General features: G+C 51.5%; 4 protein-coding genes and 2 pseudogenes across 6 annotated transcripts; 4 read left to right on the top strand and 2 right to left on the bottom strand.

The window, feature by feature from the left end:
- The first annotated feature begins 4,878 nt into the window (after nt 1-4,878).
- On the top strand, nt 4,879-5,812 carry LOC309448704 (olfactory receptor 14J1-like; annotated as a pseudogene). The gene has a single exon. The product of its transcript is annotated as an olfactory receptor 14J1-like (transcript).
- Nucleotides 5,813-18,764: 12,952 nt separating this feature from the next.
- Nucleotides 18,765-19,700, bottom strand: LOC309448667 (olfactory receptor 14J1-like; annotated as a pseudogene). Its single transcript has one exon. The product of its transcript is annotated as an olfactory receptor 14J1-like (transcript).
- A 12,181-nt stretch (nt 19,701-31,881) lies between these two features.
- Nucleotides 31,882-32,853, top strand: LOC309448665 (olfactory receptor 14J1-like; the record flags this gene model as incomplete). Its single annotated transcript, XM_082070395.1, has 1 exon — nt 31,882-32,853. The coding sequence occupies one exon, from the start codon at nt 31,882-31,884 to the stop codon at nt 32,851-32,853; it is 972 nt and encodes a 323-aa protein (XP_081926521.1).
- Nucleotides 32,854-39,325: 6,472 nt separating this feature from the next.
- LOC309448664 (olfactory receptor 14A16-like) lies at nt 39,326-40,297 on the bottom strand (the record flags this gene model as incomplete). Its single annotated transcript, XM_082070394.1, has 1 exon — nt 39,326-40,297. One exon carries the CDS (start codon nt 40,295-40,297, stop codon nt 39,326-39,328), a length of 972 nt encoding a protein of 323 aa, XP_081926520.1.
- Nucleotides 40,298-50,819: 10,522 nt separating this feature from the next.
- On the top strand, nt 50,820-52,349 carry LOC309448663 (olfactory receptor 14J1-like; the record flags this gene model as incomplete). The annotated part of the gene is made up of 2 exons (XM_082070393.1): nt 50,820-51,580; nt 52,145-52,349. The coding sequence occupies 2 exons, from the start codon at nt 50,820-50,822 to the stop codon at nt 52,347-52,349; spliced, it is 966 nt and encodes a 321-aa protein (XP_081926519.1).
- Nucleotides 52,350-65,234: 12,885 nt separating this feature from the next.
- On the top strand, nt 65,235-66,149 carry LOC309448789 (olfactory receptor 14J1-like; the record flags this gene model as incomplete). Its single annotated transcript, XM_082070541.1, has 1 exon — nt 65,235-66,149. The coding sequence occupies one exon, from the start codon at nt 65,235-65,237 to the stop codon at nt 66,147-66,149; it is 915 nt and encodes a 304-aa protein (XP_081926667.1).
- Nucleotides 66,150-70,345: the final 4,196 nt, after the last annotated feature.

Raw genomic sequence — 70,345 nt, 5'->3', positions numbered from 1 at the left:
CTGGCAATCTCAGGTGCCACAGCACAGCGATACTTGTGTTCAGGAGCTGGTCAAGTGACCCATCTCCTGTTCTGTAAAGGTGACTGAGCTTGCTCAGGTCAACTCTGACTTGAGCCCCATCCACTGCTGGGTGTTCTCCAGACTCCTGCCTTCAGGAACCAAGTTCCAGGAGACCTTGCTGGTGAAGATGGAGGCAAAGAAGCCATGAAGAACCTCAGTCCTGTCTGATTCTACTCTTATCAAGTTCAGCAGCAGGCCCACTTTCACCCTGTCTATTCTCTTACTGCAAGTTAAGCTCTGTCAGCTCATCTTGCTGCCCTCCCCGTGCAAGCATCAAGTCCAGAGCAGCTTTGGCATCATCCCCACATCCATGGACAAGGTTTCTAAATTCCTCCTTTGCAGCTTCCCCTGCTCCCACCTCCTGTGTGCTGCCTTTGTGCCCTGGAGCTCCGTCAGTTCAGAGGAGCAGCCTCACAAGATAACTGCTTCTTTTCATGTGTGCTTGGGGAGATCATTCTTGTGCTTGGAGCAGGATGTCCTGTAAGGATTATCAGATTTTCTGAGCTCCTTCACCCTTCAGATCTTCTTCCATGTCTCCACCTTGCCCACCATCCCCCAGCTTGTGCTCTGCTGCTGGCCTTCCTCCCTCCCCTCTGGTGCCTGGGACCCCACTGTGTCCTGCTCTAAAACAGACAAGGTGGACACTGATGTTCACATCCCTCACCAGGGTTTCCTTTTTTCCCAGATCCCAATCCAGGCGAGAATCACCCTTGTTGCCCATCAAGCAGACATGTTAAGCAGTTGGCCCAAGATCCTTTGAAACTGCACGTGCAAATATGCCATGCCAGTGAATGTCAGAACAATTACAGTTTCCCATGGGAACCTGCTCTTTGACTGGTGATTTCCTCAGGTTGCTGACAGAAGATCTTTTCCAGTACTTCTCCATGATGCAGCAGTTTGTTACACCCAATACACTGTCACCCTGTACTGGCTTTACATGGCAAAGTCTCAGGGGAGTGTGGGTGTGCTGCAGTTGTCACCTCTGAGAGGACAACAGGAGTTTCACTGACATCAGACAGAGGGGATTTCAACTGGCTCCATGATGGACCCACTCTTTGCCCAATCTGAGCTACCCAGTGATGCTGCCACCACCTCTGTGATGTTGTATTTGAGAAAGGGTAAAAAACGCTGCACAACAGCAGGTGGGAGAGAGGAGGGAGGAAATGGGAGAGAAAAGCTCTGCAGACACCAAGGTCATATCCCATAGGACCCAAGCAGGTCCCTCAGCAGCCAAATCTTGCTCTCCTGAAATCCTGCTCTTGGCCTTGTGATCATCTCCCAGGAGCCTCAGCTCCACTTTCCCATCCCTGACTGTTCCATCCTGACCAACTCTTTCTGGTTTGTAAGTGTGAAGTCCCACAGGGCACCTCACCCCACTGACTCCTCAGTCACCCGTGTCAGGAAGATGTTGTCAATGAGCTCCAAACCCTCCTGGATGGCCGGTTCCTTGCAGATATTGGGATATCTCAGGTCTGCCATGAGGACACGGCCCTGGAAACATGAGGCTTCTTTCATTTGTCTGAAGGAGGCTTAATCTAATTCCTCTTCCTCACCAGTGAGTCTGTAGCTGATGTCCAGTCATCACAACACTGCCCATGTTGTTCTGTCCTCTCATGCTGACTCCTCAATGTTCAGCTGACATTGTCTGTCCCCACGCAGAGCTCCACACATTCCTGCTGCTCTACCATATGAAGGGAAACTCTCTCTTTGACTCCAGATCTCTGGCATTATGAGCACCAGACGCACAAGACCCCACAGTTTTCTCCAGGAGATGATATTTATAGTGTCCTGTAACTACTCATGCTGTTATCTTGGGAGAGACACCCTCATCAGGAGAAGCCATATGCATGCAAACTGTAATAGCTGAGCAAATGGAGCTTCAGTCAAGGGGGAGTCCAGACCTTGTGAATAAGATAAGATAAGATAAGATGATAAAATAAGCTAAGCTAAGCTAAGATGAGATGAGATGAGATGAGATGAGATGAGATGAGATAAGATAAGATAAGATAAGATAAGATAAGATAAGATAAGATAAGATAAGATAAGATAGATAAGATAGATAATATGAAATGACGAGTTCTCAGTGGCCCTGAGGAGAAGGGCCTGGGCACTACAAGGTCCCCACACCAGCCCGTGGTGCACGCTCACCATGAACAAGGCAGCTGCACACGGGGCTGCATGAGGAGGAGCGTGGGGACCCAGACACCTGCAGTTCTCATCCCAGTCGGTTCAGCACTGGTGTGACCCACACACACGGGTGTGTGCCAGTGTGCGGCTTCCCAGTTTGGAGCAGCAGGGAGGAACTGCAGAGTGCAGGGCTGTGCCAAGGCAGGTTCAGCACCTTGTGCACATGGTGTGGGGTGCTGAGGGACCTGGGCTGCTTTGGCCCAGCAGCGCTGGGGAGGCTGCAGCAGTGCAGGAGTAGCCTGAGAGTGCTTGAAGGGCGGTTTCAGAGATGGTGGAGGTTTCTGCATAGTGGGAAAGAGCATGAGAAAGAAATAATGGCCCAAAGTGCAGCTGGGGAGGTCCAGGCTGGACATGAGCAGAAAGTAATGATGCTCAGACAAGAGAAGGTGGGGCAGCAGGGGGGATGTCTCCAGCCTGCAGGGACAGAGGTGCAGGGGATGCCCCAGCACAGGACAGGCTGTCGTGGAGATGATCACGGGATGTAAAGAGGCTGAAAGCCCCACCAGACATGAGCTCCTTCTCCCCTTGGCTGTGGCTGTTGTCTGCACCTCTGATGCCTGTGAGGAGACACCTTGTCCTTGCAGCACAGGGGCCTCATGGCCTCCTTGTCCCCAGCCAGGAACCTGGGAGGGGTGGGACCATAGTCCTGCCCTTGGCCTTGCACAGCCCCACATCACACTGTCCCAGGAAGGGCCCTGGGCAATGTGGGAGGGACAGGATCTGATTTCCAAAGGGGAGTCAAGGTTTGGCCCTTTGGTTAATGAAACACATCCAGGTTTACTGGTCATCAGAGAGACCTTTACCTTGCCTTTCCTAATCTGTCATCACTGCCTCCAGTTTTCTGCTCTAAACAGACCCTGGGACAGTATCTCACTAGGTTCCCTCAGTGGGACGCATTAACATTACAAGAAACTTTGGAGTTTACATCTGACTTTGACTTCCTTAGAAGTTTATTCAGCTTCTCCTCAGGGTCTGAGGTTCATGGGCTCAGCACCAAACCCACCAGAGGGGTCATTAAAGCGCCTTGGGCTGCTCCTGTGCTGCTGAGCTGGGCTGGGCTCCTGGGACACAGGGAGCTCATGGCAGCGGCAGCGCTGCAGAGAGACAGCTCTGCCCAGGAGCAGCTCCTCTGCACACGCAGCAGGGCTGAGGGCTCTGCCTGCGGATCTCAGGAGACGAGCAAGGCAGAGAGAGATTAAAGGTGGTCAGGACTGGGAGGATGACTGAGAGCTCACTGGAGGAGAAACCTATGCAGCCCTTGCCATGCTAAGTCTCTGGGTGCAGGGCAATGCAGCTGTAGCTCCTGGAGGCATCTCCTAAAACTGGCACAGGCACAGCTGGTGGGATCTGTAAGGACGGGGCTCTTGTCAGGCCATGTTGAACAGCTGTGAAGCCGGGTGAGCACCCAGGGGTGCCCAGGGCTGTCCTGCAGAGCAGGGTCCCTGCACCCCAGGGCTGTGCCGGGCAGGGACTCTGCCGCCTGCCAGGGTCAGCGCTCAGCCTGCCCGGGAGATCCCATGGCAGCAGCTGTGGGGGGAAGGAGCGACCCCCGGCAGGGCAGGCAGGGAGCTTGTGGAGTTGAAGGGGCTGTGTGGATAAGGGCTGCTCAGAGCTCCAGATCCCCCCACAGACATGGCAGAGGGGCCTTCTGAACAAGGACATCAATACAGCAACAGCTGCCAGGGAAGGAGTCTGTGCTTTCAGTTTTCCACTCTTGGTTGGCTGGGTGTGCAGTAGGAGATGGGGATTTATTTCTCTCTTTGGAGAAGACACTGAGACCCCAGTTCTCATTAGGACTTGTCTGAGCTGCTCCTGAGCCCCTGCACACACAGAGCTGCCCCTGGGCAGTGCCAGGAGGTGTGAGCAGGACAGAGCTGAGCACACAGCGGGTGGGACGGGGTCTGTGACACTGACAGGGAGCAGAGCAGGGACAGACACACAGCTGCAGGCAGCACAGACATGGGCAGGGAGAGGGAGCTACAAACTGAAATGCTTGAGATGGGATTCAGGACCCCCCTGACATCCCCCGCAGTTCAGACACATTTCCCAGTGCAACCCCTGGTCTCCTCTCCTCCCCAGCAGACCCTCTGCCCCAAAGCCATGGGGTCCAGGTCACGAGTCTCCACCTCAGCAGCTGGACCTCCAGGTGAAGGGTTCCTGCAATGGGGTACACAAAAAAGGTGCTAAAAGTACTTGCTCTCCAGTGTCATTATGTGAGTGGCAGCAGCACAGCCGGGTCAGGAGAAGGTTCCACAGCATGCCTGTCTGCCTTTCTGTCCTTGCTTTATTTTCTGGTAGCACTGCAGTGTTCTTCCCTGTTTCTCCACCTGTCCCTGGTGCTCTTGCTCTCTGGAGTTGTGGTGGGAGTGTGGGTCAGTTTTTGTTCTGACACCAACACAGGGCGTCTTGACCCAGAGGTGTGTTCATGGTATCTAGATGCCCAAGCTGCATTTTAAGCTGTGGTGAACTGTTATTCAGACTTAGCAGAAAGAGAGAATGAGCTGAAACATCCCTCCATCAGGGAGGGCATTTTCCATGAGAAACAGCATGTTTATTTTCCTCAGAGAAGTCTCCCCTAACTTGTCACTGTCCTTTCCTCCTTGCACAGGTCCTCATGCCCACAGGCAGCCAATGTCCAACAGCAGCTCCATCACCCAGTTCCTCCTCCTGCCGTTCACAGACACACGGGAGCTGCAGCTCTTGCACTTCTGGCTCTTCCTGGGCATCTACCTGGCTGCCCTCCTGGGCAACGGCCTCATCATCACCACCATAGCCTGGGACCAGCACCTGCACACCCCCATGTACTTCTTCCTGCTCAACCTTGCCCTCCTTGACCTGGGCCTCATCTCCACCATTGTCCCCAAATCCATGGCCAACTCCCTCTGGGACACCAGGGCCATCTCATACTCAGGATGTGCTGCACAGCTCTTTTCATTTGCCTTCTTGACAGCAGCAGAGTATTCTATGCTCACCGTCATGTCCTACGACCGCTACGTTGCCATCTGCAAACCCCTGCACTACGGGACCCTCCTGGGCAGCAGAGCTTGTGTCCACATGGCAGCAGCTGCCTGGGCCACTGGGTTTCTCAATGCTCTGCTGCACACGGCCAATACATTTTCACTGCCCCTGTGCAAGGGCAATGCCCTGGGCCAGTTCTTCTGTGAAGTCCCCCAGATCCTCAAGCTCTCCTGCTCACACTCCTACCTCAGGGAACTTGGGCTTATTGTGGTTAGTCTGTTTAATCAGTTTTGGCTGTTTTGTGTTCATTGTGGTGTCCTATGTGCAGATCTTGAGGGCCGTGCTGAGGATCCCCTCTGAGCAGGGACGGCACAAAGCCTTTTCCACCTGCCTCCCTCACCTGGCCGTGGTCTCCCTGTTCCTCACCACTGCCATGTTTGCCCACCTGAAGCCCCCCTCCATCTCCTCCCCATCCCTGGACCTGGTGGTGTCAGTTCTGTAGTCGGTGGTGCCTCCAGCAGTGAACCCCCTCATCTACAGCATGAGGAACCAGGAGCTCAAGGATGCCCTCTGGAAACTAATGACTGGATTTCTTCTGAAGCTATAAACTGTCTCTATCTTCTTCTACGTAAGAGTATATTCTATCTCATTGCAGGTTCATCCCGTGTGCAGTATTTTTTGTCTCTTTTTAGTTTTTTAAATTATGATAATATTTTAATTCTATTTGTAATTCACTGCATGCTTTTCTTTTCACACTGAGTGGCTGTGTCAGTGTGGAATTGTGCTCTCTGTGTTTAAGGAAAATTAAGGGTCCTTCACCAAATTTTTTAGTTGACATCCTTTCACCAAGGCCTTTCTAGAGCTGCAGGGACAGTTCCTGTGTGCATGGGTGGGAGGGAAAAGAGCTTTCGCATGGCAGCCCTACCAGGGAGCAGCAGCGCTTGTTCTTCCAGAGCTGTTCTGGTTCCACTCCACACTCCTCTTCTCATCCCTGGTGTTGGTGCAAGGCCTGAGTGCTCTGGCAGCTTGGTCACCGTCCTGCTGTGTGTCAGTCCTGTGAGTGCAGGCAGGGAGAGGCAATGGGCACTGCTGTGACAGAGCTGGCCCCAGAACAGCCTTTCCAGATAGAAAGGTGATCTCCTCAGGGCAGGACCTGAATGTTTATGTCTTCTTAAAAAAATTATCTCAAGAACATGCCCAAGAAAGTGACCCACAGATTAAACACCATTGTACATCTGAACAGTGTGTGTGTGCAGGGCTGACACACAGCAGTGTCCTCTCACAGCCAGGCTCCTGCCAGAGACCTGCAGGACCAGCAGAGCAGGGGCTGAGCTGTGCCCCTGTGCACTGGACACCCCATGGAAGGAGCCTCAGGTCAATCATCATGGACTGGCCCCTCACAACCACCATTTCCAGCACTGGCTTCTCACCCATAGAGGTTGTTCTTCCCTCCACAGAGGGACACTGAATGAGTAGTTCAGCAGTCCATGTTTGCTTTATACAGGTGTTGAGGTTTGGATTGCGGGATGGCAACCGTGGCAGATGTGGGTGTTAGCCCCCTCTCCTCCCCCTTCCTTCTTCAGCCCCTTCTTCTCCCCCCTTCCTACTCAGGACAGGCGATTGGGAAAGAAAGGAGGACAGAGAGAAGAGAGTTGGAAAAATTAAAAATGTTTTACTAATGCTAGCAATAAAAATAGAGAAAATAATACAAAATCACAGTATCACAGTATGTTTGGGATTGGAAGGGACCTCAAAAGATCATCTAGTCCAATCCCCCTGCTGCAGCAGGAACGCCCAGGTGGGGTCGCACAGGAACATGTCCAGGCGGGTTTTGAATGTCTCCAGAGAAGGAGACTCCACAACTTCCCTGGGCAGCCTGTTCCAGTGTCTGTCACCCTTACTGAGAAGAAGTTTCTTCTCAAATTTAAGTGGAACCTCTTGTGTTCCAGCTTGATCCCATTACCCCTTGTCCTATCATTGTTTGCCACTAAGAAGAGCCTGGCTCCATCCTCATGGCACTCACCCTTTATATATTTATAAACATTAATAAGGTCACCCCTCAGTCTCCTCTTCTCAAAACTAAAGAGACCCAGCTCCCTCAGCCTTTCTTCATAAGGGAGATGCTCCACTCCCTTAATCATCTTCGTTGCCGCACACTGGACCCTCTCCAGCAGTTCCCTGTCCTGCTGGAACTGAGGGGCCCAGAACTGGACACAATATTCCAGATGTGGTCTCACCAGGGCAGAGCAGAGGGGAAGGAGAACCTCTCTCTATCTACTGACCACCCCCCTTGTAATACACCCCAGGTACCATTGGCTTCCTGGCCACAAGGGCCCAGTGCTGGCTCATGGTCACCCTGCTGTCCACCAGGACCCCCAGGTCCCTTTCCCCTACACTGCTCTCTAATATGTAATTTCCCCACCTATACTGGAACCTGGGGCTGTTCCTGCCCAGATGCAGGAGTCTACACTTACCCTAGTTAAATTTCATTAGGTTATTCCCCGCCCAACTCTCCAGCCTGTCCAGGTCCAATAAAACCAATCTTGAAAGTCCCAGCAACTGCTCATGCAGATCAGGGGCCGGCACCCGAAGTCCTGGACTGGACTCTGCAGCCAACCAGAGCTGGATTCAGTCTGGCACTGGCCTCAGTTTTCAGGGAATACTAGCAAGGTCCTCTCCTAATGTCGGCCAGAAGGAAAAGGGGTGAGATCCTCATGATCTCCCACTTTTACATGAAGTATTCACGTGAACGGGATGCTATACGCTGTTTGTCAGTTTCGAGTCACCTGTTTTCTCGTTGCCCCTCTCGCAAGATATACATCTGTCCTTATCAGTGACCTCGCATTCCATTGCTATGGTTACCAAAACATGTGTCTGACTTTCCAGAAAAATGCAGCTAATATGAAGCTTTAGCTGACAGGCAAATTCACTAAAAGAGAAACTTGTTTTTAACTAAACCAGGACAACAGATGAGAAGTGAGCATGTGCATCATGTACGTGAGGTGACACGAACACAAGTGAGCACAAATATCATCACTATTCCTTGGGGTTCCATGAAGGCCTGTGGCACAGACCTTGAGGTTACTTCGTGTTGGGAGGAACATCCCATAGGAAATTACCTGAATGCAGCAGTTGTACTTCCTTGAACTGAGGTCCCTGTGTCCATTCCTCATGACGTGGGACATGGATGACACACCACAGGGCTGAGGTGTCTCCTGTCCTTTTGGAGTGGCAACAGGAGGCCAGTGCCTCTGTGTAAAAGTGACAGACTCCGTCTTTGAACATCCCTGGGTGCATAAGGTGTCCATGAGGCCAGCTCAGATGTGGACATCTGACAGACACTGACATTTCTGTGTGTGACTCCGGAAACAAACCCCACTGCCCAATGAGATTCATCTCGGCTGCCTTAGGATCATTGCAAGTGCTCCAGTCTGCTACCTCACCATTGCCTGTTATTCTGGATTGTGACCTCATAAGAACCAGGGTAATCAGAGAGGTTCTGGGGTCTTTGGAAAAGGCAGACATCAAAGCCATGTTCAAGAAAGGCTGGAACAGGTATTGGGAGAATTGCACATTGGTCAACCTGCTTCTGTCCCTGGGATTTCAGCACTTTTGAGGGTGATGAAAAGGTGGGTCGAGGCCACGAACAACCTCCCCTGGTTCACCAAGCCTTGATCAGGATAGTGAGACAAGATGAGTGAGACAAGGGCTCTCTTCAGGCAAGGCAAAGAAGTGGGATGGGTGTCTACAGCCTGCAGGGAAAGAGGGGCAGGTGTAGGACTGTGTAGAACACGCTTCAGTCTTGGTCAGGTCTGGGGCGCTAAGGACGGGAATGGATCGGTGTGGTATTATGAGGTCAGTTGTGTCTCAGGAATTCATAATCCAGTGTAGAAATATGTGGCTGTGATGTGTTGTCATGTCCATCCCACCTGAGAACATGACGGGACAGCAGCAGGAACATGGTCGTGTCTGTCAGAGAAGCTGAAGTTCCAGCAGCAGTCATGGGATTTAGAAGATCATGGTGAGGTTACTTGCCTTCTGTCAGGTAAAAGACCACAAGAAGCATAACGGGTTGGGTTCCCTGCTTGAAGAACAATTTTTGAGACGGTTGAGTTTTCCTTAGTAGCAGAAAAAAACAAGAGAGATAAAAAATAACTCACAACGTGCAACTTCGATGATGGAGACTGGATATGAGGAGTAAGAAATGTCACGGAAGGGCAGTGCTGTGGGGCAAGAGGTGACCCAGAGGGAGCTGGATCAGCCCATGGTTTGTGTTCCAAAGAGCAGCCAGTGAGGGTGCAGACACAGCAGTGAAGGTGCAGAAATGCTGGGGTGAGAGCAGGTGGGGAAGCGAGATGGGTGTCTGCAGCCTGCAGGGAGAGAGGGGCAGGGGTAGCACCGTGTAAAACAGCCTGTGGCGGAGATGGCAAAGGGCGCTGTAAGGCTGGAAGGGACCCACAGAACCCGGGTCTGTGTCCCCTTGGCCATGGCAGTTGTCTCTGCCACTGAGGCCCAGGAGAAGACATGTTGTCCTCATGGCACTGGGGCCTCGCTGCCTCCTTGCAGCCCCATGGGGAAGCTGGAAGTTGTTGTCCCAGTGTTGTCCTTCCCTGGGCCTTGCACACCCACATCCCACGGTCCCAGGAAGAGCCCTGAGCCGTGTGTGAGGGACAGGATCCCCCTTCCCATTGCCTGGAGGTCAGGGCTTCTCCTCTCTGCTTCAGAAAGCAAACCAAGGGTTTTCTCAGCATCAGAGCTGAAGAAAAGACTCAAAGGAGACCTCATGATGGCTACAGCTTCCTCACAAGGGGGTAAGGAAGGGAAGGTACTGATGTATACTCTCTGGTGACCAATGACAATACCCAAGGGAATGGCAGAAGATGTGCCAGGGGAGGGTCAGTGGGACATGAGGAAAAGGTTCTTCTTTCCTCAGAGGTGCTGGACACTGAACAGGCTCCCCAGGGAGGTGTCACAGCCCCAACCTGACAGTGTTCAAGAAGAGACTGGACAACGTCCTCAGACACACGGGGTGACCTGTGGGGTGTCCTGTGCAGGGACAGGAGTTGGACTCCATGATCCTCGTGGGTCTCTTCCAACTCAGGACATTCTATGATTCTATGAAATACTACGTCAAAAGCCCATGTTTTCACTGTACGGATGAGTTGTAAACATACACATGCGCATGTCCACTGTGTGCATGTGGTGAGATGAACCCAAGTGAGCACAAATCCATCAGCTATTCCTTGGGGTGCCATAAAGGTCAGTGGGACAGAGATGGTGTTCAGGGGTCTCTTCCAACCTGCGTTATTGTAGGATTCCATGAATCTTTTCCTTGGAGATATAAAATGCCCCAAAGTAAATACAGCAGCTCCTCTGAGGAACGTTTCTCCACTCAAACCCTTGATAGAAATCTATTAGATAAATGCGATGAAAGCAGCTTAGTTTGATCTGCTCACATACTGGACCACAAGGAGGGTGATGGTGGGTATGATGTCGTGTGGTCACTTGTGTCTCAGGAACTCATAGTCCAGTAGGAAGCCAATGGCTGTGGAGGGCACTGTGAGGTCACTTCTGCCTCTGCAGGGGATTGGCCAACAGCAGGAACATGGCTGGGAAAGGACTGTGAGGTCACACGCACGAGACGAGCAATCGGGCCCAATCAGCATGGCTGGATGAAAGGCAGGTCCTGCTGGACCAGCCTGATCTCCTTATGTGACAAGGTGACCGGCTGAGCAGATGAGGGAAAGTCTGTCGTGGGGAGTGAATCCGCCACACAGGCTGTGGGTGTTGTGTCCTTAGACTGCAGTAAAGCCTGTGACACCGTATCCCACAGCATCTCCTGGAGAAGCTGCAGCTCGTGGCCTGGATGGTGTATCTGCGATGGGTAAAGAACTGGCTGGAAGGCATTTTGTCCCCTGGAGCCATTTGTCCCCTTCCTGTTCACATGGACATCCTGTGAATGCATCACTGCTCTACCCCAGTGTAGACAGGACCTCTCACCTCACCTGTGCCACTGGTTTCTACAGCAGCCTCATCCTGGACTGTGGGTTCTCCAGAACAGCCCTCCCAAGACAGTTTGACAAAGCCTTTTTTCTACACCTTCCCCACATCCCTGTTCAATCCCCTCATGTACAGTTCAAGGACCAGAAAGTTTGGGCACAAGTGAAGCATTGAGAAAAATGGTCAGGAAAGCTTAGAGGTGCACAGAGAGCCCATCAACATGTTGTCAAGCTGCTCTCTTCTGAACAGGCCAAGAAGACCAGCACAGCATTTGCTGTGTCCCAGAAACTCTCCTAGAAGGTTGGGATATGGAGAAAAGGTTTGGTCTGGGAAGGGACAGACAGGGGCTGGTGGAACTGGCTGGTGTGACCGTGAGACGTCTCTCAAACACCTCAGAAAAGTCCTGGCTCTCAGGGAGGCTGCATGGTCCTCTGAGAAAGAAAATATAAAAAATGACTTATCATGGAATCATAGAATAATTGTGGTTTGAAGAGACCCTTAAGATCGACTCCAACCATAACCTAAATCTAGCAATAAACCATGTCCCTAAGAACCTCTTCTGCATGTCTTTTAAACACCTTCAGTGATGGTGACTCCACAACCTCACTGGGCAGTCTGCTCCATTGCTTCAAAACCCTTTCCCTGTAGAATTTTTTCCTCATATCCAATCTAAACCTCCCTGTGTGCAACTTGAGGCCATTTCCTCTTGTCCTATCACTTGCTACTTGGGAGAAGAGACCAACACCCTCCATGATAAAACCTCCTTTCAGGTAATTGTAGACAGCGACAAGGTCTCCCCTCAGCCTCCTGTTCTCAAGGCTGAACAGCCCCAGCTCCCTCAAACGCTCCTCATCAGACTGGTGCTCCAGACCCTTCACCAGCCTTGTCACCCTCCTCTGAACTCTCTCCAGCACCTCAATGTCTTCCTTGCCATGAGGGGCCTAAAACTGCCCCCAGGATTCAAGGTGCAGCCTCACCAGTGCCCAGTACAAAGGGACGATCACTTCTCTAGTCCTGCTAAAGCTCTGATTGAATCAAGGCTTGAACACCTTGGTGTGACCCAGTTGGTGACAGGCTGGACTGCAGACTCCTGAGGTCCCTTCAACCTCAGTTCTCTCATGATCCCATTGTGATGTTGGGCTCTGTTTCAGACTGGAGCAGAGCAGGCGATGATGGGGCAGGACCCACCTGTGCTGTAGGTGACCATCTAAACCAACATCTCAGCCAGGGAACCAGCCAACACCTCAGTGTGACTCGCTCTGGGCAACGTGTGAGGAGTCCTGGGCAGGGAAGGTTCAGAGGGCATGGGGCGCTGTGCAAGACACAACATGATCTTGGCTTCATGCCTGCAGGCCCATCAGATGTCAGTTGATGTCAATGAAAATTAAAATAAGTCTTTGGCGGGGTTTCTTTTATTTGAAAAGGAAAGAGTTCTCCAGAACTGGGCATGGATTTAGGACACAAAAGTTTTCAGCTCCAGGGACACAAACACCTGGTGCCAGTGTAGATGCCCCGGGAACCCCTGCCCAGGCTCCACCTGCACTGCAAGGTGCTCTGGTCTCCCCAGGTCCTGTGTGATGCCAATCCCAGGCCAGCACCCCAGGTACACTGGGGCCCCTAAAATGGCACTGGCTGTTTACGGTGAGACAGCTGATGACTGATGTCTGTCTGGAATCCTCAAACATTTTGTTTTGGGATTTTTGTTTTGTTGGTTTGTTGGTTGGTTTGGGTATTGGTTTTGGTTGTTGTTCTTGGTTGGTTGGTTTGGTTTTTGTTTTGCTTTGGTATTGTGGGTGTTTTTATTTATTTTGTTTAGTTTGTTATTTTCATTGATTGGAGATTTTTGTTTAGTTGTTTTTTTAACATATTAAAATTTAAAAGAAAAAAGACAAAAGGAAAATTATAAACAAGTTTAATAAGGGAAAGAGAAGAAATATTGGTCTTCCCCTGTACTTCTATTACCAACACTCTATTGTTTCATCTCCCTCGTCATTCAGGAGTTCCCACCTCTCCTGATTAAATGTCCCTGTCCAAGGACAACTTTCCAGCACTGTCTGGACGTTTGCCCTTCCCAGTGCTCTCAGGTTTCTCCTCCACTTGCTCTTTGGTCATTCAGTGGCCTCTCAACTGTCTGGTTTCTGCTTTGAGCTTCAGGGAGTTACAAACTTGCCCCATTCTTCAGAGCTCTAATTGACATGGCAGTCAACACGTTCATTGTGTTTATTTCTACCCTCTCCTATCTCTCTGTCTAAACCAGTTCTTGTGTGGGTGTCCCTTGTGGATGCTAGACCTCATCAGATCCAGCTTACACACACAGTGAGGAAAGTGTTTTGCTGTTTATTGAACTGTGCAGTGTTTGCACAGGAGAGCAGGTGGAGCTGGTGCACAGGAGCTGCAGCATCTCCTGCAGAGCTCAGTGGAGAAGTCTGATGTAGGAAAAGTGATGCAATCTCTGGTGGCCAATGAGGAAACCGGCAGACTGGGGGTGGGGGTGAGGAGCCAGGTTGTCCATACAGTGTCCAGCCTCAAGGGACTGTTCTCCTGCCTGTCCAGATGTCTTCAGGAGACCCTCGGGATCAATGCCCAGTGTAGAATGCTGCTGTCACTTCTTCTACACACTGGAAAATGACAGAAAACAACCTTGAAATAATAAACCTCCTTTATGAAATCTTCTTTGAAACCTTCATCAGCAAGTGTCCCATTGAAACCTCTCCAGTTAGTTCTACAAGTCTGGAAGATTTGAATGAAATTACAGAAAGAAACATCGCTCGTTAGGGCTTTCTGTGTTTTAATGAGCCCCATGGTGTATTTGGTGCTGAGACCATGAACCTCAGATACCAAGGACAGACTGAAGAATCTGCTCAAGAAGTCCAAGTCAGAACAAACTCCAAAGTACCTTGAAGCATTAATGGGCCCCACTGAGGGCTGTTCCTGACAAAGCCTCCCCAGGGACTCGTTAGAGCAGATAATTGGAGGCTGTGATTGCAACAGGCAAAGGCAAAGTGCAGCAGCTCTGATGCTGAGAAAGCCCTTGGTTTGTCTGATGAAGGACAATGGCCAAGCCTTGAGCCCCTGCCCCTGGGAAGGGAGATCCTGTCCCTCACGGGTGGCTCAGGGCTCTTCCTGGGGCTGTGGGGAGTGCGATACCCAGTGCAGGACAACGGTGTCATACCTCTTTGTCTCCCTGGGGGGGTGCAAGGAGGCAAAGAAGCCCCATGGCCATGACGACAACGCATCTTTTCTTAGGCCTTGTTGTAAGAAGCATCAGCCATAGCCAAGGGGACAAAGACCTTGGCTCTTTCAGGGACATCTGGCCTCACTCTTGGCCATGTCCACAATGGTCCATCCTGCACTGTCCCAGGCCTGTGGCTGTTTCCCCACAGGCTGCAGACACCCCATGAGCTTCCCCACCTTGTTCTCAGCCCAGTGTGTCCCCACCTGTGCTGCTGTCTCTCCATCCTCACCAGCTGTTTTTTGAAACACAAAGCCATGGCTGATCTGGACTCCTCTGAATGACCACAGCATGTGCTCAGAATGACATTTCTTTATCCTGAGCTCCACTCTGGACATCCAGAGCTGCAGTTACTGATGGTTTTCCTTTCTCATGATGTTTCCCAACAACAACAACAACAAAATTAAAAATTGCCATCATCCTGGAAAGTGATTTTCAAGTTTTCTGAAGCTACTACTGCCCTTTGTTGTCGTGGTTTTACCACAGCCACCAACCAAGACCATGGGAGCTGCTCACATCCTGCCCTCAGGCCCCAAGGGGGATAAGGGAGAGAACTGAATGGGAAGGGAGAAACTTGTGGGTTTAGAAAAAACAATAATAAGACAATAAAAATCATAAAAGTAACACCCTAGTAATAATAATATACTTATACTATTTCTATTTACATAAAGTATAATATATGATACTCAGTGCAATCGCCGACAGAACTCCAGTTGTGCTGAACAGGCAGCCCAAAAGAAGAGAGCACCCTGGTCCTGAACAGCTGATCCAGCAAGAGAAAGTACAAGTGCAAAACGCAGAGAGGCCCAAGGGCCAAGTGAAAAACAGCAAGATGTCATAAAAATGAACTAACACTGAACTCCCCATAGAATGGAACTTCCGAACGCAGCTAAGCAAAGTAGCCGAAAACCCAAAACTAATGGGCTGGAAAAGGCATCTCCAGCTTTATACCGAGCATGACACTAATGGTAGAGAATAGCTCGTTGATTGACCTGGATGTCAATCCAGGTGCTGTTTGTCTGTGCCTCCTCTTACCAGTTTGCACCTGCAGCTGCACTCCAGAGAAGTCCTTGGTTTCACTGACAATAGTCCAGGTAAATTAAATAGAAATAGGTAAATTAAATTAAGAAAATATAATCAGTACTCTCCCCCATGTAACTCCAGTCACACGGAGCAGCCAGTCCTGCAGAAGGGAGCACCTTGGTCCTGAACAGCCCATCCCAGCAAGGGAGAGCAAAAGGGCAACAGGTAGAAAGGCCCAAAGGCCAACGGCAAAATGGCAGAACGGCAAAAGGCCGAACTGACATCGAACTCCTGACAGAATGAAACTTCTGAACGGAACTGACCAAACCAGCTGGAAAACCCAAAGTAACGGATGTAACAAGCCCTAAAAGCGGCTTCAGCTTTAGACTGAGCATGACGCTAATCATAGGGAATATTTCATTGATCAGCCTGCACGTCAATCCAGGTGCTGTCCTGTCTGTGTCCCCTCCTGCCAATCTGCATCCACAGCTGGATGGCCAAAGAAGTCCTTGGTTTCCCTGACAACAGCCAAGGTACCAGTGAGTTCTGACGTTCCTTTCATAGCAAATGGCAAACACTGTAAAGCTGCTAAAAGACAAAATGAACTCTATCCCAGGGAAGAAACAGCGTTATCTCATTATTCTCATAGTAAATCTGAACAAAAGACTGTACTGGCTGTGAAGGAGAGAGGTTCAAAATGCATGAAGAAAATTAACTCAATTTCAGCAAAAACAGCATGTTTCCTCAGGCTCCACTTCACCAGGCTAAAGAAGTTTGGGTCTCAATATCTCCACACATGACCCAGACTTTCTCTGGCCACACGACAGCTCCTCCCGTTCCTCCAGAATGGGGAACCTCACACTGGGACACACGGCTCCAGATGTGACCACACCAGTGCTGAGTCACGATGGACAATAACTGCCCTTGTCTGGGTGGCCACGCTCCTCCCAGTGCAGCCCAATGTGCTCACGGGCATGTTCCTGTTTAGCACCATTGAGAACTGGCTGAACATCCAGGCTCAGAGGGTTGTGACCAGTGGCACAAAGCCCAGCAGGAGGCACCATGAGGAGCACTGAAGGACACCATATCCTAACCCAACATTTTCTCCTACAGGTGTCTCTTGGGTCCCTGGAACCACCTCAGTGACAAGGGGGACAACACTGCCTGTATGGGGTGGAGGAGATGGGGTCTGGAATGAGGGTCCAGGGGCAGTTTCTCCTGGTTGTTCATGCAGCAACAAGCTGGGCTGCATATTTGGAGAGAGGAACTCTTCCTAAGGGCCTCCAATGGGCTTGGGGATGGTCTAGATGCATTCAAGGACCTTTACGTCCTTATGTAAAAATATGTGGTGCCCAGAACTGCACACAGAACTCAAGGTGAGGCTGCACTAATGCTGAACACAGCAGCATATTCACCTATTTGACCACATGGCCATGCTGTGTTTGATGCACCCCAGGGTGGGGGTTACTGTCTTGACTGCTGGGGGACAGTGCTGCCTCCTATTGACCCTGTGCCAACCATCACGCCAGATCCCTTTCTGCAGGGCTGCTCTCCAGCCGCTCTCTCCCAATCTACACTTGCGCTCAGTGTTACTCTATCCCAGGTGAACAATCCAACACTTGGACTTGTTCAATTTCATGCTAAGTGCTGGGTCCTGCACTTGGGTCACAACAACCCCAGCCAGCACTACAGGCTCAGGGAAGAGCGGCTGGAAATCTGCCCAATGGAAAAGGCCCTGGGGGTGTTGATGGACAGTGACTGAACATGAGCCAGCGTGTGCCCCGGTGGTCAAGAAGGCCACCAGCATCCCAGCATGCATCAGGAATAGTGTGGCCAGCAGGACCAGGCAAGTGATCATCCCTCTGTTCTTGGCACTGGTGAGGATGCACCTCAAATCCTGTGTTCAGTTTTGGGCCCCTCACTACAAGAAAGACCTTGAGGTGCTGGAGTGAGTTCAGAGAAGGGCAACAAAGCTGGTGAGGGGTCTGGAGAACAAGTCAGATGGGGAGCAGTGGAGGTAACTGGGGCTGTTCAGCCTGGAGAACAGGAGGCTGAGGGGAGACCTTATTGCTGTCTACAGCTACCTGAAAGAAGGTTGGAACATGGAGGGTGTTGGTCTGTTCTCCCATATGGCAATTGGAGAAGAAGAGGAAACAGCCTGAAGTGGCACTTGGGAAGGTTCAGTTTGGATATTAGTAAAAATTTCTTCATGGAAGAGTTTGTGAGGCATCGGAACAGGCTGCCCAAGGAGTGGTTGAGTGACCATCCCTGGAGGTCTTTAAACTACATATAGATGAGGTTCTTAGGAATACGGTTTAGTGCCAGAGTTGGGTTAATGGTTGGACACAGTGATCTTGAGGGTCTCCTTCAACCTAAATGATTCTATGATCTCGTTGGGATGAGAAACATGGTGAGGCAGCTCTCCCAGATGGAGTACTGATATGGATGGATGGATGGATGGATGGATGGATGGAGAGATGGATTGGGACAGAGAGGGGGATCAGCCTATCAGCCTAAGGGCTGGGGCCAGCCACGGCATGATGGAAGCAAGGCCAGCCCCCCTTTGTCCCCTGCTCTTGTTTCCAAGAGATCCTTTACACCCATTGCTGGCAGCCCTCCTGTGCCAGCCCCTCTCACCAGCACACAACTCCTGGCCAGGAGCTCTTCATGCTGCTCCTGCTACCACAGTGACAGCGCAGCCTGCCCTGAGCTGGGGAATGCAGAAATAGGGTTCTGTGGGTCATTCATTCTGCTGTTTAAGCACAGAGCACAGGGAGCAGGCTGTGGTGCCTGGAAACCACAGTGAGACAGTCCAAGGCAGATCACTGAAGGTCCTTCACCATCTCCAGGAACACTGGGCACCCACAGATGGACACTCAAACCAGCACCATGATGTAACATGGTGCCCCATGTCCTCCCCTGAGCCATGAAAAACACAAGTACAGCAGCATGGCCTTGTGGGGGAAATTTATTCAGGCTGACCACAGTTTTGGAAGAAGAGCCCAAGCTCCAAATACTGAGACTGAGGAAATCCCCTTTTGTGGGGTGTTTCAAAAAGATGGCCCAAATTTCAGAAATACAGTGATTTCAAAATGGGTCCACACCTGTATTACAGAGATGTGACACAGGACACCAGCTGTACCAGGGCCCAGAAACAGGTAGACAGGCCTCTGAGTCACCGCTCTGGAGAAGTGCCGTGGGTGAAGAAATTCCTTGACAAACATGGTTATCACAGATGAAATGCTCAATGCACAGGAAGTTCCGGAGATGAACTGGAAATCACTTCTGAAGAGACATGGGTAACTTATTGCTGGTGACAGAAAAATGACTGAATCAGCTTCTTCAGTGCCACTTTCAGTTCCTGGTTCCTCATGCTGTAGATGAGGGGGTTCACTGCTGGAGGAACCACTGAGTACAGAACAGACACCACCAGGTCCAGGGATGGGGAGGAGATGGAGGGGGGCTTCAGGTGAGCAAATATGATAGTGCTGACAAAGAGAGAAACCACGGCCAGGTGAGGGAGGCAGGTGGAAAAGGCTTTGTGCCGTCCCTGCTCAGAGGGGATCCTCAGCACGGCCCTCAAGATCTGCACATAGGACACTACAATGAACACAAAACAGCCAAATCCTAAACAGATACTAACCACAAGAACCCCAAGTTACATGAGGTAGGCTTGTGAGCGGGAGAGCTTGAGGATCTGGGGGAGTTCACAGAAGAACTGGCCCAGGGCATTGCCCTTGCACAGGGGCAGTGAAAATGTATTGGCCGTGTGCAGCAGAGCATTGAGAAACCTAGTGGCCCAGGCAGCTGCTGCCATGTGGACACAAGCTCTGCTGCCCAGGAGGGTCCCGTAGTGCAGGGGTTTGCAGATGGCAACGTAGCGGTCGTACGACATGATGGTGAGAAGACAATACTCTCCTGTACCAAAAAAGACAAACAGAAAGACTTGGGCAACACATCCCAAAAAGGAGATGGTCCTGGTGCCCCAGAGGGAATTGGCCATGGATCTGGGGACAGTGGTGGAGACGCAGCCCAGGTCAAGGAGGGCGAGGCTGAGCAGGAAGAAGTACATGGGGGTGTGGAGGTGCTGGTCCCAGGCTATGGTGCTGATGATGAGGCCGTTGCCCAGGAGGGCAGCCAGGTAGATGCCCAGGAAGAGCCAGAAGTGCAAGAGCTGCAGCTGCCGTGTGTCTGTGAACGGCAGGAGGAGGAACTGGGTGATGGAGCTGCTGTTGGACATTGGCTGCCTGTGGGCATGAGGACCTGTGCAAGGAGGAAAAGGCAGTGACAAGTTAGGGGAGACTTCTCTGAGGAAAATAAACAGGCTGTTTCTCATGGAAAACCCCCTCCCTGATGGAGGGATGTGTCTGCGCATTCTCTCTTTCTACCAGCTGAGAAAAACTGCTTATCACTGTTTAAAATGCAGCTTGGGCATCTGGTTTCCATGAACACACTTCTGGGGCAAGACCCCAAAATTGGTGTCACAACAAAAACTGACCCACACACCCATCCCAACCCCAGAGAGCAAGAGCACCAAGGACAGGTGGAGAAACAGGGAAGGACACTGCAGTGCTACCAGAAAATAAAGCAAGGACAGAAAGGCAGACGGGCATGCTGTGGAACCTTCTCCTGACCCGGCTGTGCTGCTGCCACTCACATAATGACACTGTGGAGCAAGTACTTTTAGCACCTTTTTTGTGTACCCCGTTGCAGGAACCCTTCACCTGGAGGTCCAGCTGCTGAGGTGGAGACTCGTGACCTGGACCCCATGGCTTTGGGGCAGAGAATCTGCTGGGGAGGAGAGGAGACCAGGGGTTGCACTGGGAAATGTGTCTGCAATCGGAAGCGTGTGAGAGAATTCCCTAAATCCTGTCCCAGCATTTCTGGTAGCAGTTAACTCTCCCTGCCCATGTCTGTGCTGCCTGCAGCTGTGTGTCTGTCCCTGGGTCTGCTCCCGTCAGTGTCACAGACCCCGTCCCACCTGCTGTGTGCTCAGCTCTGTCCTGCTCACACCTCCTGGCACTGCCCAGGGGCAGCTCTGTGTGTGCAGGGGCTCAGGAGCAGCTCAGACCAGTCCTAACGAGAACTGGGGTCTCAGTGTCTTCTCCAAAGAGAGAAATAAATCCCCATCTCCCACTGCACACCCAGCCAACCAAGAGTGGAAAACTGAAAGCACAGACTCCTTCCCTTGCAGCGGTTGCTGTATCAATGTTGTTCAGAAGGACCCTCTGCCATGTCTGTGGGGGGGTCTGGAGCTCTGAGCAGCCCTGACCCACACAGCCCCCTTCAAGCCCACAAGCTCCCTGCCTGCCCTGCCGGGGGTTGCTCCTTCCCCCCACAGCTGCTGCCATGGGATCTCCCGGGCAGGCTGAGCGCTGACCCTGGCAGGCGGCAGAGTCCCTGCCCGGCACAGCCCTGGGGTGCAGGGACCCTGCTCTGCAGGACAGCCCTGGGCACCCCTGGGTGCTCACCCGGCTTCACAGCTGTTCAACATGGCCTGACAAGAGCCCCGTCCTTACAGATCCCACCAGCTGTGCCTGTGCCAGTGTCAGGAGATGCCTCCAGGAGCTACAGCTGCACTGCCCTGCACCCAGAGACTTACCATGGCAAGGGCTGCAAAGGTTTCTCCTCCAGTGAGCTTTCAGTCATCCTCCCAGTCCTGACCACCTTTAATCTCTCTCTGCCTTGCTCGTCTGCTGAGATCCCCAGGCAGAGCCCTCAGCCCTGCTGCGTGTGCAGAGGAGCTGCTCCTGGGCAGAGCTGTCTCTCTGCAGCGCTGCCGCTGCCATGAGCTCCCTGTGTCCCAGGAGCCCAGCCCAGCTCAGCAGCACAGGAGCAGCCCAAGGCGCTTTAATGACCCCTCTGGTGGGTTTGGTGCTGAGTCCATGAACCTCAGACCCTGAGAGGAAGGTGATGAAACTTCTCAAGAAGTGAAAGTCAGATTCAAACTCCAAAGTTTCTTGTAATGTTAATGGGTCCCACTGAGGGAACCTACTGAGAAACAATATCCAGGTCTGGTTAGAGAAGAAAACTGGAGGTCAGGAAAAGCACAGTGAAGATGGCTCTGATGCTGAGTAAACCTGGTTGTGTTTCTTTAACCAAAAGGCCAAGCCCTGACCCCCAGCCCTGGGAAGTTAGATCCTGTCCCTCCCATGTTGCCCAGGGCCCTTCCTGGGACAGTGTGATGTGGGGCTGTGCAAGGCCAAGGGCAGGACTATGGTCCCACACCTCCCAGGTTCCTGGCTGGGGACAAGGAGGCCATGAGGCCCCTGTGCTGCAAGGACAAGGTGTCTCCTCACAGGCATCAGAGGGGCAGACAACAGCCACAGCCAAGGGGAGAAGGAGCTCATGTCTGGTGGGGCTTTCAGCCTTTTTCCATCCCTTGATCATCTCCACGACAGCCTGTCCTGTGCTGTCCATCCCCTGCACCTCTGTCCCTGCAGGCTGGAGACATCCCCCCTGCTGCCCCACCTTGCTCCTGTCTGAGCATCTTCCTTCCTTTGCTGAGATCTCTCCATCCTCCCCAGCTGCTTCTTGAAGCACAAAGCCTTGGGCTGATGCAGACTCCCTCTGCTGACCTGCTCCACCACAGCACTGCCCTTCCATCACATTCCTTTCTGCTCATGTCCAGCCTGGACCTTCCCAGCTGCACTTTGGGCCATTATTTCTTTCTCATGCTCTTTCCCACTATGCAGAAACCTCCACCATCTCTGAAACCGCCCTTCAAGCACTCTCAGGCTACTCCTGCACTGCTGCAGCCTCCCCAGCGCTGCTGGGCCAAAGCAGCCCAGGTCCCTCAGCACCCCACCCCATGTGCACAAGGTGCTGAACCTGCCTTGGCACAGCCCTGCACTCTCCAGTTCCTCCCTGCTGCTCCAAACTGGGAAGCCGCACACTGGCACACACCCGTGTGTGTGGGTCACACCAGTGCTGAACCGACTGGGATGAGAACTGCAGGTGTCTGGGTCCCCACGCTCCTCCTCACGCAGCCCCGTGTGCAGCTGCCTTGTTCATGGTGAGCGTGCACCACGGGCTGCTGTGGGGACCTTGGAGTGCCCAGGCCCTTCTCCTCAAGGTCACTGCTCAGTGTGTCAGGTCCTGCTCTGTCCTGATCGATGGGGTTGTTCTCCCGCCCTGATACAGAACTGGAGACTTCAACTTGTCAAAATTCAGCACTTTCTGATGGGTGAATGCCAGATTTTCTCAAGGTCTGGACTCTCCCTGGCCTGAAGCTCTATTTGCTCTCCTGTTAATGTTTTCATGAAGTCGGCTTATCCTGATAAGGATTTCTCTCCCAAGATAACAGGATGAAGAGTTACAGGACACTGCGAATACTACCTCCTGGAGAAATTGTGGGGTCTTGTGCATTTGATACTAATAATGTCAGAGGTCTGGAGTAAGAGGAGAAGTTTCTCTTCAAGTGGTAGAGCAGCAGGAATGTGTGGAGCTCTGCCTGGGGACAGACAATGTCAGCTGAACGTTGAGGAGTCAGCATGAGAGGGAAGAACAACATGGGCAATGTTGTGGTGACTGGACATCAGCTACAGACTCACTGCTGAGGAAGAGGAATGACATGAGGCCTCCTTCAGACAAATGAAAGAAGCCTCATGTTTCCAGGGCCGTGTCCTCATGGCAGACCTGAGATATCCCAATATCTACGAGGAACCAGCCATCCAGGAGGGTTTGGAACCCATTGACAACATCTTCCTGACATGAGTGACTGAGGAGTCAGTGGGGTGAGGTGGCCTGTGAGACTTCACACTTACAAACCAGAAAGAGTTGGTCAGGATGGCACAGTCAGGGATGGGAAAGTGGAGCTGAGGCTCCTGGGAGATGAGCACAAGGCCAAGAGCAGGATTTCAGGAGAGCAGGATTTGGCTGCTGAGGGACCTGCTTGGGTCCTATGGGATATGACCTTGGTGTCTGCAGAGCTTTTCTCTCCCATCTCCTCCCTCCTCTCTCCCACCTGCTGTTGTGCAGCGTTTTTTACCCTTTCTCAAATACAATATCCCAGAGGTGCTGCCAGCATCACTGAGTGGCTCAGATTTGGGAACGAGTCCATATTGGAGCAGCTGAAATCGGCTCTGACATCGGTCAAACTCCAGTTGTCTTATCAGAGAGGTGACAACTGTAGCACATCAACACCTACACCCAGTTCCAAGACTTTGTCATGTAAACCCAATAGAGAGTGACAATGTGTTGGGTGTTACAGACTACATGATAATGTAGAAGAAATGGACAAGATCTTCGGTCAGTAACTCAAGGAGTAAGTCTGCAGTCAATGAGCAGGTTCCTATGGGGAACTGTAATTGCTCTGATATTCGCTGGCCTGACAAAGTGGCAAGTGCCAACAGTCCAGAGGATCCTGGGCCAACTGCTTAACATGTCTGCATTGTGAGCCAATGAGAGTGATGCTCACCTGGATCTGGAACTGGGAAACAAGGAAGGGCTGGTGAAGAATGTGAACATCAGTGTCCACCTTGGCTGTTGTGACCAGGACACAGTGGGTTCCCAGGCACCAGAGGGGAGGGAGGAAGGCCAGCAGCAGAGCACAGGCTGGTGGGCTCCAGAGGAGAAGACTTTGCCAAACTGGGGGGGCTGATTCAGGTGGTGCCATGGGAAGAAGCTCAGAAGGGTGAAGGAGCTGAGGAAATCTGATCAGCCTTACAGGACAGGCTGCTCCAAGCACAAGAATGATCTCTCCAAGTACCCAAGGAAAGAAGTATTTATGTCATGAGGTTGCTGATCTGAACTGATGGAGCTGCAGGGCACAAAGGCAGCACACAGGAGGTGGGAGCAGGGGAAGCTGCAAAGGAGGAATTTAGAAACCTTGTCCATGGATGCAGAGAATATGCCAAAGCTGCCCTGGAATTGATACCTGCAGGGGAGGCTGAGGGTAGCAAGATGAGCTGACACAGCTTCCTTAGAGAAAAAGACCAGGGTAACATAGACCTGCTGCTGAACTTTGTAAGAATAGAATCAAACAGGACTGAGGTACTTCATGGCTTCTTTGTCTCCATCTTCACCAGCAAGGTCTCCTGGACTTTGTTCCTGAAGGCAGGAGTCTGGAGAACACCCAGCAGTGGATGGGGCTCAAGTCAGGGGTGACCTGAGCAAACTCAGACACCATTACAGAACAGGAGATGGGTCACTTGACCAGCTAATGAACACAAGTATCGCTGTGCTGTGGCACCTGAGATTGCCAGGGACACCCACCTCTTGGTCCAGAGGAGTGTGACTCCTCTTGAGCTGTCCTGGGCTTTCCCCTCGCTCATATGATGATTTAGTTACGCACTTTTCTGACATATTCTGTCTTTCCTAGGAGACATTCCACACCAATATGAACTGGAGGCTGCTGATGCCACCTGTTCTGGAAAGGGAGAGAAGGGCGAGCAGGGAAGGAAACAAAAGAAATTTGGCTTTATTGCTATTTTTTATGGAAATGGTCACTGTTTGGCTATTCCTGAAATCCCCCTAATCATCCACACCAGACCTGAAGCCTTTAGGAAAACGATGAACACAGCCTTGGCTTTTAAGAGCATTTTCGATGTTAATGAGCCCTCTGCTGCCATGATCCTGAACTGCAGCTACTGAGAGAATGAACAAACCTCTAAGGAACTGAAAGGCAGAAGCAAACCCCAAGTTTCTGAGGGTGTTTGGACCCATGACGGGCCATCACTGACACAGCTGTGAAGGAAACTACCAGTGCAGGTCCCTGTCCCTGGAGGCTGGTGAAGGAAAGACTTGGAGACGCTGGTTCCAGGTGGTGAGGGCCATGTGGAGGTGGCTCTGATGCCATGTCAGCCCTTGATGCTTGTTCATCACCAGAATGGCTGAGCCCTGATCCCTGGGACCTGGTAGATTTTTCTCCAATGTTTTTCAAGGCTTTTCCTGTGGTCAGTGTGAGTGTTTTGTGTTTTGGGGGTGGTGTTTATGTCAAGTGCTGTTGCTTTAACTGCAAGGCTCTGGTTTTCTGTGGAGTTGGAAATGCCTGTGAGTTCCTCACAACTCATCCAGCTTCTTTCATACACCTGGCAGTGGTAACCAGTTACCTCAATGTCCCAGTCCCAAACTTGCTTGAATCCTCTATTTGGATCCATAGCCCATCACTGCAGGAGGTTCATGCATCCTCCAGGATCATGGATGATTCCTGAGGTCCATCCAAGTGTGGGCAGTGTAAGAGAGGAGCAGAGCAGGGTCAGCTCATGGGCCATGACTGAGCACAGCCACCCCAGCAGCAGCCGTTCCCCATCTCTCAGGAACAGCCATGCCCACAACATGGAAATGTCACTGCCATACAGGATTAGCCCAAGAGAGGCCTTTCTACTTTCCATATTCCAAGGAAAACCTTCCTCCTGTTGCTCCTCCACCTGCAGACATCAACTGCTTTCCATTTCTGGGCTCAGACATGGCTGGAATGGTTCACTGAAGCCATCAGCCATCTCATTGCTTCTCCCTGACATGCCCTGACCCTCTCCCACACCTACAATGGCCAATCACGGCTGCTCAGGCCTCCGGCTCTTCAGAAAAGACCTCGAGCTTCTTGATTCTTCCTGATGCTTATTATAAACTTCCTTGCTCTCTCCAGAGTTCACGGTGAGCTTTCTTGTCCATAACAGCCCCTTTATGACTATGTCTCACTAAATAGTTGTCTCTTTATGATCATTTGTGCAGAAATGAAATCAGCAGTTACATAGAAACTGATGCCGAGTGAGATGCCATGAAAACCTGATGAGTTCCCCCTGTGTCTGTGTCTCTCCTGGAAGGAGTCTGTCCCGAGAAGGGGATCCAGCTCATGCCACTCTCTGCAGAGGCACATGAGCAGTGTCCATCACCTGGGGAGGAACAGGGTGACTTCTGCAAGACCACCATTCATCTGAACCACTTAAGAGCTACCACAGATGCAGAGTACTCTTTTACAGATATTTAAATATAAGCATGTCATTTTTTTTTTCTTTAGAAACTGACATTCCTAGACAAATTGCACAAACATTTGAAGGACTTTTCATGCTTTTAACATGATTATCCACAGAAGGGTCACCACCTTTACATCTCAGGAAATGGGATCCAGAGTCCAAGGGCAGGATGGTTTGGGCTCTGTGCTGGGATCTGGAAACTGAAACATGCTCCCATCTCCCAGCCCCCTGCCCTCCTCAGTGAGGGTGTGAGACATTCTGCCAGCAAGGGCTGAACTCAAAGCCATGACCAGTATCTTATGTCCAACTGCAGCCAATGGTGTCCTGCCAGCTCAGGATTGGAGCTTCCATTGCTGGAGGTGTTTAAAAACTGTGCAGATGTGGTGCTTTGGGATATGGTTTAGTGGTGGACTTGGCAGTGTTTGAATTATGGTTGGACTCCACGTTCTTAATGGTCTTTCTGGCCTCAATGATTCCATGATTCTCTGATTCTCTGATTTGGGTTGAAACCATTTCAGTCCCATCACCTCCAGCTTCCCTCAGAGGCTGCTGTTGTGTGGCACAACTGTCCTGGCTCTCCAGGCAGGTTGGGCACTGGGTTGGTGCCTGCATTGGGAGTTTTCCCCTTCCTGGGGTAAAAGGCTGTTGAGCAGAGACAGTTGTAGAGATTTGGGTCACAGGGGTTTGCACCAATCCTGTCAAAACCTGAGCAGGATGAGCTTTGGAGCGCAGGAAATATGGAGATGCTCTGAAGGATGTTTTTGAACAGTGGTACTGTCACTAGTAACAGTAACAGGGAACTCCTTATTCTCACTGATGATGGTGATGAACTAAAGCTCTTTAATTTCATTCTTAACAGTCATTCTTGCTTTTCAAAACATCTTCTATACCTCAGCAGTTGTGTCTTGAAAGAAGCTCTTAGAACAATGATTTGTCCCTCCTGTGAGGTGGAGGTGGTGTAGGGGAATAGTTTCTTTTTGAGACAAAGATGCCAATAAACAGATCCCAGGTCAGTGCAAAGGCACAATGGAAGCCAGAATCTTTATGTGTGTGCACTGACACACACTGTCACCTGCATTTCCAGTCTCTGCAGTCCCAACTGTGCAGCAGAGTCTGGAGTTCTGAGCTCCCTTCATCTGCCCTGTGTGACACATGTAAAATGGAACTTCCCCAGTCCAATGGCTGGTTTTGATTCTCTTTACAGCCTGAAGCACCACATGGGTCAGGAGACGAGCCAGGATACCCAACCAGGACTCACATGCTCTGCACTTACAGTTCAGGTGCTCACTGTAATCTCAGCAGACATGTCACGCTGATGTCTGGGTGCAAGGAGCTGGTCAAGAGCCTCGTCTCCATTTCTGTAATGGTGGCTTTGCTGCCTGGCTGCTATGCAGACTCTGTACATGGATGCTGACACCTCTTCAGTAACCTGTTCTGAAAGGATCAACAAGATAGGAATGAACTGAGTGAAAAAGAAGAACCTGGCTGCGGGCAAATGAAAAGGAATGCAATAGATGTGTGTCAGGGCTATTTGGGGGCACTTGTAAAACCACCCTGCACCTCATGTGAATTATTCTTGTGCTCAGGGAGCACCTGAGAGCTGTCCCTAAATTGAAAACATGAAGGGGAAGGAAGGACAGCGTCATTCAGGTTCAAAGGGAACTCAGGACATGTCTTGACCAACCTCCTGCTCACAGCAGGGTCAGACCAGATTACTCAGGGCTTGATCCAAACACATCTTGGTCACTTTCTGGGACAGAGTGAGTGCGCACTCCTGGGAAACAGCTTCCAGTGCTTGACTGTCCTCAGGATTGGAAAGCTTCTGCTTTCTATAGCACCTTTCCAAGCCCAACCATCCAGATTGTTTTTACCCATCTACTTACACACTGACACAGACCATAATATGCTACCTTGGGTACAAGAATGTTGTGGGAGATGATGCTGAATGCCTTGCTGACTTCCAGGTAACAGACCATCAATGCTCCCCCCACATCCACAACGCTGTCTTTTCATCACAGAAAGCAAAGAGGATGGACAGGCACAACCTGCCCTGGGCAAACCCCATCACCTTCTCTTCCAGACACCCAAAATGGGGTCCCAGTGGACATGTTCTGGGGAACAGCCCTTACTTCCCCCGCTCACCCATTGGCCATTTTGAAAAGTGCACACACTGTGTGAGAGCTGCCAGTGGTCAGGGAGTCCCCCCAGTCTCCATGAGCTTTCCAAGATGGTGGAGAGTGGCCTCACTGTGACATCGTCCTGCTGTCCCAGCTCCTGGGATGCTGCCCCTGCTGTCCCATAGACTGGAAAGGATTGTGTTAGTTCCAGTGACCACTGACTTGATCCCCATGGTTGTTCTGACTCCAGTCAAAGAGACATGGAAGACCTTGCTGGAGAAAAGGGAGAACAAGAGGACACAGAGATTCTCACTTCTTATTAAATTCATCAGTAGCCACACATTGTCTTTGTCTCTCCTTTAACTGTTCCTGCAGTAGTAACAGCTCATTATGGGCCCTTGAATTGCCTTATAGGTCAGGACTGAGCTTTGATCTGGACTGTTGCTGTGCTTGGAGGCTGCTGTCCTTGCAGACCAGATGAACTCACTCCTGCCACCCTGCCTGGCAGTTCATTCCATCCGTGTCACAGCTCTGTCTGCAGCACTGACAGCTCCAGCTCCCCCAGGCAGGTCCCTGGCTGAGGACATTGCCTCACATCTGGGCTGAGCCACCCCAGCTGTGGCACCAGCCCAGCTCTGACCTGCCACAAGAAACCTGGTACCAAGTGTCCAAGAGCCCATGTGTACAAAGGTTTGGCTTCAGAGCACAGACATGACATGGCCAAAGACTGATGAATGTCTCTCTAGACGTAGGAGTATAAAACCAGAACAAAATGCCTAAAGTCATTCAACTGAAGATATTCCTTCCCCATTTTTCAGAAATTAGATAATTTGCTGTAACATTCCTGGTGTCCTGTCTAATGATGGGACAAGAAAAGATTATTCTCATATCGAATCATTTTATAAAATGAAAAATACAATGTGGAAAGAAATGTCTCTGAAGAGGAGAGAGAATCAACATCACTGATTACTTCAACTTCAAAGTTGTGCCCCTGGAGGCCCAGGGACACCTGGAGGAGCCCAGAGGGGACAGAGAAAGGGACATCATGGGCTGCTCCTGTACTGCTGAGCTGGGCTGGGCTCCTGGGACACAGGGAGCTCATGGCAGCGGCAGCGCTGCAGAGAGACAGCTCTGCCCAGGAGCAGCTCCTCTGCACACGCAGCAGGGCTGAGGGCTCTGCCTGCAGCACCGAGGGCACAGGAGCCAGGCACAGAGAGATTAAAGGCAATGTGGGGTGCTTGGTTGCTGAGGATTCAATGAGACAAATCACAGTTCTAACACGGTAAGTCTCTGGCTGTAGGACAATGCAGCTGCATTTCCTGGAGTGAGACGTTAAGCTAATACATTCCATGATTTACAGGATGTATCAGTTCTCTCTCACAGTATCTCTGTTGTAGAGGACAAGAACATGGTCCAGACCAGCGCTTCCCTGCTGCACTGTCAGAGGGACAGGGAATGATGACAACTTCTGCTGAGGGAGACCCAGGGGGAGCACCCAGGGGTGCCCAGGGCTGTCCTGCAGAGCAGGGTCCCTGTCTGGGGGAGATCCCCACGGTCCTGTGGGGACAAGCTGTGGGGGGAAGGAGCATCCCCGATAAGGGCAGGAAAGGTGCTTCTGCTCTGGAGAGGGTGCTGTGTGGGTCAGGGCTTCTCACAGCTCCAGATCACCTGCAGGATTTTTCTAAGGCGATGCCCCAATGACAAGATCAATGTAAGGATTAGCAGAGAGATAAGGAGCTTTCCTGAGCCTGTCTTTTCAGTTTCCTCTCCCAAGGGGTGGGGGGTGCAGGAAAGGATGAAATGAAAATGAGCCCTCATGCTTAAACAAGTCAGGGAGACTCCTGAACTGCAACTCTGAGTGATCAGTACATCTGCCAGAAGGCTCATGCCATCCCTTCCCCACCCCTCTGCCTGTGCACAGCACCTGCATCACCTTGGCTGGACCCCTCAGCCTTAGTCTGACCTGTCCTGTTTTCCAGCCTGCAAACAGGAAGATGCCCCCAGGCAGTGCCCTGTGAACAGGCAGGATCTGTAGGGCCAGGGGGAGGGCACAGAGGGTGGGATGGTCTGTGAGCACTGAAAGGGAAGAGACATGGACAGGGAAACACCTCCCAGGGGGAGAATCTCCAGGCAGCAGGGAAATGATCAGAAATTAGAGGAAACTAAACCCGGAATTGTTATGGGAGGGAGAACAGAGAAAGTCGCTGTGATCCCGCGCAGGTCAGATCCCTCCTGTGAGCAGCCCCCTGGCCTCCTGTCCCATCCAGCAAAGCCTCTGCCCTCAGGGCCGGGGGCTCCAAGGCATGAAGCAGCTCCTGTGCAGCCAGAGTTCCAGTTCCTCTGCAGAGCACAGGGGCTGAGAGCAGCTGCCCGGCAGTGTTGGTGTCTGGGAGGTGGCTGCACAGCTGGGGAAGGGTGACGCTGTCTGAGTGCCCGGCTGCCTCTGCCCTGGCCTCTCTCACACCCACCCTCACCGCATTTTCCTTCTTGCTCCCCTGCTCTGGGTCACTGCTGTTGGGATCTTGTTCTTGCTGTCAGGCTCTCTGGGGATGGCAGTTTCAGCTGCAGAGTCACAGCCTGATCTTGTGGGTCCTTTCCTGCAGGTGTGTCCATGGGCACACGTGTCCCAGCTTTGCTCTGACCTGTGGGCTGTGGGCAATGCAGTCTGTGGGGTTGGGGAATGAGCTGAGTGTGTCCTGGGCTAAGCGTGGGGTGCTGAGACCTTCGGAAAGGGTGAGACCTGTCATGGTCTGAGGTGGATCCCTCTGCTCTCAGCAGTGCCTGGTGGCTTTTCAGGGTAACATGGGAGTGTGATCAGCCCCCATCTCAGAAAGGTGCCAGCCCAGGGCAGCTGGAGCAAGAGAGAGGGACAGAGCAGCTGCCCTCACTCTGCACTGACCCACAGGCACCCTCTGGTCTTGCAGGACTCGCTCTGTTCTCCCTGAGTGCAGCAGAAATGCTGAGGGTTTCTGACACCCAACAACACTCTGCAGTGAATATGGGGGGATATGTAAAATACCTGGAATTCCTAAACTGCCTTCACCATCTCTGTTCCCTATCACTGGGAAAGCAAGTGCTGACAGCCCTTCTGTGTTAGCAGAACCAGGACAGTCCCCACCGTTCCCGTGGCCCCACTTCTGCAGAGGTGGGCTGACTTATCAACGGCCCATGGGCACAGGCCCTGCTCTTGGTTGCACATTTTCCAGCCCAAGCAGGGCTGCAGCCACAGTGCTGAAAAAGGTTCTCCTAGAAAAACACAAGAGTGTCTGTGTGTGACAGGGGAGGGTTTATGGGAGTTGGTTTGATTTTTGTCAGAGAACTCTGCCCTGGATTCTCACTGTCTTTTTTTTTTTTTCTCATGACAGCGCCCCTTGCTCAGGAAAAGCAAATGTCCAACAGCAGCTCCATCACCCAGTTCCTCCTCCTGCCATTCACAGACACACGGGAGCTGCAGCTCTTGCACTTCTGGCTCTTCCTGGGCATCTACCTGGCTGCCCTCCTGGGCAACGGCCTCATCATCAGCACCATAGCCTGGGACCAGCACCTCCACACCCCCATGTACTTCTTCCTGCTCAACCTCGCCCTCCTTGACCTGGGCTCCATCTCCACCATTGTCCCTAAGTCCATGGCCAACTCTTTGTGGGATTCCAGGGTCATTTCCTATGCAGGGTGTGCTGCCCAGGTCTTCTTTGTATTTTTCTTGCTTAGTGCAGAGTATTCTCTCCTCACCATCATGTCATACGACCGCTATGTTGCCATCTGCAAACCCCTGCACTACGGGACCGTCCTGGGCAGCAGAGCTTGTGTCCACACGGCAGCAGCTGCCTGGGCCACTGGGTTTCTCTATTCTCTGCTGCACACGGCCAATACATTTTCACTGCCCCTGTGCAAGGGCAATGCCCTGGGCCAGTTCTTCTGTGAAATCCCCCAGATTCTCAAGCTCTCCTGCTCACAATCCTATCTCAAGGAACTTGGGCTTCTGATGGTCAGTGTCTGTTTAGCATTTGTGTGTTTTGTGTTCATTGTGGTGTCTTATGTGCAGATCTTGAGGGCCGTGCTGAGGATCCCCTCTGAGCAGGGACGGCACAAAGCCTTTTCCACCTGCCTCCCTCACCTGGCCGGGGTCTCCCTGTTCATCAGCACTGCCATGTTTGCCTACCTGAAGCCTCCCTCCATCTCCTCCCCATCCCTGGATCTGGTGGTGTCTGTTCTGTACTCTTTTGTGCCTCCAGCAGTGAACCCCCTCATCTACAGCATGAGGAACCAGGAGCTCAAGGAAGCCATGAGGAAACTATTTCAACACTCACTCCTTCAGGTTTATAAGATTCACTTTATCTCACTAGGGCTGCAACAGAAATAGCCAGGACTAACTTTTCTTCATATGTATCTATATTTTACCATAGTGCTTTTGCTGGGCTTTGTTTTTTGTTTCATGTCTGTAATAATAAAATTCTTGACCTCCTATTTGTCTTTACTTGAACCAAAGACCTCATGTACATATGTATATGCGCTCCTTTGTTTTTTATAAACTCAATAAATAAAGCAGTAGAAAAGATTTTGTCTCAGGTCTCATCTCTTCACTCTCCTCTGGGGCTGAGGGAGCAGCCCCAGGATGCAGGAGGGTCCAGGAGGCAAATGCTGCCCCATGGAGGAGCAGCCCCGGTGGCCTTGGGGCTGCTCATGGGCGCCCAGGTAGTCGCTCCCTCTCTGCTGCCTGTGACTCGAGGCTGCTGCTTCCCTGGAGCCGTGTCCAAGGGCACGAGCAGGACGTGGCCATTTCAGTGTTGGTGTCTCCTCACAGAGACACCGGCTTTGTCAAACCTGCAGTGGAGCTGGAGCACAGGATTGATGTCAAGCTCAGGGAAGGTCTTGTGGAGAGCAGATACTGGTCTGCAGCCACGTCGCACACTGCCTACTGGTCATCTATGGATATCACTCTTGTCCTTCTAACCTTTGTGTGCAAACATGACCAAGAACACACTGACACATCCAGTTTATATACTCTTTGAATTTTGAACTGGGGATGGGGCAGGATGGGAAAGGCAATTTGAAAACAAATGGCTGTGCCCTTGGATTTGTGGGGCCCCTAAGGTCTCATGTAACTTGAGACAGTCCTCTTGTCCCTACAGTGGCATCCCTGAGGCTGCAGACAGGAGCAGGTCATGGGAACCACTTGATCAAAGCTGATCTGTGCAAACAGCACCATAAACACAGGAGCTCCTCAGGGCAGGGCAGAAGACTGGATGCCTCTTCCAAAGCTGGTGTCAGGAATACAGCCCAGGTGCTGCTCCCTCAGGAGGACTCCTGCTCTCTTGGGGTTCTTGATGGATTCAGGGGGACAGGCTCAGAGTCCCAGGGTGGGTGTGTTAGCGACCAAGGACTGAACTAAGAGCTTTCTTCTTGTTTGCACATGGCCAAGAAGACTGTAACAGGTCTTGGACTTATCTGCCTGTTGCTGCCCCACCTGCAATAGGAATGATGGCAGATGGTCTCATGAAGAGGAACTGTGTGCACCCGGGAGAGCTCAGAGGATCTCCAGGGACAGCATGAGAGTAAACTTTGGAAGGAGGGGCAGGTTACTCAGGAGGAATAGAAGGATTCTGTGAGGTTACAGAGGGAGAAAGCTAGAAGGGCCAAAGCCCAACTAGAGCTACTCCTGGGTACTGCTGTAAAAGGTAACAAGAAAAGTTTCTGTAAATATGTCATTAACAAATGGAGGTCTAAGGAGAATCTCCATCCCCTGATGGATGCAGAGGGAAAAACAGTGACAGAGGATGAGGGAAATTCTGAGGTACTAAATGCCTTCTTTGCCTCAGTCTTCAATAGTCAGAACAGTTGTGCTCCAGGTACCCAGAGCCCTGAGCCAGAAGACAGGGACAGGGAGCGGAATGAAGCCCTAATAATCCAAGGGGAAATGGTTGGTGACCTGCTACACCACTGGGACACCCACAAGGCTATGGGGCCAGATGGGATACACACAAGGGTGCTGAGGGAGCTGGTGGAGGGGATCACTGAGCCACTTTCCATTACCCACCAGCAATCCTGGCTAACTGGGGAGGTCCCAGTTCACTGGAAGTTGACTAACATGACACCCATCTAGAGGAAGGGCCAGAAAGATGATCTGGGGAACTACAGGCTTGCCAGTCTAACCTAGGTGATGGGCAAGGTCATGGAGCAGATGATCTTGAGTAACATCACACAGCACATACCAGAGAACCATGTGATCAGGTCCAGTCAACATGGCTTTAAGAAAGGCAGGTCCTGTTTGACCAACCTGACCTCCTTTTATGACAAGGTGACCCAATTAGTGGATGAGGGAAAGGCTGTGGATGTTGTGTCCTTAGACTTCAGTAAAGCCTTTGACATCGTATCCCACAGCATCTCCTGGAGAAGCTGCAGCTCATGGCCTGGATGGTGTATCTGTGATGGGTAAAGAACTGGCTGGAGGACTGAGCCCATAGAGTTATGGTGAACGGAGCCAAATCCAGTTGGTGGCCGGTCATGAGTGGTGTCCCCAGGTCTCAGTATTGGGGCCAGTTCTGTTTAATCTCTATCAGTGATTTGGATGAGGGGATCGAGTGCACCCTCAGTAAGTTTGCAGATGACAGCAGGTTGGGTGGGAGTGTTGATCTGCTGGAGAATGGGAAGGCTATACAGAGGGATCTGGACTGGCTGGATCATTGGGCTGAGGTCTGTTGTCTGAGTTTTAACAAGTGCCGGGTGCAGCATGTGGGTCACAACAACCCCAGGCAGCGCTACAGGCTCGGGGATGTGTGCCTGGAAAATTGCCTTGGGAATGTTGAATGACAGCAGCTGAACATGAGCCAGCGTGTGCCCAGGTGTGCAAAAAGGCCACCAACAGTATCCTGGATTGTATCAGGAATGGTATGGCCAGCAGGAATACAGAAGTGATTGTGCCGCTGTACTCTGCACTGGTGAGGCCCCACCTTGAATCCTGTGTTCAGTTTTGGGTCCCTCTTCGTTAGAAGGACATTGAGGCACTAGAGGGAGTGCAGAGGAGGCAACGAAACTGCTGAGGCGCTGGAGCACAAGTGTGGTGAGGAGCAGTTGAGGGAGCTGGGGCTGTTCAGCCTGGAGAACAGGAGCCTGAAGGGAGACCTTATCTCTGTCTACAACTACCTGAAAGTAGGTTGGAACATGGAGGGTGTTAATTTCTTCTCCCAAGTAGCAAGTGATAGGACAAGAGGAAATGGCCCCAAATTGCATCAGGGGAGGTTTAGATTGAATATTAGGAAAAAACGTCTTCCTGGAAAGCATTGTCATGTGGTGGAACAGGCTGCCCAGGGCAGTGGTGGAGTCGCCATCTCTGTAGGTGTTTTAAAGGCATTTAGACGAGGTTCTTAGGGACATGGTTTAGTGCTAGATTTAGGTTGTGGTTGGACTCAATGGTCCTGAGGGTCTCTTCCAACTGAAATAATTAAATGATTCTATATTATCAACTGGAATATTCTTCTATCACATCTTCTAAGTGTTCTTCACATATCTGCCTCTTTACCTACAGTCCTGAAACTTATCTAATTAGATGCACAAGTGTTGAATACTAATTGTAAATGAGGAAAACACCATCGCTCTATCAGTCTTGTCTGATACCTGCCAGTCCCCGGCAAACACCTCAGGTACACGGGGCCTCTGGAGGTTTGCACTGGGTGCTTATAGTGAGACCATGGAGCTCAGCCTGAAAACCTGAGAATGCCCCTCAAAACTGAAAACCAAACCCAACCAAACTAAACCAAAGCAACAGCAACAACAAGAACAAGAAACCCACACTTTTTAAATCAGATGAAATAATTCAAAATATCCAATAAAATGTCTGCGGAATTTCTATCCTGCCAAAATATGAATTTTCAGAATGTGTATGGACTGTGGAGATGAAACGTTGGCCTTTCCCTGCGCTTGCAGTGCCAGAACTCTGTCTATCACTACGTGTATTTAGTCCCCTGGACATCCAGGAGTTTCCACCTGTCCTCACCCAGCTCACCGTGTCTGAACTCATCTCTTCAGAAGCCTGTCTGGACATTTGCACTTTCCATCGCTCCCCAGAGGTTCTTCACCTCTCACTCTTGGCTCATTCAGAGCCTCTCAGCTCTTACTCTGCTTTGAGCTTCAGGCAGGTAAAGTCTTTCAGCAGTTGTTCTCCCACTCCCTGTAGACAACTCTTGAGTTATGGCAATGGACCTCACTGGAAAGTACTTAATTTAACCACAGAACTGAGAAACATCATTAAGTTGTATTGTGTTTTTTGTTTTGTTTCCTCTAATTAAAAATTCCCTGGTGCTTGTTTACATCCAGTTCTCTAAGGAAACATGAAGCAATTCCTGCAAAGAAGCTCTAACAATCAGTGCAAACTTCAGGGCAGAATCTGATGTAAAGAAATGTGGTGTAAATCCCAGGGGGCAATGAGTGAAAAAAAGAGTTTGGGGAGCTGGTTATAGATTTCCTGCTAACAATCTGAGCAGAGAAACATTCTTCACAGGAAGTACTCTGTTTATTTGACACCTTTTAGGTCTCCTCCTCTACCTCTTTCATATTTTTTTTCCTGTTCTTCCCCCTATTCTGTCTTCCAAAACCTTCCCAAGAGAAAGATTCCTTGAATCACAGAGTCACTCCTGTTAGACCATCATCTTGTCTCCCTGTCCTGCTCAGGGCAGGGTGACCCAGGTGAGGTTGTCCAAGGCCTCTGCCCAGCTTTGCACCACCCACAAAGGAGCTGAAGGTTCACTGTGTCACATCATACAGGGGGAGAATAATGACGTTCAACAGTGTTGGCCCAAGTGCTGGTCCCTGAGGGATACCCCGGTAACTGGCTGCAGGAAGACTTGTCCCATTCCCTTCCCAGGGGAGGAGATGGACTGACCAGCCTGTAATTCTCACAGTTCTCATTCTTGCCCTTCTTGAAGACAGGTTTGACAATTACCTCTTTCAAAGACCTCAGAACATCCCTGATTGATTTGGAACATTTGAGACCACAATCCAGAATCATGGGTAAGGATGATGTAGCAGACAGGAGTACGTGAGATTGATCTGCCGGGGCCAGTGGGGTTTGTTCCTGGAGTCACATACAGAAATGTCAGGATCTGTCAGGTGTCCACATCTGAACTGTCCTTATGGACTCCTTATGCACCCAGGGATGCTCAGAGACAGAGTCTGTCCCTTTTACACACAGAGGCAGGAGTCACAGTGTCCCTCTGGCCTCCTGTTGCCACTCCCAAAGGACGGGAGGCACCTCAGCCCTGTTGTGTGTCCCCCTGCTCTGCACTCATCTGAGATGTCCCACATCATGAGGAATGGACACAGGGATCACAGTTCAAGGAAGAAGATCCCAGTGGATGATTTCCCATGAGATGTTACTCCCAACGTGAAGTGACCTCAAGACACTGTCTGTCCCACAGGCCTTCATGGAATCCCAAGGAACAGCTGATGGCGTTTGTGCTCACTTGGTTAGTAGATCGAGAGAAGTCCTCCTTCCCCTCTACTCCGCCCTGGTGAGACCCCATCTGGAATATTGTGTCCAGTTGTGGCCCCTCAGTTCCAGAAGGACAGGGAACTGCTGGAGAGAGTCCAGCATAGGGCAACAAAGATGATTAAGGGAGTGGAGCACCTCCCTTATGAAGAAAGGCTGAGGGAGCTGGGTCTCTTTAGTTTGGAGAAGAGGAGGCTAAGGGGGACCTTATTAATGTCTATAAGTATATAAAAGGTGAGTGCCATGAGGATGGAGCCAGGCTCTTCTGGGTGGCAAACAATGATAGGACAAGGGGCAATGGGATCAAGCTGGAACACAAGAGGTTCCACTTAAATTTGAGAAGAAACTTCTTCTCAGTGAGGGTGACGGACACTGGAACAGGCTGCCCAGGGAGACTGTGGAGTCTCCTTCCCTGGAGACATTCAAAACCCGCCTGGACATGTTCCTGTGTGACCTCATCTAGACGTTCCTGCTCTGGCAGGAGGATTGGACTAGATGGTCTTCTGAGGTCCCTTCCAATCCCAAACATACTGTGATACTGTGATAGAGGGAAGAACAACCTCTGTGAACTGGGTAGAGGCCAGTGCTGGAAATGGTGGTTATGAGGGGCCACTCCATGACAAATGTCCTTGGGCAGCTTCCATGGGTTGCCCAGTGCACAGGGGCACAGCCCAGCCCGTGCTCTGCTGGTCCTGCAGGTCTCTGGCAGGAGGCCTGGCTGTGAGAGGACACTGCTGAATGCCCCAAACCTGCAGGCCTACAGCTTTCAGCTTTTTCAATCTGTCAGCCACTGTAGTGGGAATGGTCTTGAGAGAAACTTTATAAGAAGACCTAAACCTTCAGGCCCTGCCCTGACGAGATCACCTTTCTATCTGGAAAGGCTGTTGTGAGGCCAGCTCTGTCACAGCAGTGCCCATTGCCTGTCCCTGCCTGCGCTCACAGGACTGACACACAGCAGAACGGTGACCAAGCTGCCAGAGCACTCAGGCCTTGCACCAACACAAGGGATGAGAAGGAGAGTGTAGAGTGGAACCAGAACAGCTCTGGAAGAACAAGCGCTGCTGCTCCCTGGCAGGGCTTCCAGGATGGACTCTTTTTCCTCCTACCACGGACAGGAACCACCCCTGCAGCTCCAAACAGGCCTTGGGGGAATAATATCAGTGAAAAAAAGTCACTGCAGAGCCCTTTATTTTGTTTAAAAAACCAGAGAGAATAGCTGCATATTTATACAGCCAGTGCATTTTAAAAAAGAAAAGCAGACAATGATTTAGAAAGGGGATGACAAAAATATCATGATTTATTAAAAAATAAATACCACCAACACACACACAGAATCTGGGCCTCTAATGAGTTACATTAAAGCTGTTATCTGGTAAAGAGCGGATGACAGACACTTTATTATTTTTGAAATGCCTGCAGCGATTAGTTTCCTCAGGGCATCCCTGACCTCCTTGTTCCTCATGCTGTAGATGAGGGGGTTCAATGTTGGAGGTATCAATGAGTATAGAACAGACACCACCAGGTCCAAGGACAGGAAGGAGATGGAGGGGGGCTTCAGGTAGGCAAAAAAAGAGGTGCTGACAAACACAGTAACCACGGCCAGGTGAGGGAGGCAGGTGGAAAAGGCTTTGTGCCGTCCCTGCTCAGAAGGGATCCTCAACACAGCCCTGAAGATCTGCACATAGGACAGCACAATGAAAATAAAACACAAAAGAAATAAACAGCCACTGACCACAATAAGCCCAGCTTCCCTTAGGTAGGCACCTGAGCAGGAGAGCCTGAGGATCTGGGGGATTTCACAGAAGAACTGACCCAGGGCATTGCCCTTGCACAGGGGCAGTGAAAATGTATTGGCCGTGTGCAACAGAGCATTGAGAAAACCAGTAGCCCAGGCAGCTGCTGCCATGTGGACACAAGCTCTGCTACCCTGGAGGGTCCCGTAGTGCAGGGGTTTGCAGATGGCAACATAGCGGTCATAGGACATGATGGTCAGAAGACAATACTCTGTTGATATTGCAAAGATAAAGACCTGGATAACACATCCCGCATAGGAAATTGCCCTGGTGTACCAGAGGGAATAGGCCATGGATTTGGGGACAGTGGTGGAGATGGTGCCCAGGTCAGTGAGAGCGAGGTTGAGCAGGAAGAAGTACATGGGGGTGTGGAGGTGCTGGTCCCAGGCTATGGTGGTGATGATGAGGCCGTTGCCCAGGAGGGCAGCCAGGTAGATGCCCAGGAAGAGCCAGAAGTGCAAGAGCTGCAACTCCCGTGTGTCTGTGAACGGCAGGAGGAGGAACTGGGTGATGGAGCTGCTGTTGGACATTGGCTGCCTGTGGGCTTGAGGATCTGTGCAAGAAGGAAAATGTAGTGATGGTTTAGATTAGACTTCTCTGGGAAAATCCAAAGCCATTTCCCACAGACCCTCCGACCCCGTCACACAAAGAGACACTTTTCTTTTTCCAGGAGAACGTCCTGGCTGGAGCCCTCGTCGGTGCTTGATGAGTGTGCAATGAAGAGCAGGGTCTCTGCCCAGGGGCTCCTGAGGAGTCAGCCTGACCCTGTGTGATCGGGTGGGCAGGGGCCAGTCCTGGGGTTCAGCTTTGTCAGCTGGAACCACTCCTGGTGCAGAAGGGACTGTCAGCATCTGTACCCCCAAGCCTGAGAAACTGAGTTTGAGAGGTTTGGCATTTCTACAGCTCCTTCTCCCCTCCCACCCTGGGGAGTGTTGTTGGGTGTCAGAAACCCTCAGCATTTCTGCTGCACTCAGGGAGAACAGAGCGAGTCCTGCGAGACCAGAGGGTGCCTGTGGGTCAGTGCAGAGTGAGGGCAGCTGCTCTGTCCCTCTCTCTTGCTCCAGCTGCCCTGGGCTGGCACCTTTCTGAGATGGGGGCTGATCACACTCCCATGTTACCCTGAAAAGCCACCAGGCACTGCTGAGAGCAGAGGGATCCACCCCAGACCATGACAGGTCTCACCCTTTCCTAAGGTCTCTGCTCCCCATCCACAATATATCTGGTTTAGATTTCCTCTCCATCCCAGATTATATCCCTGCTGCCTGGAGTTTCTCCCCTTGGGAGGTGTTTCCCTGTCCATGTCTCTTCCCTTTCAGTGCTCACAGACCATCCCACCCTCTGTGCCCTCCCCCTGGCCCTACAGATCCTGCCTGTTCACAGGGCACTGCCTGGGGGCATCTTCCTGTCTGCAGGCTGGAAAACAGGACAGGTCAGACTAAGGCTGACGGGTCCAGCCAAGGTGATGCAGGTGCTGTGCACAGGCAGAGGGGTGAGGAAGGGATGGCATGAGCCTTCTGGCAGATGTACTGATCACTCACAGTTGCAGTTCAGGAGCCTCAGTGACTTGTTTCAGCATGAGGGCTCATTTTCATTTTATCCTTTCCTGCACCCCCCACCCCTTGGGAGAGGAAGCTGAATAGACAGGCTCAGGAAAGCTCCCTATCTGCCTGGTAATCCTTGCACTGATCTTGTCATTGGGGCATCCCCTTAGAAAAATATTGCAGGTGATCTGAAGCTGTGAGCAGCCCTGACCCACACAGCACCCTCTCGACATAAGAAGCACCTTTCCTGCCCTTATCGGGGATGCTCCTTCCCTCCATAGCTTCTCCCCACAGCACCGTGGGGATCTCCCCCAGACAGGGACCCTGCTCTGCAGGACAGCCCTGGGCACCCCTGGGTGCTCCCCCTGCAGTCACCCTCAGCAGAAGTTGTCATCATTCCCTGTCCCTCTGACAGTGCAACAGGGAAGCCCTGCTCTGGAGTGTGTTCTTCTCCTCTACAACAGACATACTGTGAGAGAGACCTGACAGATCCTGTAAATCATGGAATGTACCAGCTTGGGGTCTCCCTCCAGGAAATGCAGCTGCGTTGTCCTACAGCCAGAGACTTACCGTGTTAGAACTGTGATTTGTCTCATTGAATCCTCAGCAACCAAGCACCCCACATTGCCTTTAATCTCTCTGTGCCTGGCTCCTGTGCCCTCGGTGCTGCAGGCAGAGCCCTCAGCCCTGCTGCGTGTGCAGAGGAGCTGCTCCTGGGCAGAGCTGTCTCTCTGCAGCGCTGCCGCTGCCATGAGCTCCCTGTGTCCCAGGAGCCCAGCCCAGCTCAGCAGCACAGGAGCAGCCCATGATGTCCCTTTCTCTGTCCCCTCTGGGCTTCCTCGTGGTGTCTCTGGGGCTCCAATGGCACAACTTTGAAGCTGAAGTAATCAGTGGTGTTGATTCTCTCTCCTCTTCAGGGACACTTCTTCCCAGCATTGTATTTTTCATTTTAAAAAATAAATCGGTATGAGAATCATATTTTCTTGTCCCACCATTAGACAGGACACCAGGAATATTACAGCAAAGTATCTAATTTCTCAAGGATGGGGGAGGAATATCTTCAGTTGAATGACTTCAGGCATTTTGTTCTGGTTTTATACTCCTCGGTTTAGAGAGACATTCATCAGTCTTTGGCCATGTCATGTCTGTGCTCTGAAGCAAAACCTTTGCACACATGGGCTCTTGGACACTTGGTACCAGGTTTCTTGTGCAGGTCAGAGCTGGGCTGGTGCCACAGCTGGGGTGGTTCAGCCCAGATGTGAGGCAATGTCCTCAGCCAGGGACCTGACTGGGGGAGCTGGAGCTGTCAGTGCTGCAGACAGAGCTGTGACACGGATGGAATGAACTGCCAGGCAGGGTGGCAGGAGTGAGTTCATCTGGTCTCAAGGACAGCAGCCTCCAAGCACAGCAACAGTCCAGATCAAAGCTCAGTCCAGACCTGTAAGGCAATTCAAGGGCCCTATAATGAGCTGTTACTACTGCAGGAACAGTTAAAGGAGAAACAAAGACACTGTGTGGACACTGATGAATATAATAAGAGGTGAGAATCTCTGTGTGCTCTTGTCCTCTCTCTTCACCAGCAAGGTCTCTGTCACTGGAGTCAGAACAACCAGCAGTGCTTGGAGATCAAATCAAGGGTCACTGTAACTAACACAAACCTTCCCAGTGTATGGGACAGCAGGGGCAGCATCCCAGGAGCTGGGACAGCAGGACGATGTCACAGTGAGGCCACTCTCCACCATCTTGGAAAGCTCATGGAGACTGGGGGGACTCCCTGACCACTGGCAGCTCTCACACAGTGTGTGCACTTTTCAAAATGGCCAATGGGTGAGCAGGGGAACTAAGGGCTGTGCCCCAGAGCATGTCCACTGGGACCCCATATCTGGGTGTCTGGAAGAAAAGGTGACGGGGTTTACCCAGGGCAGGTTATGCCTGTCCATCCTCTTTGCTTTCTGTGAGGAAAGGACAGGGTTGTGGACGTGGGCAGAGCAGTGGTGGTCTGCTACCTGGAAGTCAGCAAGTCAGCATCATCTCCACAACACTCTTGTGCCCAAGGCAGTAAATTCTGGTCTGTGTCAGTGTGTAAGTAGATGGGTGAAAACCAATCTGGATGGTTGGGCTTGGAAAGGTGCTGTAGAAAGGGAGAAACTTCCCAGTCATGAGGACAGTCCAGCACTGGAAGCTGTTTCCCAGGAGTGCGCACCCACTCTGTCCCAGAAAGTGACAAAGATGTGTTTGGGTAAAGCCCTGAGTAATCTGGTCTGACCCTGCTGTGAGCAGGAGGTTGGTCAAGACACCTCCTGAGCTCCCTTTGAGCCTTAATGACACTATTCTTCCTTCCCCTTCACATTTTCAATTTAGGGAGAGCTCTCAGGTTCTCCCTGACCACAGGAATAATTTACATGAGGTGCAGGGCTGCTTCTTTCAAGACACAACTGCTGAGGTGTGGTAGATGTTTTGAAAAGCAAGAATGATAGTTAGGAATATTAGGACATGTTAGGAATGTTAGGACAGTTTTTCCACACAACAGCACCCTCTGAGGGAACCTGGAGGTGATGGAACTGAAATGGTTTCAACCCAAATTATAGAATCATAGCACCATAGAATCATTAAGGCTGGAAAAGACCCTTAAGAACATGGAGTCAAACCATAAATCTAACACTCCCAAGTCCACCGCTAAACCATGTCCCAAAGCACCACATCTCCACGTCTTTTAAGCACCTCCTGCAATGGAAGCTCCAATCCTGAGCTGGCAGGACACCATTGGCTGCAGTTGGACATAAGATACTGGTCATGGCTGTGAGTTCTGCCCTCGCTGGCAGAATGTCTCACACCCTCACTGAGGAGGGCAGGGGGCTGGGAGATGGGAGCACGTTTCAGTTTCCAGATCCCAGCACAGAGCCCAAACCATCCTGCCCTTGGACCCTGGCATCCCATTTCCTGAGATGCAAAGCTGGTGGCCTTCTGTGGATAATCATGTTAAAAGGCATGAAAAGTCCTTCAAATGTTTGTGTAATTTGTATAGGAATGTCGGTTTTATATGCTTACATTTAAATATCTGTGAAACAGTACTCTGCATCTGTGGTCGCCTCTCTGGCAATGACAATTAAATAGGTATTTGCACTATAAGGTTTCATACCCCAGCCACAAGCACACATCTAAGTGGTTCAGATGATGGGTGTTGTGGCAAACGTCACCCTTTGTGTCCCCAGGTGATGGACACTGCTCATGTGCCTCTGCAGAGAGGGCCAGGAGCTGGATCCTCTTATTGGGACAGACTCCTTCCAGGAGAGACACAGACAGAGGGGGAACTCATCAGGGCTTTACGGCATTTCACTCGGCATCAGTTTTGACATATTGGGTGCTGTCCTGTGACTGCCCTTTCTGCACAAATGATCATAAAAAGACAACCATTTAGTAAGACATGGTCATAAAGGGCTGTTATGGACAAGAAAGCTCACCATGAACTCTGGAGAGAGCAAGGAAGTTCATAATAAGCACCAGGAAGAACCAAGAAGCTCGAGGCCTCTTCTAAAGAGCAGGAGGCCTGAGCAGCCATGATTGGCCATTGTAGGTGTGGGAGAGGGTCAGGGCATGTCAGGGAGAAGCAATGAGATGGCTGATGGCTTTAGTGAACCCTTCCAGCCATGTCTGAGCCCAGAAATGGAAAGCAGTTGATGTCTGCAGGTGGAGGAGGAACAGGAGAAAGATTTTCCTGGGAATATGGAAGGAAGAAAGGCCTCTCTGGGCTAATCATGTATGGCAGTGCCATTTGCATGCTGTGGGCATGGCTGTGTCTGGGAGATGGGGAACGGCTGCTGCTGGGGTGGCTGTGCTCAGTCATGGCCCATGAGCTGACCCTGCTCTGCTCCTCTCTTACACTGCCCACACTTGGATGGTCCTCAGGAACCATCCATGAGCTGGTGGATCCATGAACCTCCTGGTGTGATGGGTATGGATCCAAATAGGGGATTCAAGCAAGTGTGGGACTGGGACATTGAGGTGATTGGTGAACATTGCCAGGTGTATGCAAGAAGCTGGATGAGTTGTGAGGAATTCACAGGCATTTCCAACTCTGCAGAAAAACAGAGCCTTACATTAAAGCAAGATGAGTTGGCATGAAACTCGCCATCAAAGCACAAAACACTCGCACTGACCACAGGAAAAGCCTTGAAAATCAGTTCAGAAAAATCTACTAGGTCCCAGGGGTCAGGGCTCAGCCATTCTGGTGATGAACAAGCATCAAGGGCTGACATGGCATCAGAGCCACCTCCACATGGCCCTCACCACCTGGAACCAGTGTCTCCAAGTCTTTCCTTCACCAGCCTCCAGGGACAGGGACCTGCACTGGTTGTTTCCTTCACAGCTGTGTCATTGATGGCCCGTCATGGGTCCAAACACCCTCAGAAACTTGGGGTTTGGTTATGCCTTTCACTTCATTAGAGATTGGTTCATTCTTTCAGCAGCTGCAGTTCAGGATCATGGCAGCAGAGGGCTCATTAACATCAAAAATGCTCTACAAGACAAGGTTCTGTGCATCATTATCCTAGAGGCTTCAAGTCTGGTGTGGATGATTAGGGGGATTTCAGGAACAGCCAAACAGAGAGCATTTCCATAACAAATAGCAATAAAGCCAAATTTCTTCTATTTCCTTCCCTGCTCACCCTTCCCTCCCTTTCCAGAACAGGTGGCATCAGCAGCCTCCAGTTCATATTGGTGTGGAATGTCTCCTAGGAAAGACTGAATATGTCAGAAAAGTGGGTACCTAAATCACCATATGAGCGAGGAGGAAGGCCAGGACACCTCAAGAGGAGTCACACTCCTCTGGACCAAGAGGTGGGTGTTCCTGGCAATCTCAGGTGCCACAGCACAGCGATACTTGTGTTCAGGAGCTGGTCAAGTGACCCATCTCCTGGTCTGTAATGGTGCCTGAGTTTGCTCAGGTCACCCCTGACTTGAGCCCCATCCACTGCTGGGTGTTCTCCAGACTCCTGCCTTCTGGAACAGAGGCCCAGGAGACCTTGCAGGTGAAGATGGAGGCAAAGAAGCCATGAAGAACCTCAGTCCTGCCTGATTCTACTCTTCTCAAGTCCAGCAGCAGGCCCACGTTCACCCTGTCTATTCTCTTACTGCAAGTGAAGCTCTGTCAGCTCATCTTGCTGCCCTTCCCGTGCAGGTATCAAGTCCAGGGCAGCTTTGTAACCATCCCCACATCCATGGACAAGGTTTCTAAATTCCTCCTTTGCAGCTTCCCCTGTTCCCACCTCCTGTGTGCTGCCTTTTTGCCCTGCAGCTCCAACAGTTCAGAGGAGCAGCCTAAAAAGATAAATGCTTCTGTTCATGGGTACTTCGAGAGATCATTCCTGTGCTTGGAGCAGGATGTCCTGTAAGGATTATCAGATTTCCTGAGCTCCTTCACCCTTAAGATCTACTTCCATGTCACCACTTTGCCCACCATCCCCCAGTATGTCCAAGTCTTCTCCTCTGGAGCCCACCAGCCTGTGCTGTGCTGCTGGCCTTCCTCCCTCCCCTCTGGTGCCTGGGACCCCTCTGTGTCCTGGTCATGACAGCCAAGGTGGACACTGATGTTCACATCCCTTACCAGCTCTTTCTTGTTTCCCAGTTCCAGATTCAGGTGAGCATCACCCTTGTGGGCCCACCAGGCAGCCACATTAAGAAGTTGTCCCAAGATCTTCTAGAATGTTGGCACCTACAGCTTTGACTGGCCAATGAATGTCAGGGCAATTACAGTTCCCCATATGAACCTGCTCATTGACTGCAGAATTCCTCAGGTTCTGACAGAAGGTCTTTTCCATTTCTTCTCCATGATCAATTATTTTGTAACACCAAACATGTTGTCACCCTGCACTTCGTTTACATGGCAAAGTCTTGGAACTGGGGGTGAGTGCAGCTGTGCTGCAGTTGTCACCGCTCTGAGAAGACAACAGGAATTTGTCTGATGTCAGTCAGAGCTGATTTCAGCTGCTCCAAGATGGACCCACTCCTTGCCAAATCTGAGCCATTCAGACATGCTGGCAGCACCTCTGGGATATTGTATTTGAGAAAGGGTAAAAAACGCTGCACAACAGCAGGTGGGAGAGAGGAGGGAGGAAATGGGAGAGAAAAGCACTGCAGACACCAAGGTCATATCCCACAGGACCCAAGCAGGTCCCTCAGCAGCCAAATCCTGCTCTCCTGAAATCCTGCTCTTGGCCTTGTGCTCATCTCCCAGGAGCCTCAGCTCCACTTTCCCATCCCTGACTGTTCCATCCTGACCAACTCTTTCTGGTTTGTAAGTGTGAAGTCCCACAGGGCACCTCACCCACTGACTCCTCAGTCACCCGTGTCAGGAAGATGTCGTCAATGAGCTCCAAACCCTCCTGGATGGCTGGTTCCCTGCAGATATTGGGATATCTCAGGTCTGCCATGAGGACACGGCCCTGGAAACATGAGGCTTCTTTCATTTGTCTGGAGGAGGCCTCATCTAATTCCAATTTCTCATCAGTGAGTCAGTAGCTGATGTCCACTCACCACAACATTGCCCATGTTGTTCTTCCCTCTCATGCTGACTCCTCAATGTTCAGCTGACATTGTCTGTCCCCAGGCAGAGCTCCACACATTCCTGCTGCTCTACCATATGAATGGAAACTTCCCCTCAAAGTGCAGACATCTGGCGTGATGAGTACTGGACGCCCAAGACTCCACAGTTTCTCCAGGAGACGGTATTTGTAGTGCCCTGTAACTCCTTATCCTGTTATCTTGGGAGAGAAACCCTAAGCAGGATAAGGCATCTGCATGGAAACATTAACAGCTGAGTGAATGGAGCTTCTGTACAGGGAGAGGAAATCACGTTGAGGAAATGTGGCATTCACCCATGAGAAAGATATGAAGTTTGATTAGGAGAAGTGACCAGTTCTTTATCAAGGCAGGACAATAACCCCATCCATCAGGACAGAGCAGGACCTGACACACCGAGCAGTGACCCTGAGGAGAAGGGCCTGGGCACTCCAAGGTCCCCACAGCAGCCCGTGGTGCACGCTCACCATGAACAAGGCAGCTGCACACGGGGCTGCATGAGGAGGAGCGTGGGGACCCAGACACCTGCAGTTCTCATCCCAGTCGGTTCAGCACTGGTGTGACCCACACACACGGGTGTGTGCCAGTGTGCGGCTTCCCAGTTTGGAGCAGCAGGGAGGAACTGGAGAGTGCAGGGCTGTGCCAAGGCAGGTTCAGCACCTTGTGCACATGGTGTGGGGTGCTGAGGGACCTGGGCTGCTTTGGCCCAGCAGCGCTGGGGAGGCTGCAGCAGTGCAGGAGTAGGCTGAGAGTGCTTGAAGGGTGGTTTCAGAGATGGTGGAGGTTTTCTCCATAGTGGGAAAGCACATGAGAAATAAATAATGGCCCAAAGTGCAGCTGGGGAGGTCCAGGCTGGACATGAGCAGAAAGGAATGTGATGGAAGGGCAGTGCTGTGGTGGAGCAGGTAAGCAGAGGGAGTCTGCATCAGCCCAAGGCTTTGTGCTTCAAGGAGCAGCTGGGGAGGATGGAGAGAGCTCAGCAAAGGAAGGAAGATGCTCAGACAGGAGCAAGGTGGGGCAGCAGGGGAATGTCTCCAGCCTGCAGGGACAGAGGTGCAGGGGATGCCACAGCACAGGACAGGCTGTCGTGGGGATGATCAAGGGATGTAAAGAGGCTGAAAGCCCCACCAGACATGAGCTCCTTCTCACCTTGGCTATGCCTGTTGTCTGCACCTCTGATGCCTGTGAAGAGACACCTTGTCCTTCCAGCACAGGGGCCTCATGGCCTCCTTGTCCCCAGCCAGGAACCTGGGAGGTGTGGGACCATAGTCCTGCCCTTGGCCTTGCACAGCCCCGCATCACACTGTCCCAGGAAGGGCCCTGGGAAACGTTGGAGGGACAGGATCTGCCTTCCCAGGGCTGGGGGTCAGGGCTTGGCCTTTTGGTTAAAGAAACACAACCAGGTTTACTCAGCATCAGAGCCATCTTTACTGGGCTTTTCCTGACCTCGAGTTTTCTTCTCTAACCAAACCTGCATATTTTTTCTCAGTAGGTTCCCTCAGTGGGACCCATTAACATTACAAGAAACTTTGGAGTTTGATTCTGACTTTGACTTCTTGAGAGGTTTCATCAGGAATCTGACAGGATCTGTCAGGTCTCTCTCACAGTATTTCTCATGTAGAGGACAAGAACATGGTCCAGACCAGTGCTTCCCTGCTGCACTGTCAGAGGGACAGGGCATGATGGCAGCTTCTGCTGAGGGTGATTGCAGATGAGCACCCAGGGGTGCCCAGGGCTGTCCTGCAGAGCAGGGTCCCTGCACCCCAGGGCTGTGCCGGGCAGGGACTCTGCCGCCTGCCAGGGTCAGCGCTCAGCCTGCCCGGGAGATCCCATGGCAGCAGCTGTGGGGGGAAGGAGCGACCCCCGGCAGGGCAGGCAGGGAGCTTGTGGGTTGAAGGGGCTGTGTGGGTCAGGGCTGCTCAGAGCTCCAGATCCCCCCACAGACATGGCAGAGGGGCCTTCTGAACAACAACACTGAGGCAGCAACAGCTGCAAGGGAAACAGTCTGTGCTTTCAGTTTTCCACTCTTGCTCGTCTGGGTGTGCAGTAGATTTGGGGATTTATTTCTCTCTTTGGAGAAGACACTGAGACCCCAGTTCTCATTAGGACCTGTCTGAGCTGCTCCTGAGCCCCTGCACACACAGAGCTGCCCCTGGGCAGTGCCAGGAGGTGTGAGCAGGACAGAGCTGAGCACACAGCGGGTGGGACGGGGTCTGTGACACTGACAGGGAGCAGACCAGGGACAGACACACAGCTGCAGGCAGCACAGACATGGGCAGAGAGAGGGAGCTACAACCTGAAATGCTGGGGAGGGGATTCAGGCTCCCCTGCCATTCCCGGCAGTGCAGACACATTTCCCAGTGCAACCCCTGGTCTCCCCTCCTCCCCAGCAGACCCTCTGCCCCAAAGCCATGGGGTCCAGGTCACGAGTCTCCACCTCAGCAGCTGGACCTCCAGGTGAAGGGTTCTGGAACGTGGTACTCAAAAAAGGTGCTAAAAGTACTTGCTCTACATTGTCATTATGTGAGTGGCAGCAGCACAGCCGGGTCAGGAGAAGGTTCCACAGCATGCCTGTCTGCCTTTCTGTCCTTGCTTTATTTCTCGGGAACACTGCAGTGTCCTTCCCTGTTTCTCCAGCTGTCCCTGGTGCTCTTGCTCTCTGGGGTTGGGGTGGGGATGTGGGTCAGTTTTTGTTCTGAATCCAGTTCGGTGGATCTTGCCTCAAAGGTCTTTTCATGGAAACCAGATGCCCAAGCTGCATTTTAAACTGTGATTAACAGTTTCTCTCAGTCAGTAGAAAGAGAGAATGAGCTAAAACATCCCTCCATCAGGGTTTTCCATGAGAAACAGCCTGTTTATTTTCCTCAGAGAAGTCTCCCCTAACTTGTCACTGCCTTTTCGTCATTGCACAGGTCCTCATGCCCACAGGCAGCCAATGTCCAACAGCAGCTCCATCACCCAGTTCCTCCTCCTGCCATTCACAGACACACGGGAGCTGCAGCTCTTGCACTTCTGGCTCTTCCTGGGCATCTACCTGGCTGCCCTCCTGGGCAACGGCCTCATCATCAGCACCATAGCCTGGGACCAGCACCTCCACACCCCCATGTACTTCTTCCTGCTCAACCTCGCCCTCCTTGACCTGGGCTCCATCTCCACCATTGTCCCTAAGTCCATGGCCAACTCTTTGTGGGATTCCAGGGTCATTTCCTATGCAGGGTGTGCTGCCCAGGTCTTCTTTGTATTTTTCTTGCTTAGTGCAGAGTATTCTCTCCTCACCATCATGTCATACGACCGCTATGTTGCCATCTGCAAACCCCTGCACTACGGGACCGTCCTGGGCAGCAGAGCTTGTGTCCACACGGCAGCAGCTGCCTGGGCCACTGGGTTTCTCTATTCTCTGCTGCACACGGCCAATACATTTTCACTGCCCCTGTGCAAGGGCAATGCCCTGGGCCAGTTCTTCTGTGAAATCCCCCAGATTCTCAAGCTCTCCTGCTCACAATCCTATCTCAAGGAACTTGGGCTTCTGATGGTCAGTGTCTGTTTAGCATTTGTGTGTTTTGTGTTCATTGTGGTGTCTTATGTGCAGATCTTGAGGGCCGTGCTGAGGATCCCCTCTGAGCAGGGACGGCACAAAGCCTTTTCCACCTGCCTCCCTCACCTGGCCGGGGTCTCCCTGTTCATCAGCACTGCCATGTTTGCCTACCTGAAGCCTCCCTCCATCTCCACCATCGTCCCCAAGTCCATGGCCAATTCCCTCTGGGACACCAGGGCCATCTCCTACACAGGATGTGTTGCGCAGCTATTTTTATTTGTCTTTTCTATTTCGTCCGAGTATTTTTTTCTCATGGTCATGTCGTACGACCGCTACGTTGCCATCTGCAAACCCCTGCACTACGGGACCCTCCTGGGCAGCAGAGCTTGTGTCCACATGGCAGCAGCTGCCTGGGCCACTGGGTTTCTCTATTCTCTGCTGCACACAGCCAATACATTTTCACTGCCCCTGTGCAAGGGCAATGCCCTGGGCCAGTTCTTCTGTGAAATCCCCCAGATCCTCAAGCTCTCCTGCTCAGACGACTTCCTCAAGGAATCTGGGCTTATTGTGGTCAGTGTCTGTTTAGGATTTGGCTGTTTTGTGTTCATTGTGGTGTCTTATGTGCAGATCTTGAGGGCCGTGCTGAGGATCCCCTCTGAGCAGGGACGGCACAAAGCCTTTTCCACCTGCCTCCCTCACCTGGCTGTGGTCTCACTGTTTATCAGCACAGGTTCCTTTGCCTATCTGAAGCCTCCCTCCATTTCCTCCCCATCCCTGGACCTGTTGGTGTCTGTTCTGTACTCAGTGATTCCTCCAGCAGTGAACCCCCTCATCTACAGCATGAGGAACCAGCAGCTCAAGGATGCCCTGAGGAAACTGATGACTGGATGGTTTTCTGAATCAATAAACTCCTCATCTGCTACTGCATAGTTATTTCAATGTGACTACAGACCCAGCCTGTCATCTGGATTGTCTGTTGTTGTTTGTAGTGTTTTTATTTTGATAATGTTGTCGTCCACTTTACTAATTATCTGTCTGCTTTTCTTTTATAGCCACTGGTTGTTTAAATGAGGAGCTGTGCTCTCCTTGTCTTTAAACAAAATAAAGGGCTCTTTAGTGACTTGTTTTTCACTATATCCTTCTTGCAAAGCCTTTTTAGAGCTGAGGGATGGTTCCCGTGATGGGTGGAAGGGATAACAGCTCTGGCATGGCAGCACCGCCAGGGAGCAGCAGCGCTTGTTCTTCCAGAGCTGTTCTGGTTCCACTCCACACTCTCCTTCTCATCCCTGGTGTTGGTGCAAGGCCTGAGTGCTCTGGCAGCTTGGTCACCGTCCTGCTGTGTGTCAGTCCTGTGGGCGCAGGCAGGGACAGGCAATGGGCACTGCTGTGACAGAGCTGGCCTCACAACAGCCTTTCCAGACAGAAAGGTGATCTCCTCAGGGCAGTGCTTGATGGTTTATATCTTCTTGCAAAGTTTCTCTCAAGCTTATTCCTACAGAAGTGGCCACAGATGAAACATCAGTGTACAGCTGAACAGTGTGTGTGTGTGCCGGGCTGGCACACAGCAGTGTCCTCTCACAGCCAGGCTCCTGCCAGAGACCTGCAGGACCAGCAGAGCAGGGGCTGGGCTGTGCCCCTGTGCACTGGACACCCCATGGAAGGAGCCTCAGGTCAATCATCATGGACTGGCCCCTCAAAAACACCATTTCCAGCACTGGCCTCTCACCCTAGCTCAGGGGTCTTTGTCCCTCCATGGAATTTTACCAAATGAGTAGGTGAGAGGTTCATGTTTGCTTTGTACAGATGAGATTTGAGCATGCACATCATATACGTGAGTTGACATGAACGCAAGACAGCACAAACACCATCAGCTATTCCTTGGGGTTCCTTGAAGGCCATTGAGACAGAGAGTTTATTGAGGTCACATCATGTTGGGACTAATATCCCATAGGAAACCACCAGAAAGCAGCTCTGGGATGTGCTTCCTTGAACCAATGTCCACTCCTAATGATGAGGTGAGTGCAGAACATGACAACACACCATGGGGCTGAGGTGCCTCCCATCCTTTTGGAATCGGAAGAGGAGGCCAGAGGGACACTGTGACTCCTGCCTCTGTGCATAAAAGGGAAATTGTCTATCCCTGAATATCTCAATGTGTTTTAAGAGTTCATGAGGCCAGCTCAGATGTGGACACCTGACAGAACCCTCGATATTTCTGTATGTTACTCCAGGGACAAACCCCAGTGGCCCAGTGAGATTCATCTCAGCTGCCTTGGACAGGCTCATTGCAAGTGTCCCTGTTTGCTCCATCACCTTTGCCATCTCCATCACATGCTGTTCTACACAGTTCTACACCTGCCCCTCTTTCCCTGTGGGAAATTTGGATTGTGGTCTCAGAAGTGCCAGAGTGATCAGGGAGGTTCAGAGGTCCCTCAGAAAGGCAGACATCAAACCCATCTTCAGGAATGGCAGGTAGGAGAACTGGGAGAATGACAGGATGCTCAGCCTACGTCTGTCCCCAGGAGGGTGACGGGCCACATTCTCCTGCAGGCATCTCCAGGTGGTTGAAGGACAAGGAAGGAATTGCTGAACCCAAATGGACAGGGGAAAGAAAGGCATGTTGAGTACATGGAGTTTTGCAAGGCCCCAGACATGGTCTCCTGTGGTGCCTTAGAGCAGATTGGTGAGATCTGGGATGCAGATGTGGATGTTGTGATGGGTGGGGAGTTGGCAGCATGACCAAACCCAAACATCATCAGTGGTACAAGGTCCTGTGTTTAGCCAGTTACAAGCGGCATCCCTCAGTGATGAGTACTTGGGCCAACACTGTCGAACGGCTTTATTCTGCCACTTCATTATGTCATGGAGCACATTTTCAGCTCCTTTGTGGAGGATGCAAAGCCAGGCAGAGGCCTAGAACAACATCAGCTGGTGGACCCTGCCTTGAGCAGGAGAGGGAGACAAGATGATGTTCAGGGCTCTCTTCCCACCTGAGTTATTCTATGGTTCAATGAATCTTTACCTTGGAGAAGTGTTTGAAAAAATAATATGTCATCCTTACCAGTTAAAAGAATGAATCCTGTCTGCAATTGCTAACCTAAAATATGTAAATCCTCTCAGTTTTGGTCAGTCTGCTCCCCTAACAAAGATAAAAGTGACATTTAAAACACCCAATCAGAACCTGCAAAGAATACTGTCCTTGCAGCGCAGACACTCTGGAGCCTGCACAATTAGCTGAGTCTTGTTTTAACATCTGTCTCAAGACTGTTACATAAAGTGTCCTTTAGCTGAGCTTTGCTCCTTTTACGCTCATTATAATACTAAAACACACATCCCCAGGATGGGAGCCCCAGGCTCAGCCCGGGACCCTCTCTCAACAAGCATGTGTAGTGGTAAAATGATTATATAACCAATATGCCAATGTGTGAACACTTGGCTCTTTAGGACTGCCGGGAGGGTGTGAATGTAGGAATAAGATTTGTATATAAAAGATGTTCCTTCTCTATCTGTTGTGCTGGTTTCATTCCAGCATCCAGACTTGCACAACACTGGAATAAACAAGATCTCATCTCTGGGTGTGGGATTGGCTTTGCACTTCAGGTAGCGAATTCACCATGAGCAACCAGGAAGAAGGAAAACAATAAGAAATAAAAGAGGTAGGAGAGGACATAGAAAAGGTTTCAACATTTCACATTCCTGTCAAGAATGCTTCTCCTCTCAGATCTTTAGCAGGAAATAGATTTCATCAGCTTGATAAAACAAACACAGTTTTACCTAGTCAGGTCGCGGCCCATAATGAGTGGGATGGATGGGATTATGGTGTCAGTTGAGTCTCCAAAACTCATAATTGAGTGGAAAGACTTTGGCTGTGCAGGGGACAGTGGGGTCAGTTCTGTGTCTGGAGGTGACAGCCCAGCAGCAGGGACATGGCTGGGAAAGAACCTCTGCCTAAGTGCCCACAGGTCTTACCCAGGAAGAGAGACGGGTTGTCGTGTCCATCCCACCTGAGAACATGACGGGACATGGGCAGGGACATGGTCGTGTCTGTCAGAGAAGCTGAAAGGCCAGCAGCACTCATGGGATTCAGAAGATCATGGCGAGGTGACTTCTCTCTGGTGAGGTGAAAGACCACAAGAAGCCTAACGGGTTGGGTTCCCTGCATGAAGGGCAGTTTATGAGATGGTCAAACTTTTCTTAATAGTGGGAAGAAGCAGGAAAGAGAAAAAAGAAGTCTACTTGGAAGGTGAGGAATGGATATGAGGAGGAAGAAATGTCACTGGATGGGCAGTGCTGTGGTGCAAGAGGTCACCCAGAGGGAGCTGGATCAGCCCATGGTTTGTCTTCCAAAGAGCAGCCAGTGAGGGTGTAGACACACCAGTGAAGGTGCAGAGATGCTGGGGTGAGAGCAGGTGGGGAAGCGAGATGGGTGTCTGCAGCCTGCAGGGAAAGAGGGGCAGGGGTAGCACCGTGTAGAACAGCCTGTGGTGGAGATGGCAAAGGGCGCTGTAAGGCTGGAAGGGACCCACAGAACCCAGGTCTGTGTCCCCTTGGCCATGGCAGTTGTCTCTGCCACTGAGGCCCAGGAGAAGACATGTTGTCCTCATGGCACTGGGGCCTCGGTGCCTCCTTGCAGCCCCATGGGGAAGCTGGAAGTTGTTGTCCCAGTGTTGTCCTTCCCTGGGCCTTGCACACCCACATCCCACGGTCCCAGCAAGAGCCCTGAGCCTTGTGTGAGGGACAGGATCCCCTTCCCATTGCCTGGAGGTCATGGCTCCTCCTTTCTTCTTCAGAAACCAAACCAAGCAAACTCCCCCTGGGAGTTACATCACTTTTCTTTACATCAGATTCTTCACTGAAGTTTGCGCCTGGTTGTTACAGCTTTTCTGCAGTTGGCAAGTGTGATGCCCATCTACAGGAATGGCCAAAAGGAGGATCTGGGGAACTACTGTCAGTCTAACTTCTGTGCTGGTCAAGGTCATGGAGCAGATGATCTTGAGTAACATCACATTGCACTTACAAGAGAACCATGTGATCGGGCTCAGTTAACATGAGTTTATGAAAGACAGGTGTTTTTTAACCAACCTGATCTCCTTCTATGGCAAGGTGACCCCCCTAGCAGATGAGGGAAAAGCTGTGGATGTTGTGCACTTAGACTGCAGTAAAGCCTTTGACACCGTATCCCACAGCATCTCCTGGAGAAGCTGCAGCTCATGGCCTGGATTGTGTATCTGTGATGGATCAAGAACTGGCTGGAGGGATGGGCCCAAAGGGTTATGGTGAATGGAGCCAAATCCAGTTGGTGGCCGGTCATGAGTGGTGTTGCCAGGACTCAGTATCAGGGCCAATTCTGTTTAATCTCTATCAATGATCTGGGTGAGGTGATCGAGGGCACCCTTAGTAAGTTTGCAGATGACACCAAGTTGGGTGGGAGTGTTGATCTGCTTGAGGGTGGGACGGCCATGCAGAGGGATCTGGAGCTGCTGGATCATTTGGCTGAGGCCAATTGTCTGAGGTTTAACCAGAACAAGTGCCAGGTCCTGCACTTATGTCACAACAGCCCCAGGCAACACTACAGGCTCAGGGAAGAGTGGCTGGAAAATTTTCTGGTGGAGAAGGATATGGGCATATTGATCAACAGCAGCTGAACCAGAGCCAGCGTGTGCCCAGGTGGCCAAATAGGCCACCAATAGTATCCTGGCTTGTATCAGGAGTAGTGTGGCCGGCGGGACTAGAGAAGTGATTGTGCCACTGTACTTGGAACTGGTGTGGCTGCACCTTGAATCTGATCCTTACCATAAGGACATTGAGGCACTAGAGAGAGTGCAGAGGAGGTGACGAAGCTGCTGAGGGGCTGGAGCACAAGTGTGATGAGGAGTGGTTGAGGGAACTGGTGGGTTCAGTCTGGAGAAGAGGAGGCTGAGGGGAGACCTTATCACTGTCCACAACTGCCCGAAAGGAGGTTGGAACACTGAGGGTGTTGGTCTCTTCTCATGACTAGCAAGTGATAGGACAAGAGGAAATGGCCTCGAGTTGTGCCAGGGAAGTAAACCTTCCCTGGATTGGATATTAGGAAAAAATTCTTCCTGGAAAGGGTTGTCAGGCATTGGATTAGGCTGCCCAGGGCAGTGGTGGAGTCACCATCCCAGCAGGGGTTTAAAAGGAGTTTAGACGAGGTTCTTAAGGAAGATGGTTTAGAGCTCGAGTCAGATTATGGTTCAACTCGATGATCCTGAGTGTCTCTTTCACCTGAAACGATACTATGATTGTGTGATATCAACTGCATAATTCTTCTATTACTTCTACTCAGTGCTCTTCACATATCTGCCTCTTTACCTACAGTCCTGAAAGTTTTCTAATTAAGCACACAAGTCTTGAATACCAGATGTAAATGATGGAAGCGACATGGCTCTATCAGTCTGGGCTGATACCTGCCAGTGCCAGGCAAACACCTCAGGTACATGGGGCCTCTCAAGGTTTGCACTGGATGCTTATAGTGAGACCATGGAGCTCAGCCCAAAAACCTGAGAACGCCCCTCAAAACTGAAAACCAAACCAACCCAACAACAAAAAGAACAGAAATCCCCACGCTCTATTTTTTTATCAGATGAAATAATTCAATATTTCTAATAAAATGTCTGTGGAATTTCTATCCTGCCAAAATATGAATTTTCAGAATGTGTGTGGACTGTGGTAGATGAAACATTGGCCTTTCCCTGTGCTTGCAGTGCCAGAACTCTGTCTATCACTACGTGTATTTAATCCCCTGGACATCCAGGAATTTCCACCTGTCCTTACCCAGCTCACCGTGTCTGAACTCATCTCTTCAGAAGCCTGGCTGGACATTTGCACTTTCCATCGCTCCCCAGAGGTTCTTCACCTCTCACTCTTGGCTCATTCAGAGCCTCTCAGCTCTCACTCTGCTTTGAGCTTCAGGCAGGTAAAGTCTTTCAGCAGTTGCTCTCGTACTCCCTATAGGCAACTCTTGAGTTATGGCAACGGACCTCGCTGGAAACTACTTAATTTAACCACAGAACTGAGAAACAGCATTAAGTTCTACTGTGTTTTGGTTTTTTTTTTTTTCCTTTTTTGTTTCCTCTAATTAAAAATTCCACGGTGCCTGTTTACATCCAGTTCTCTAAGGAAACATGAAGCAATTCCTGCGAAGAAGCTGTAACAATCAGTGCAAACTTCAGTGCAGAATCTGATGTAAAGAAATGTGCTGTAAATCCCAGGGGCCAATGAGCAGAACAGGGAGTTTGGGGAGCTGGTTATAGATTTCCTGCTAACAGTCTGAGTAGAGAAACATTCTTCACAGAACTGCTCTGTTTATTTGACACCTTTTAGGTCTCCTCCTCTGCCTGTATTTTTTATTTTCTTGTTCCTCCACCTCTTCCTTCTTCCAAAACCTTTCCAAGGGAAAGATTCCTGGAATCACAGAGCAACTCAGGTTTGAACATCATCTTGTCTCCCTGTCCTGCTCAGGGCAGGGTGACCCAGGTGAGGTTGTCCAAGGCCTCTGCCCAGCTTTGCACCATCCACTAAGGAGCTGAAGGTTCACTGTGTCACATCATACAGGGGAGAATAGAGACGTTCAACAGTGTTGGCCCAAGTGCTGGTCCCTGAGGGATTCCACTGGTAACTGGCTCTGTGGGCACTTTGTACCACTGGTGACATTTGGGCTCCACGGGGGACTATAAATGCTATATAAAATGCTATATAAAAAGGTGTGCTCATGCTTTTGTGACACTAGTGTATTGGAAAATTAAAATGTCATGAGTTTGCCTGTTTAAGAGTTGGGGTGTTCAGCTGGAGAAGAGAGGCTCCTGGGAGACCTTATTGCAGCCTTTCTGGGCTGAAAAGGGGCCGATAAGAACAATGGGGACAGACTTTTGAGCAGGGGCTGTTGCGACAGGACAAAGGGTGATGGTTTAAACTAGAAGAAGGGAGAGTCAAGGAATGAAATGAGGAAGAGATTTTTTACACTGAGGGTGGTAAAACACTCAGGCTTCCCAGAGAGGGGGTGGATGAACCATCCCGGAGACATCCCAGGCCAGGCTGGACAGGGATCTGAGCAACCTGAGCTGCTGAAGATGTCCCTGGTCGCCGAGGGGAGTTGGACCAGACGGGCTGTGAATGTCACTTCCAACTCAAACTACTTTGTGATTCTCGGATTCAGTGACAGGAAAGACTGGATGCATGGATGCTGATAACCAGAAAAGGTCTTGTCTGGCTTGTGCGAGCCAGGCCGGCAGCTTCACCCAGCAGCTCTCCCCACCCGAGTGGAGAGCTGACCCACCTGTGTACAACCGACCCTGCCCCTGCCCCACAGTGCCCAGAGGATGCTGCCCAGGGCCCCAGGATGGACATTTGTGGGGGAGTATTGGGACCACTGGGAGGTTTACTGGGAGCACTGGGGGTTTACTGGGACTTCTTGGAGGTTTCCTGGGAACAATGGGGGTTGCTGGGATCACTGGAGAGGATAGTGGTGATTACTATGTACACTAGAAAGATTAGTGGGGGAGTACTGGGAATACTGGGAGGGTTACTGGGAGCATGTGGGGTTGCCTGAGTGTTACTGGGAGTACTAGGTGGTTACTGGGAGCACTGGGAGGGCTACTGGGAACAACGGGGGTTGCTGTGAGCACTGGAGGGGTTAGTGGGGGCCACTGGGTGCTCTGGGGAGGTGTCTGGGAACACTGGGGGTTGCTGGGGAGTTACTGGGAGCACTAGGTAGTTACTGGGAGCACTGGGAAGGTTACTGGGAACAGTAGGTTTATTAGTGGGGGGTTTCTGGGAACACTGGGAGGGTTACTGAGAGCACTGGGGGTTTACTGGGAGTTCTTGCAGGATTACTGGGAACTGGGGTTGCTGGGGCTTTACTGGGAGGGTTATTGGGAGTGTAACTGGGAACATTAGAAGGATTAGTGTGGGGTTATTGGGAACATTGTGGGGGTTACTGGGAACATTCCAGTTGGTGGGGATTTACTGGGAGTACTAGGTGGATGCTGGGAGCACTGGGAGGGTTATTGGGAGCACTGAGGGTTTATTGGGAATTTTTGGAAGATTACTGGGAACAATGGGGGTTGCTGGGAGAACTAGAGGGGTTAGTGGGGGGTTACTGGGAGCACTGGGAGGGGTTACTGGAAACAGTGGGGGTTGCTGAAGGCTCACATGAAAGCACTAGGTGGTTACTGGGATCACTGGGAGGGCTAGCGGGGGACTACTGGGAGCAATGAGGGGGTTGCTGGGGCTCACTGCAAGCACTGGGGGTTGCTGGGAGCACTGGGGTTTACTGAGAGCACTGGGAGGTTTACCGGGAGGATTACTGGAAACAGTAGGAACATTACTGGGGGGTTAATGGGAACACAACATGGTTACTGGGAGCACTGTGGGGGCCTGCTGGGAGAACAAGGACAGTTAGTGAAAGCACTGGGGGTTAACTGGGAGTCCTTGGAGGATTACTGGGAACAATGGAGGCTGCTGGAAGCACTGGAAAGGTTAGTTGGGGGCTACTGAGAGCACTGGAGGGGTTAATGGGAGGGTTACTGGGAGCACTCGAGGGGTTAGTGGGAGGGTTACTGGGAGCACTGGAGGGGTTAGTGGGGGTTACTGGGAGCACTGGAGGGGTTAGTGGGGGTTACTGGGGGCACTGGAGGGGTGAGTGGGAGCATTACTGGGAGCACTGGAGGGGTTAGTGGGAGAGTTACTGGGAGCACTGGAGGGATTATTGGAAGTACTGGAGGGGTTAGTGGGAGCATTACTGAGAGCACTGGAGGGGTCAGTGGGGTTTACTGGGGGCACTGGAGGGGTCAGTGGGGGTTACTGGGGGCACTAGAGGAGTTACTGGGAGCACTGGAGGGGTTACTGGGAGTACTGGAGGGGTCAGTGGGAGGGATATTGGGAGCACTGGAGGGGTCAGTGGGAGGGTTACTGGGAGCACTGGAAGGGTCAGTGGGAGGGTTACTGGGAGCACTGGCAGCATTAGGGTCATACTGCTGTGGGTGTCCATACAACCCACCAGCTCTGGGTGAGGACGTTGCCGAGGCCTCTCCAGCAGCTGAGAGCGGCCTCAGTCACAGGCCCTGCTTGTCCTGGGGTTTGAACTGCCCTGATTTTTCTGGAATGACGACTCAGCCAGATCTTGTGTGGCAGGAGCAGCATAGCAAGCAGAATTGCAACCCTGGATTTCAGCAGGGTAAACTTTGACCTTTTCAGGCAATTGCTGGGGGAAATCCCGCGGGCAAGGCTGCTTGAAGGTAAATCCATAAATCCATGGGTCCGGATGGGATGCACCCGCGGGTGCTGAGGGAGCTGGCTGAGGTCATTGCTGGGCCGCTCTCCATCATCTTTGCTAAGTTGTGGCAAATGGGAGAGGTGCCTGAGGACTGGAGGAAAGCAAATGTCACTGCAGTCTTCAAAAAGGGCAAGAAGGAGGACCCGGGGAACTCTAGACTGGTCAGCCTCACCTCCATCCCTGGGAAAGTGATGGAACAACTTCTCCTTGGTGCTGTCTCAAGGCATATCAGGGATAAGAGAGTCATTAGTGGTAGTCAACATGGCTTCACCAAAGGGAAGTTGTGCTTGACCAACCTCCTTGACTGTTATGAAGACATAATGAGGTGGACAAATGATTACAAAACAGTGGATGTGGTCTACCTTGACTTCAGTAAAGCCTTTGACACAGTCTCCCACAGCATCCTCACAGCTAAACTGGGGAGTGCGGTCTGGACGATCGGGTAGTGAGGTGGACTGTGAACTGGCTGAAGGGAAGAAGCCAGAGAGTCGTGGTTAGTGGAGCAGAGTCCATTTGAGGCCTGAATCTAGTGCAGTGCCTCAGGGGGCAGTGCTGGGGCCGCTGTTATTCAATATATTCATCAGTGACTTGGATGAGGAAACAGAGTGACTGTCAGCAGGTTTGCTGATGACACCAAGCTGGGAGGAGTGGGTGACACTGGAAGCTGTGTTGCCATCAGAGACCTGGACAGGCTGGAGAGTTGGGAGGAGAAAAAAATAATGAAATACAACAAGGGTGAGTGTAGAGTTTTGATCTGGGCAGGAACCACCCCAGGTTGCAGTATAAGTTGGGGAAGGACCTGTTGGAGAGCAGTGTAGGGGAAAGGGACCTGGGGGTCCTGGGCACAGCAGGATGACCATGAGCCAGCACTGGGCCCTTGTGGCCAGGAAGCCAATGGTACCTGGGGTGGATGAGAAGGGGGTGGTCAGTAGGTCAGAGAGGTTCTCCTGCCCCTCTGCTCTGCCCTGGGGAGACCACACCTGGAATATTCTCATACCAATTTATTTTTTATTAGCAAGAATACAATGCTGGCAAGAAGTGTCTCTGTAGAGCAGACACAAGTAACATTACTGATTACTTCAGGTTGTTTGAAAGGTTGTGCCCCTGGAGGCCCAGGGACACCTGGAGGAGCCCAGAGGGGACAGAGAAAGGGACATCATGGGCTGCTCCTGTGCTGCTGAGCTGGGCTGGGCTCCTGGGACACAGGGAGCTCATGGCAGCGGCAGCGCTGCAGAGAGACAGCTCTGCCCAGGAGCAGCTCCTCTGCACACGCAGCAGGGCTGAGGGCTCTGCCTGCAGCACCGAGGGCACAGGAACCAGGCACAGAGAGGGAAACGCAGTCTGGGGTGCAAGGATGCTGAGAGGTCACCGGAAATGAAATCCTCTCAGATATGAAACCTGTGGCTGCAGGGCATTGAACCTGCAGATCATGGTAGGATCTCAGAAAGCTGTCACAGTGCAGAGCCTGCAAGACATGTAAGTACAGCTCTCAGAGGTTCTCTGATTAGAGGGGAGGATGTGCTGCAGAGAAGGGGTTGCCTTCTGCACTGTCAGTGACAAGACGTGAATGCTGCGTTCTCCCCAGGGTGGCTGTGGGGTGTAAATGTCAATGTGCAGGCAGGGGTGCCCAGGGCTGTCCTGCAGAGCAGGGTCCCTGCACCCCAGGGCTGTGCTGGGCAGGGACTCTGCTGCCTGCCAGGGTCAGCGCTCAGCCTGCCTGGGAGAGCCCAGCAACACTGAGGGGAGAAGCTGTTGGGGGAAGGAGCGATCCCCGGTAGGGCAGGGTCCTTCTGCTGCTGGGTTCTCTGTGGGTCGGGGCTGTTCACAGCTCCAGCTTATTCCAGAATATTGACAAGAGGAGGTTTCAAGGAGAAGAAGAAGACAAAGAGTACTACAAAGATAAGGAACCTCCCTGAGTCTGTGTTTTCAGTCTCCTACTCTGGGGAATGGGTGGTGATTAAGGCTGTTCTTAGTTTTAAACAAATACTTGAGACACATGAACTGCAGTAGGTCTTCAAGAGAATCCTGGCATGCCTTGCCTCTCCTCTGCCTATGCAGAACCAACATCACCTTTGCTGGACACCTTACACTTAATCTGACCTGTCCTCTTTTCCAGCCTGCAAACAGGAAAATGCCCCAGGCAGTGCCCTGGGAACAGGCAGGATCTGTAGGGCCAGGGGGAGGGCACAGAGGGTGGGATGGTCTGTGAGCACTGACAGGGAACAGACATGGACAGGGAAACACCTCCCAGGGGAGAATCTCCAGGCAGCAGGGAAATGATCAGAAATGAGAGGAAACCAAACCCGGAATTGTTATGGGAGGGAGAAGAGAGAAAAGTCCCTGTGACCCCCTGCAGTGCAGATCCCTCCTGTGAGCAGCCCCCTGGCCTTCTGTCCCACCCAGCAAAGCCTCTGCCCTCAGGGCCGGGGGCTCCAAGGCATGAAGCAGCTCCTGTGCAGCCAGAGCTCCAGTTCCTCTGCAGAGCACAGGGGCTGAGAGCAGCTGCCCGACAGTGTTGGTGTCTGGGAGGTGGCTGCACAGCTGGGGAAGGGTGACGCTGTCTGAATGCCCAGCTGCCTCTGCCCTGGCCTCTCTCACACCCACCCTCACCGCATTTTCCTTCTTGCTCCCCTGCTCTGGGTCACTGCTGTTGGGATCTTGTTCTTGCTGTCAGGCTCTCTGGGGATGGCAGTTTCAGCTGCAGAGTCACAGCCTGATCTTGTGGGTCCTTTCCTGCAGGTGTGTCCATGGGCACACGTGTCCCAGCTTTGCTCTGACCTGTGGGCTGTGGGCAATGCAGTCTGTGGGGCTGGGCAATGAGCTGTGTGTGACGTGGACTAAACGTTGTGTGCTGAGACCTTAGGAAAGGGTGAGACCTGTGATGGTCTGAGGTGGATCCCTCTGCTCTCAGCAGTGCCTGGTGGCTTTTCAGGGTAACATGGGAGTGTGATCAGCCCCCATCTCAGAAAGGTGCCAGCCCAGGGCAGCTGGAGCAACACAGAGGGACAGAGCAGCTGCCCTCACTCTGCACTGACCCACAGGCTCCCTCTGGTCTCACAGGACTCGCTCTGTTCTCCCTGAGTGCAGCAGAAATGCTGAGGGTTTCTGACACCAAACAACACTCTGCAGTGAATATGGGGGGAGGTGTAAAAAAACCTCGAAATCTTAAACTACCTTCACCATCTCTTTTCCTTATCACTGGGACAGCAAGTGCTGGCAACCCTTCTGTATTAGCAGAACCAAGATTGTCCCCACCATTCCTGTGTCCCCACTTCTGCCCAGCTGGACTGACTTATCGATGGCCCATTGGCAGAGGCCCTGCTCTTGGTTGCACATTTTCCAGCCCCAGGCAGGGCTGCAGCCACAGTGCTGAAGAATATTCTCCTAGAAAATCAAAAGGATGTCTATGTGTGACAGGGGACGGTCCATGGGAGTTCGTTTGATTTTGGTCAGAGAACACTTCCCTGGGTTCACACTGTCTTTTTTTTCTCATGACAGCGCCCCATGTTCAGGAAAAACAAATGTCCAACAGCAGCTCCATCACCCAGTTCCTCCTCCTGCCGTTCACAGACACACGGGAGCTGCAGCTCTTGCACTTCTGGCTCTTCCTGGGCATCTACCTGGCTGCCCTCCTGGGCAACGGCCTCATCATCACCACCATAGCCTGGGACCAGCACCTCCACACCCCCATGTACTTCTTCCTGCTCAACCTCGCCCTCCTCGACCTGGGTGCCATCTCCACCATTGTCCCCAAATCCATGGCCAATTCCCTCTGGGACACCAGGGCCATCTCATACTCGGGATGTGCTGCACAGCTCTTTTTTTTCTTATCCTGTGCTACAGCAGAGTATAGGCTCCTCACCGTCATGTCGTATGACCGCTACGTTGCCATCTGCAAACCCCTGCACTACGGGACCCTCCTGGGCAGCAGAGCTTGTGTCCACATGGCAGCAGCTGCCTGGGCCACTGGGTTTCTCTATTCTCTGCTGCACACGGCCAATACATTTTCACTGCCCCTGTGCAAGGGCAATGCCCTGGGCCAGTTCTTCTGTGAAATCCCCCAGATCCTCAAGCTCTCCTGCTCACACTCCTATCTCAGGGAACTTGGGCTTATTGTGTTTAGTCTGTTAATCGGTTTTGGCTGTTTTGTGTTCATTGTGGTGTCCTATGTGCAGATCTTGAGGGCCGTGCTGAGGATCCCCTCTGAGCAGGGACAGCACAAAGCCTTTTCCACCTGCCTCCCTCACCTGGCTGTGGTCTCTTTGTTTGTCAGCACTGTCATGTTTGCCCACCTGAAGCCCCCCTCCATCTCCTCCCCATGGCTGGACCTGGTGGTGTCTGTTCTGTACTCGGTGGTTCCTCCAGCAGTGAACCCCCTCATCTACAGCATGAGGAACCAGGAGCTCAAGGATGCTCTGTGGAAACTCATATCTTAGTGTTTTCTGAAGCAATAAACTGCTCATCTGCTTCTACAAGAAGTTGTAATGTAACTTGTTAAAGGTCCAGCTTGTCATCTGTATTTGCTGTTCTTGTTGGCATTTTTTATTCTGATAATGTTGTCATCCCCTTTCTAAATCACTTTCTGCTTTTCTTTTTTAACCCCTGGTTGTGTAAATGAGGAGCCATGATCTGTGTGTATTTAAACAAAGTAAAGGGTCCTGTATGACTTGATTTTCACTATATCCTTCCTGCAAGGCCTTTTGGAGTTGCAGGGACAGTTCCTGTCCATGGGAGGAGGGGAAAAGAGTCCATCATGGCAGCACCGCCAGGGAGCAGCAGCTCTTGTTCTTCCAGAGCTGTTCTGGTTCCAGTCCACACTCTCCTTCTCATCCCTGGTGTTGGTGCAAGGCCTGAGTGCTCTGGCAGCTTGGTCACTGTCCTGCTGTGTGTCAGTCCTGTGAGCGCAAGCAGGGACAGGCAATGGGCACTGCTGTGACAGAGCTGGCCTCACAACAGCCTTTCCAGATAGAAAGGTGATCTCCTCAGGGCAGTGCATGATGGTTTATATCTTCTTGCAAAGTTTCAAGCATATTCCTACAAAAGTCACCCACAGATGAAACACCATTGCACAGGTGAACAGTGTGTGTGTGCCGGGCTGGCACACAGCAGTGTCCTCTCACAGCCAGGCTCCTGCCAGAGACCTGCAGGACCAGCAGAGCAGGGGCTGGGCTGTGCCCCTGTGCACTGGACACCCCATGGAAGGAGCCTCAGGTCAATCACCATGGACTGGCCCCTCACAACCACCATTTCCAGCACTGGCTTCTCACCCACAGACGTTGTTCTTCCCTCCACAGATGGACATTGAATGAGTAGTTCAGCAGTCCATGTTTGCTTTATACAGGTGTTGAGGTTTGGACTGCGGGATGGCAACCGTGGCAGATGTGGGTGTTAGCGCCCTCTCCTCCCCCTTCCTTCTTCAGTCCCTTCCTCTCCCCGCTTCCCACTCAGGACAGGCGATTGGGAAAGAAAGAAGGACAGAGAGAAGAGAGTTGGAAAAATTAAAGATGTTTTACTAATGCTACCAATAAAAATAGAGAAAATAATACAAAATATATAAAACCAATCTTGAAAGTCCCAGCAACTGCTCATGCAGATGAGGGACCGGCACCTGAAGTTCTGGACTGGACTCTGCAGCTAACTGGAGCTGGATTCAATCACTAGGCCTCAGTTTTCAGGGAATACTAGCAAGGTCTTCTCCTAATGTTGGCCAGAAGGAAAAGGGGTGAGATCCTCATGATCTCCCACTTTTATATGAAGTATTCACATGAATGGGATGCTATACTCTGTTGGTCAGTTTCTGGTCACCTGTTTTCTCATTGCCTCTCTCACAAGATGTACATCTGTCCTTATCAGTGACCTCTCATTCCATTGCTATGGTTACCAAAACATGTGTCTGACTTTCCAGAAAAATGCAGCTAATATGAAGCTTTAGCTGACAGGCAAATTCACTAAAAGAGAAACTTGTTTTTAACTAAACCAGGACAACAGATGAGAAGTGAGCACATGCATCATGTACGTGAGGTGACATGAACACAAGTGAGCACAAACATCATCACTATTCCTTGCGGTTCCATGAAGGCCTGTGGCACAGACAACATCTTGAGGTCACTTCATGTTGGGAGGAGCATCCCATAGGAAATCACCTGAATGCAGCAGTTGTACTTCCTTGAACTGAGGTCCTTGTGTCCATTCCTCATGACGTGGGACATGGGTGACACACCACAGGGCTGAGGTGTCTCCTGTCCTTTTGGAGTGGCAATAGGAGGCCAGTGCCTCTGTGTAAAAGTGACAGACTCTGTCTCTGAACATCCCTGGGTGCATAAGGCGTCCATGAGGCCAGCTCAGATGTGGACACCTGACAGACACTGACATATCTGTGTGTGACTCCAGGAACAAACCCCACTGCCCAATGGGATTCATCTTGGCTGCCTTAGGATCATTGCAAGTGCTCCAGTCTGCTACCTCACCACTGCCTGTTATTCTGGATTGTGACCTCAGAAGAAACAGGGTAATCAGAGAGGTTCTGCATCTTTGGAAAAGGCAGACATCAAAGCCATGTTCAAGAAAGGCCGGAACAAGTATTGGGAGAATTGCACGTTGTTCAACTTGCCTCTGTCCCTGGGAAGGGGATTGGACACATCCTCCTGTAGAGTGGGATTTCAGCTCTTTTGAGGGTGATGAAAAGGTGGGTTGAGGCCACGAACAACCTCCCCTGGTTCACCAAGCCTTGAGCAGGATAGGGAGACAAGATGAGTGAGACAAGGGCTCTCTTCAGGCAAGGCGAAGAAGTGGGATGGGTGTCTACAGCCTGCAGGGAAAGAGGGGCAGGTGTAGGACTGTGTAGAACACGCTTCAGTCTTGGTCAGGTCCGGGGTGCTAAGGAGGTGAATGGATGGGTGTGGTATTATGAGGTCAGTTGTGTCTCAGGAACTCATAATCCAGTCAGAAATGCATGGCTGTGACGAGCTGTCATGTCCATCCCACCTGAGAATATGACGGGACAGCAGCAGGAACATGGTCGTGTCTGTCAGAGAAGCTGCAAGTCCAGCAGCAGTCATGGGATTTAGAAGATCATGGTGAGGTTACTTGCCTTCTGTCAGGTAAAAGACCACAAGAAGCATAACGGGTTGAGTTCCCTGCTTGAAGAACAATTTTTGAGACGGTTGAGTTTTCCTTAGTAGCAGAAAAAAACAAGAGAGATAAAAAATAACTCACAACGTGCAACTTCAATGATGGAGACTGGATATGAGGATGAAGAAATGTCACGGAAGGGCAGTGCTGTGGGGCAAGAGGTCACCCAGAGGGAGCTGGATCAGCCCATGGTTCATGTTCCAAAGAGCAGCCGGTGAGGGTGCAGACACAGCAGTGAAGGTGCAGAAATGCTGGGGTGAGAGCAGGTGGGGAAGCAAGATGGGTGTCTGCAGCCTGCAGGGAAAGAGGGGCAGGGGTAGCACCGTGTAGAACAGCCTGTGGTGGAGATGGCAAAGGGCGCTGTAAGGCTGGAAGGGACCCACAGAACCCAGGTCTCTGTCCCATTGGCCATGGCAGTTGTCTCTGCCACTGAGGCCCAGGAGAAGACATGTTGTCCTCATGGCACTGGGGCCTCGTTGCCTCCTTGCAGCCCCATGGGGAAGCTGGAAGTTGTTGTCCCAGTGTTGTCCTTCCCTGGGCCTTGCACACCCACATCCCACGGTCCGAGGAAGAGCCCTGAGCCGTGTGTGAGGGACAGGATCCCCCTTCCCATTGCCTGGAGGTCATGGCTTCTCCTTTCTGCTTCAGAAAGCAAACCAAGGAGTTTCTGAGCATCAGAGCTGAAGAAAAGACTCAAATGAGACCTCCTGGTGGCTACAGCTTCCTCACAAGGGGAGAAGGAAGGGCAGGTACTGAACTCTTCTCTGTGGTCACCAATGAGAGAACCCAAGGGAATGGCAGAAGATGTGCCAGGGGAGGGTCAGGTTGGACATGAGGAAAAGGTTCTTCCCCCAGAGGTGCTGGACACTGAACAGGCTCCCCAGGGAGGTGTCACGGCCCCAGCCTGACAGTGTTCAAGAAGAGACTGGACAACGTCCTCAGACACACGGGGTGACCTGTGGGGTGTCCTGTGCGGGGACAGGAGTTGGAACCCATGATCCTCGTGGGTCTCTTCCAGCTCAGGACATTCTATGATTCTATGAAATACTACATCAAAAGCCCATGTTTTCACTGTACAGATGAGTTGTAAACACACACATCATGTGCATGTCCACTGTGTGCATGTGGTGAGATGAACCCAAGAAAACACAAATGCCATCAGCTATTCCTTGGGGTGCCATAAAGGTCAGTGGGACAGAGATGGTGTTCAGGGGTCTCTTCCAACCTGCGTTATTGTAGGATTCCATGAATCTTTTCCTTGGAGAGCTCTTTCATGTCAGAATAGACAGAGGAAGGAGAACAAAAAATCAGAGGCAGAAGCAGAGATGTAAAATGCCCCAGAGTAAATACAGCAGCTCCTCTGAGGAATGTTTCTTCACTCAAACCTTGATAGGAAATCTATTGGATAAATGTGATGAAAGCAGCTTAGTTTGATCTGCTCACACACTGGACCACAAGGAGGGTGACGGTGGGTACGATGTCATGTGGTCACTGTGTCTCA

This window comes from Streptopelia decaocto (assembly GCF_964273445.1).
Source record: "Streptopelia decaocto genome assembly, chromosome: 21".
Lineage (NCBI taxonomy): Eukaryota > Metazoa > Chordata > Aves > Columbiformes > Columbidae > Streptopelia > Streptopelia decaocto.
This window is presented reverse-complemented; position numbering and strand designations above follow the sequence as displayed.